This window comes from Bidens hawaiensis, unplaced genomic scaffold, assembly GCF_021521415.1.
Source record: "Bidens hawaiensis isolate Kalapana, Puna unplaced genomic scaffold, B.hawaiensis_p1.1 tig00007028_1, whole genome shotgun sequence".
NCBI classification, from domain to species: Eukaryota; Viridiplantae; Streptophyta; class Magnoliopsida; order Asterales; family Asteraceae; genus Bidens; species Bidens hawaiensis.
The window spans coordinates 479719-540666 of NW_027491480.1; the positions used below are offsets into that span (position 1 = coordinate 479719).

Below are 60948 nucleotides of genomic sequence, written 5' to 3' on the forward strand. Positions count from 1 at the left end.
TTGGTTTGGTATAGACACCGAGGATGAACATGAACAAGATCATGATCATAGTACAGACGTCTCAAACAAAGATGAAAAAAACAATGAACTCAAATCTTTTCATCTTCTGAATGCACTAAGTGATCTTTTGATGCTGCCCAAAGACATGCTTATGGAAAAATCAGTTAGAACCGAGGTATGCCCATAGTTAAATTATTTATAACCAAATCATCCTCATTGTCACATCTCATTTAATTTACTTTATTAATTTATTTTTTCTGTTTTTTTACATGTATAGGTATGCCCGTCAATCAGCCTTCCGTTACTTAAACGAATTCTCTGCAACTTCACACCAGATGAATTCTGCCCCGATTCAGTTCCTGGTGCAGTTTTGGAGGCAGTTAATGCTGAGGTATTAACTTTTATTATATTTTATCCATAATGTTTAAGCTTATAAACTGAAGAGTAAAAGTGAGTAAAGGGTAGCATGTCAAATAGTTCAAACGAGTCTAAAGTGTTTTTCATTTTAAGTTTAGGGGCCAGTTTTAACCAAATTATGTTAAAAAGTGTCGATTCTGTTTTGATTTTCTTGATAATTAACCGTAAAACTGTTTAAACTAGTTATGGCTGAATAGGATCAAACAGGCTGAAAGTCATTTGAACTTTGAAGTGTCGTTAAATGCTCACACTTATAAATTATTTTATATTTCAAAGACGGTTTTTTATTTTATTTTTTAATTTCTATAATTGTGTGTGGTAGTTTATTTCTTTATAGTTCATAAAAATTCAAAAAGTGTCGATGGATCACCTAACTCTACCTCACCTGTTTTGGCATGTACTACCAATCCGTTACCAACTCTCTCTTGATGCTTACTACCTTTATAAATCATTTTTTCAGAAACAATTATATTATGTGATAATGATATCTTCAATCATATATAAGTTTTAAAAAAAAAAATTGGATAAAAGGTATATTTCGTACAAAAAGTTACCTGTTTTGACCGATCGTTTGACTCGGGTCATGCAGGCAATGCTAGAGCGAAGCTTATCGGGAGACAATTCAAACAGCTTTCCTTACACGGCTGCTCCAGTAATATACAAACCTCCTTCCTCCATTGATGTTTCTCTAAAAGCATCAGAAGTTGGCGGAAAACAATTACAGGTAAACAGAAACTCATCGGTTATTCAAAGAAAAGGGTATACGAGTGATGAAGAGCTAGAACAGCTCGATTCACCTCTCGGTTATGTTATCGATAAACAACCGTTGTCATCTTTAAATGCTGGAAATGGGAATGGTCAACATGTTGACCAGACCGCACGTGTTGCAGTCAACGCAAGGTATGAACTTCTTCGTGAGGTTTGGTTATCATGAAAAGGGAAAAAAAAAAGAAAAGAAAAGAACATAAAGAAATCAGGCTTTGTTTTATTGTGTATCTTTAGAACAATGGTGTTGTAATCATTTATTATAATTTATAATTATTTATTATCAAAAGCAAGCAAATAAGTACTTTTGAGGCTGTGGGATTGGTTATATGTTACGGACTGAAATCATTGCAATATATGGGCAACTGATGTGGTGTTTATAAGCCAGATGGGTTCCCTCGTTTATTTACTATTTGACGTGCTTTGGATGCGTTAACGGTCAAAGATTAAAGAACTTGATAGTTAAGCGTATTTAGTTTAAAACAAACAAATGTATCAAGAGTTGGATTTTACTCTATAATTATTTTTGTTCATAGTTAAGTGCATTTGGGTAGAAGCAAGCGCCTAACCGCTCTACAAAGCGGTTTGAAACCGAACTTAACAGACAGTTGTATTGGTTTGAGAAGTATGCGAAAAATGGATAAATCGAACCAATCTTTTTCCACTTTTATATACAAATTCCAAGTAGAATAGAAAACCGGTGTTGCATGTCGTGTGTACAAGACCTGTTGTGAATTAGCGTTAGACTATACTTTGAATTATTTAAATCTTATTTTCCTATTTAAGTCGTACAGTATATTAAAAAAAAATACTTCGATAGTAGGCTAGTAGCATATGCTAGGAACATTAAATATTAGGCCATCCGTTGTGGTTAAGGGTGAAATGTCGAAAAAATAAATGTTTCATATATATACTGTATGGTTTCACATTTCACACCCAAAAACATATGTTGCGACAGTTTGAATGTGGTTGTGGATGAGATGGAATGACATGATTAGTTTATGTAATAACTAGTAATAAACATATTCAAACAAACATAGCCCATGCCCGCAATCTGCACCACATTCAGCTCCCCTCCCCCCAACGCCCAGTCGTGACGGTGTGTTGCACCCAAGATGCCAACGTGACGAGGCTTCACGCCCTTTTCGTGATGTTTATAAAACTGTGAACAAAATCGATGAACAAACTTGTAAAATGAGAGAGGCCTTTGATGGAACATTAGATAAAAGAACAATAAAAATGACGGTGAAGTTGAAAAAATATATATATTTTTTAAAACATATATAATTTACTTATTTAAAAAAAAATCAGAATCAAAACTAAGGCAGTAATGAGCCCCCCCCCCCCCCCCCCCCCCCTTCAAATGCAATAAATTACAATATAGGTTACAAGGTTGTTTACTTGTTTGTGTAGTAATTTACAAGTTACACAATTATTATTAGCACAACTAAATAACCTATAATTTTTTCATAACAATTTCTAGAACAATTATAATTAACATCTAGCAGAATTAAATAACCTATAATCTCTTTTTAACACAATTAAGTTACAAGATCATAATTAAGTTCCACAACACCTTTGTCATCATAGAATTATGGAGCCTATAAACAAACCCAACCCATAACTGAATTTAACTGGACCGTTCTTGTTCATAAACAATTACTTACATAAGTAAAATTTCGAGTTTTGGTTTGGTTTCGGATGTCTTGAAATCAAATTGCCCTTAAGTTTTGTTATCACATATAGCTAGTATTCTTTATAACGAAAAGATACATATAAATGAATAAGCAGAAATGTTAAAAGGTTAAACGATGAGAATAATTATTCACTATATGTCATTTCTACTTTAATGGGATGGTAAGGTGTGAAATAGAATGTCGGCTTGTTAAGGGTTCAAGCAATGTATTGTGCCAACATTTATTCGTTGAAATAAAATGTATTCACGCTATGGACAAATTTTTTTTGACACATGTTTTTTTTTTCCTCGTTGTTTCCAAAAACATATTTCTTTTCATGCATACCGACATGGTTGGAAATTCACATGTTATTTGCACGTGACATGATTGTATTGTGTTTGCTTGAAATAGATGAAACCTAATATATGTTTTAATTATATATAAAATGTGTTGTTTGATTTTGAAGACTTCATTTTAAAAAATGGGAGGTCTTGAAGGGTTGGAACGATGGCAACGATTTTAGAAAATATGAAAATGAATGTAGAAGACGCTTTTAGTATCTTTGACCCATAAATTTGATCGTTTAAATGAGGACTCAAAAATTGATTTTACTAGTTTACTCTGGTAAAAATATAGAAATTAATCAATTATATATGTTCTTGTTTATTAATAATGTTTATTTTTTAATGATATAAATAAACAGTTCTCGTAAAGTCTTACATAAACGAACATAAACAAATGGACATAATTAAACATAGATGAACAAGCTGATATAAATAACCAAAAGGAGATCAATTAATATTGGACTTTTTATGCTTTTAAATTTTAATAAAAATGAACGTAAGAAAAATAATGTACGACAGTCAAAATCATTTATTACATTGAAGCATTGCCAATAAACCCAAAAAAAAAAAAAAAAAAAATCATTTGAGGGTAAAAGTAATTACTTACACCTACCAAGACAAAAGAATCTGCCACCAAACCAAGTGTCGGTCTTTGGTATCCTCGAGAGGACCAGTTCGTGCTAAGAGCTTAAATTAGCCGGGTTGAAAAAAATCAGGTTTCATGGCTTGCTTATTTTTACCCGACCAAACTCTCAAAATTGAATCGTTGTAGCCTGTTTGGCCATTATGGCTGGTTCAGTTTAGTTTTTCCAAAAAACATATTTACTAGTTCGGGCATACAAATTTTGTCAAAACCAACCGAATCAGACCGTAAACAGCCCTACTTTTACCCTCTTAAAATTCTATCCATAATCTATTTGGTGATTTTATCCCCTTCACTATGGTAACCAAGAGTAAAATCATTTCACAGTGATTTTTTTAAAATAAAAATTAAAAATTCATACCTAAGTTAACAGAAAATTATACTATATATTAAAGGAAAACCTTAGGCTACAGTGTTTTTGTTGTTGGTCAATCAGTGGTTGCCATGTGGCAGTCACTAAGGTTTTTTTTTTCTTTTTTAATATTTTAAAATCTTTTTAACTATTTATTCATTTGAAAGTAATTAAAATAACAAAAAAGAAAGCTGTTGTGGTGGTGGTGTTGTATTGTTTTAACCAGGATGTCCTGAGTTCAAACCTAATCTAAGTTAGTTTCTTTTTTTTTTTTTGTATTTTTGCTTTTTATGGTTTTCTTTTCTTTTCTTTTCTTTTTTTTTTGTATTTTTGTTTTTTATGGTTTTCTTTTCTTTTTTTAAATAGATTTCATACTAGATCAACCAACGAAAAAGTAATGTGTGATGTTTCGTTTTATACTTTGTTTTAAATACGTTATTTGAGGAATTATTTTCTGGTTTAGTTTTGGTACCGTAAAGAACATAGCCGATACCAACCGAATTTACGGCAACTTACGGAAACGACGCCCAACCAACAGAATAGCCCGGCGCAACGCGCAGGGTAACAATCTAGTTTGACTTAACCGAAAAGACAATGAACACCTCTGGACCCCAAGACATACATATGTTTAGTTTGGGAGAATGGGCCCACTCAAACAAGCCCACTTGCCTAAAATTTGTTCCTTTTTTTGTTTTTCTTCATCTCAATTTTTAGTAGGCCCATTTGATCTTAATTATACTATAACTGAAGTACATGGTTTAACTTGTGATTATTGTTTACATGTTCACTTGAGCATTGAATAACATATGACAATCTTTATTTAGAGTAGCACGTGATATTTTTTGGGTCATTTTGTTTCTTTAATCACACTATTTAACGTTTTTGACTTTTTTCATGCTTTTTTTTTGGCTAAGGTTTAATGTAATTTGTTTAACATGATTAATTCCGATTCAATCTGCTTTTTACCTTATTAGTTTTCAACTTTTACCTATGTTGTGCATTGTGGGGTGGTGCCCCTGCCACCTCACCTACACTTGAACAAATCTTCATTTACCAAACCACATCACCATTATCTTTGGGTGCCGACCCCTTAACGACCATCCACATTTTGGGCGGGTGGGGTCCATTTTTCATCATCAATCACACACACACGTTTATTTATTTTTCTTTTATTTAAATATTAGCTAAACCACAACATGATAGTTAAAGCCTACCGCCTACGTAACAATGACGTGGTTGGGCATTATGCACTTTTTCGTTAGCTCACAATATACAATCTTACGAAAAGTACTAGACATGTCACAATCTGAATCCACCCACATCTTTCTTTCCTATCAAGTTAGCACTTGGGTCGATCTTTAGCTTTTTCAAACAACAATCTAATCTACTCTTTAATTCTACACGATTGTTCATCACGAGTTGATCCTTTACTACAATTACACCCTTCTACCATCCTATGCACAAACACAACATATTGTTCCCATGTTTTTTAGCACAATGTATACAACAAAGCCCTACATAATCAAATGTTTTGGTGCATGTTTGGTGGCACATTGGTGGCTAATTAAAGAGCACAAGTACAATTATGGATGGCATTATATTGTAAGAAATTATTTATGTCCTTTTGATATACCAAAGAAAGAAAAAGGTTTTAAGTGTTATTTAATGCTTATTTCTTTTTTATCCCGAAATGATGAATTGAACTCGTATAGGTATTTTAAACGCTACTATAAAATTTGAAAGAAGAAACGATTTTGATTTATGGTGTAGGACAAACATAACATACCATACCACACTTTTTATTATCCACACGAGTGAGAGGGAACAAACCTTATCTTTACACCAATGTGCATTTCATCCATGGGTGTAATGTAATGTTTATGACACATTTTCTGAAAAGTAGGTGTGTGTACACAATCAATGAGCTTATTAAATCTTGCCATTATTACTTTTGGTATTTATGTTATGCTACTTTCTTTTGTTTTAATAAATGTGTACTTTTTTTAAACATTCAATTAATCGTTCAAATGGGTTACTGGCTAAATTCAGCATATCGGGATATACTTATTTTTTGATCTATAAAAACCCTCACCTAAGGCCAACGTCTGTAAACACTCGCCCGAAGTCACGACAATGCGGTGAGATAAACCTGTTCAGTTTAAGGATCCAACTTAGTGAAAGCCATCCACTCGCATAGTCTCCATCATCACCCTGGTGCCTTTAAAACTAAATACTGGAAGCATGAATCGAACCTGGGTCGCATAGAACACCAAGTCTCTTCTTTACCAATCCACCGCTAGCTCATTGACTAATAAATGTGTACTTTAAGTTGGTTGTATTTTCACTGAATATAACATATAACATAAATAAGCGGGAGTAAATGAGTAAGTGTGGTCATTAAAAAAACAAAAGGGATTGGTTGGTTTTTAATATATATCAAAAGGCAATTGGTCCAGCAGTAGCCTCATGACCTTCTTTACATGTGGTCGTGGGTTCGAGTCTCACCTGAAGCAATTTGTTCTGTGTTGAGCCAAGTGGTTTTCCAAGTTGTGGGCTTCCTTTTGGGTTGGTGGGCAGAGTCACCGGCTCACCATGTTTTGTTATTCGGACGAAATGATGATTCATTTGTCAGGGTGATCCCAGGTGTCCGGACCTTTGTTATTCGAAAAATAAAATTTAAGGGTGAGTGTTTTCATGGTCGGACTAGGCAGTAGGCACATAGCCAACCTGGTTAAGGGCTCTTAAACATATCCCCATTTGAACTGACCGGTTACCATCAGACAAGTATCCGTTGGGTCGTAAGACTTACTTTTCAAAAATAAATTTTACTTCTTAATACTTTAGTAGTCGAGACTTCATATCTTTTTATTTTTTCCTTATTAAAATCTTACTATCTATTGAAATTGTAAAATCACACAAATATAAGATACAATTCTATTATATAACTCTTATACTATTTATTTATTTATAATATTATCGGTTTCTTAAATATGGTCGGACTAGTAGGCTGAGAACATGAATCCGATTATGAAAACATTGAATCGTCCTTAAAGAAAAAGGAGAAAAGAAAAACTATTATGAAAAGCTATGCTAAATTCATGTGAAATAGTTAAACCAGAACACGTTTGTTTGTTTTAATTAAATAATAAAATGTAATTTCACATGAATATAAGTGATTTTCAAAATTTGTGTAGTGTAAAGAATTAAACGTATTAAGTTTTAGAAACTGGAAAACAACAAGAATAAATTCTGTAACCATTTAAAAGGAAACAAACAAACAACCCATAAAACATACATTGAATGTCCATATTATTGACTCTCAATTTTTTTTGTTTTACCCACAACCGATAGTTAACTTTTGCTGTCGGTGGCATTTTTATTTATCCATTTTCTTTATTTTTGAAAAGCAACATATTTATATTTCACAAGCAGTGAAGTCTGCTAGCATTTGCTTTAAAAAAGTCCAAATATTTGCTTTAATAAACGATGTTTGAATCAAACTTTTTAATAAGGTTGGACGGAGTGGGCTCTAGACGGTGCAGCTACTGGACGGGTTGGTGATGCCGAATCCATGAAAGAACATAATCATTCCCGATCCATCCATCCATCCATCGAGAACACCACTATGTCCACCCCAAAGATACATGGATTTAATAGTAAAAATAATGTTAAATAGTAAACTGTGGTTTTTGTCTTTGTGGTTTGTCCAAATCTGCGGCTTTAGTCCAATAATTTTAAATTTGCAATTATCGTCCTTGTAGTTTCATTTCACTTGCAATTAAACCCAAATTCACTAATCCCATTAAGTCTAGTTGTTAAACCCATCAGCGTGTCATTCACGTGAGAAGCAGTTTTGTCATTTTTTTCCCCAAATAAACCCAAGTCCTAATTCACTAGCCCCCTCGTGTGAGGGGTTGGGGTGTATTTAGGGAAAAAAAGGACAAAACTGCCCCTCACGTGAAGGACCCGCTAATGGGTTTAACGACCAGACTTAACGGGATTAGTGAATTAAGGTTTAATTGCAAGTGAAATGAAACCACAGGGACGTAAATAGTAAATTTAAAACTATTGGATTAAAACCGCAGATTTGGACAAACCACATGGACGAAAATTGCATTTCACTTATAGTAAAAATAACGTTAAATAGAAACCGAACCTATAATATTATATTTATAAAAATTATTAATAACTTGATACACTTGACTTTAAAGATTAAACCAAATCAAAAGTAGGACAAGTGTGTAATTTTAGGTTATTGATGAAACAAAAAGGGGACCATGGGGTTGGGTGTGAGGTCAAAAGTTGGTTTGGTGATGGCAATATGTTGCATACTAATCACATTCATATTTACACTTTTCTCCAACCTTTGTTTAATGCTTCCCTACCCACTTATTCGTAACCTTGTCCCCGACCATAGAAATTCTGCAGAAAGCCGTATTCGATGCTTTGAAGTTTTAACTATTATACAAGGGTCTAAGAAGGTGGAATGTAAACAAACATATAACAATCTATTGATTATACTGATAAGAGTATGAGAGTGTAGGCTGAGGGCAAACATTCCTTTATCCCGGAACATATAGAGATTGCTATTGCTTAGTCTTTGAATTCAAAAAAAAAAACTTATCATGACATGTAAAGTAAAGTAGATTCTTGTTTGTGTTTTCGTTTGGTGTCCTATCAGTTCGAGACTTGATCGTAAATTGGTTCACAAAGGGTGTCGTGGCACAAATACCATCAACGTGTAAACTCGTAGTGAATTAAATAAATGAATAATATCAACTGATATGATATGAAATGTTGTACAATCATAAGTGCTTCTATGTAAGTAAAAAAAAAAACATTCTGCCACGTCGTTAACATGTAAGTAAAAACCGCCATACTAAAAAGATGAGTAATGGTTTCACATGTATTATTTCTATTCTTGTTATCACCCATCCCACATAAATAAAATAATATTTAAAATATACACAAAATTAAATAATAAATAAAATAGGTGAAAGCGATTGGTTGAAAAAGAATGAGATCCACCAATTTTGTTGAAAGACACTGTTCTCGGTTCTCCTAGCGATGGAAACATGAGAACACCTCATTTTTTCTAGGTGTTTAGTGGTGTGCAGGCGCAAGTGAGGGCATCACATAGGTTAAGGTGCGGATGCAGCTAGTAACTAGGGGTATCAGCTACCCCTCAGCTACTCGTCGGTAGTGCAAATTATTTTATTTAATTTTTTTTGATGATTTTCGTAGTTTGCTATCCATGAAAAAAAATATAGCGTTACCCCTCTTTGTTTAAATCCCAACCAAATTAAAAATTAAAATCAATTAAAGCTCAACTAAAGTTTAAAGTCCAACTAAATTAAAGCCCAAGCCAAATAAAGCCATTGTTCGTTGTTCCATTATGCGTGGACGTTAGGTTTAGGCCGGACATCAACATTCTAACAAAATAAAGTTTCATAGAGTAGAGTAAAAGTGTCAATGTTTTAAAAACCGGTATTTTATGCGTACCGGATTTGACTAAAAAATGGTACAACCGGTTGAACCGGGCTGTACCGGAAGGTTCAACCGGGTTGTATAGTTTACCCTATAATTTATATAAATGGAACTTTAACTCAAATATAACCCAAAAATATACGATTCCATTATAATATATAATCCAAGAATTAATCCATATTCTAAAATAATACAAAAATACTTGTTTTTGAAACAAAGTTCATTTAAAATAAAGGTACGCAATAGATTTATGACATCGAAATGTTGTATGCATATATGTTAAATAACTCAAAATACTTGGACTCTAAATGATGTTTTTTCCATCTAGAATGTAGCATCATCACAAGAGCATCATATGTTCATAATAAATCATGAATAAACCATTAATAAATATCTTTATTGAGCATGAGTATCTTAATTATTAATTATAGACTATTAATAAATCAGTTTTTCTTGTTATTGATCAACAATCAAGCATACAAAATTATTATAATGGGAATGATGGAATCACAATTGTAATGCTCTATCATTGATTGATCAAGCATACAAATATAATTATTAAACAATGATTTAGTATTTTACCTTGGATTTTGCTCTATCAGTTGATTGTAATAGGAGATGAAATCGTTGTTTACTCTTCTGACCATAATCCTTATGTTGGCTAGGTTAACAGTTAAAAACAAAATGGGCCGCAAGCCTGCAACATAGCAGCTAAAAAATATTGGGCTAAAACCGGTTTGATGGTCAAACCGGTATTTTGAAAAAAACTGGCGGTTCAAAGATCTAGTAAACCGTCCAATAAAACCGGGCTTAAAATACCGGGCATCCATACAAAATCCGGTAATACCGGTTGAACCGGCCGGTTCATACCGGTTTTTAAAACACTGAAAAGTGTTAGTATAAAAAAAATTTGAAGCACTACCCTTGAAATTTTTGTCTAAATCTGCCACCGCATGGGTTGGAAATGCCCCACTACGCCCTTAAAGTTAAAGAAAGATTAAAGAGGAAACCTTTTCTATTCACATGTATAAACTTAGTATTCTTCCAGTATATATATACACGTGTTTTTTATTTTGTAGGGTATTAGAATAGTATACATTTTTTTCAGATGAAGATGTTGACATGATAACTGTAGGCCAGTCAGAAGAAAAATAATTCTCACATAGGTTGGCAGTTGGCTCTCCACTCTCCCATATATTCAATCTGCAAATACAAGCAAAGTCTTTATTTTTATTTAATGTTTTTATTTATTTATTTTTTTATTTTTCATCTTTAAACATCTGCTTGATTTTGATTTTTGTTAACCAGAAGTTTAAATACCTTAATTGAAGCACCGTTTCATCGTTTGGACTACCGTTTCGAGGTAAGTTCTACATAAATCAACTCGTATTCTCATTCCAATCAAAATCCCTAAAACATTAATTTGAAATTTGGAAAAAACTTAACAACGTTAAGTTTTTGTTAACGGAGGTCCAATGAAAACAATTAGTGTGAAAGTTGGAACCGATAATAGCTATTTTCAAATGTGGAGTTATTATTCGCTAACGGGGAGATTATTAAAATATAATTTGTTTTATTATTATTATTATTATTATTATTATTATTATTATTATTAAATATTCCATCTTTAAACCCCATTCTCTCTCTCTTGTTTGGTGACCAACTACCCCTTCCTTTGATCCAAACATAAAAAAACAAGAAAAAAACACACCCTTTTGTTTAATCACTATTTTAGCTAGTTCCATATCTCTTTATTTGAGTTTGCATAACCTCTTCTCTCTGTTTTTTTATATGTAAAGATTATTTGGCATTGAAGTTGCTTTACATTACACAAGTCTTGTTTTTCCACCAATTTTCCAACTTAAACAACTCAAAAATTCAACTTTAATCAAGTGTTTTTCCCTCTTTCTACCCCACACCCACCTTCTTCTAATTCCTACCCACATTCTTGAAGCTTGATGCCATCATTGTCTCAAAATTTCATACCTTTTTAAGTCAGCTTCTTGAATCTTGGTTTTCTTGAAATCTTGCACAATAAAAATTGAATCTTTAAGCAAATTAGACAATTTTTTGGTGGTTTTTGGACCCATTTCTTGATGTTTATGTAGCTTTTAAGTCAACTTCTTGTTTCTTGGTTTTCTTGAAATCTTGAACCATAAAAATTGAATCTTTAAGCAAATCAGACAAGTTTTTGGTGATTGTTGGTGGTTTTAGGTGATTTGAGGTATGACCCATTTCTTGATTTTTTATGTTTTAGCTAATTTGTTGACTTGTTGGGCAAGTTAGGTCTGAAAGTTTGAGTCTTTTTTTGGTTTATGTTTTTAGGGTTTCAAGAAAATGGCCCAAGTGGAAGGTGAAAATGGTGATGGCAAGTTAAAGATGGAGGATTATGAAGTTATTGAGCAGATTGGTAGAGGGGCTTTTGGGGCTGCTTTTCTTGTTCTTCATAAAACTGAAAAAAGAAAGTATGTAATTTCCAATTTCCCATTTTCACAGTTATTTAATAAATCTCTGTGTGTGTGTGTGTTCTTGTGTTATTTCATAAATTTTGTTGTTTTAAGGTTTAGGGTTAGAAATGTGAGTTCAAAAGGGGTTGTGGCGCAGGTTAGTGTCTGCCTACCTGTTTTTCTGTTGTAATTGGATCATTTTGTGAAATTATTAATGCATATATAAGTCGTCGTTAAAAAATAAATAAATAAATAAATAAAAATTGGACAATAATATTTACATATATGCAATTCTTGAAACTTAGAATCTTGTTTTTGTTTGTTATTGACTGTAAAGTCCATGTTTTTTAATTCTTTAAACTGCATAAACATGAATATACACTAATTAAGATAATGTAAATATTTTTGATAGGTATGTTATGAAGAAGATTAGATTAAACAAGCAAACAGAGAAGTTTAAGAAGACAGCACATCAAGAGGTATTTCTTTTGTCGTATCTGTTGATTAGTTTCATTTGACTTTATTGAAGTCAAACATGTTTTATGAAAATTTGTGTGATCCGGTTTATACCGACCGAAGATCCGTTTAACAGAAATCGACATAATGACCTTGTAACGTAAGAAATGAAAGAAATCTTTGTTAATTTTTGTAATTTAAAATTATAAATATAAGCGTGTTTCGTAACTCATGTGACAATGGGACTAAAACATGGAGGTATTTCTGGATGAAGGGCACAAGGATGCATGAATTATGTAGCAACGTATAAGTTTCACAAGATGACATGACATCATGATGAATTTAAAATCATAATGTATTAGAGTTCACTAAATGCAAAACCGAAAAATAGGAAGTGAATTTAATAGATTATTTATTTATTATTTAGGGGTGGCAATTCCTAACACTACCTGAAAAGCGACACGAAAGCAATTAGGTTTTGAACGGGATGATACAACCCGTTTTATTAAACATGTCAACCCAAACACAACCTACCACGACATGATGAATAAATGTGTTAACACGTTAAAAGGATTTTTTTTTAAAGTATTATTTAAATTTTAGAGGGGGTTATTTAAAAAGTGTTTTTAACTTAGAAATGCAATATTTTGATTTATGTTTCCCTCTATTCTCAATGGAAAATTAATTTTATGTCATGAAATCTTTCTTTTAATTTGCAACTTTATTCATTAGTTCTAATCCTTCGCCTTCGCCTAATCCTCAGCTAAATATCTAATACAAGTTTGTTATTTGGGATTGACTGAAATGGTCTTCTGGTCCAATGGCATGAGGGTGATGGTTAAGACTTGGGATCTAATGGTCTCAGGTCTGAAACCCCGACTCAAGGGGGTTTTCCCATTTGAGGCAGAGTAATTAGTTGTTTAAGTTGTTACCAAGTCACCAGATATTTCTCATATTTCCAAATGAACATTTAACGCGGTGACCATAAACATGACATAATTTTAGTGTCTTACACTACATGGATGATTGTGGATTTTGAATGGTGGTGATAATATATAGCCGAACATGTAACGAGTTAATCCATCCAAAATAAATATATTAAATGTCTCATGTAATATGAGAGATGATTGAGGATCAACTCAATGCTATTATCAAATTTGGATTGGAAAAAAATGAGACATTATAGTTAAAAAAAAGAAAGTTAATTTCAAATACTTTTCTTGTTTTGAATGAAGAAATCTTTATGTGTTTTTATTGCAGATGGATTTAATTTCTCGACTTAATCATCCGTATGTCGTTGAGTATAAAGATGCTTGGGTGGATAAGGTAATGTGGAATTCTTTATGCTAATCTTTATGTAAAAATAATAATTAAAAAAAAAACCTTATGTTTATTTTGTTTTATAGATGAGCATATGCATAGTGACAGCTTATTGTGAAGGGGGAGACATGTAAGCAACTTCTTCTGACTTTGAAATTACAAGCTTTTGACTTTAAGTCATGAGAAGTGTTTTGACTATTTGTCAGATAATCTAAAATATCCTTCAAATAAAAAAAAATAAATTAATTTAGTGGGGGCATATCAATATTCAATACCACTGGTTTGATTTTAAGGATAATAATAGGCAAGTTAGTAATTTTAATTTTAATGATAATAATTTTTTGGTTGATTAGGGCCGAGCTTATACGGAAGGCTAGAGGAACGTATTTTCCAGAGGAGGTAACAAAATAAATAATTAAAAATATTATGTTTTTTTTTATTTTAATAAGATTAAATGTCATATTTATTGTTCTATTTCTCTTTGTAGAAACTCTGCAAATGGTTGGCACAACTATTATTGGCATTGGATTATTTGCATACTAATCGTGTCCTTCATAGGGATTTGAAGGTGAATTCATCTTTTCTCGATTAATATTCGACTTCATCCTGTTAATGTAACATTTCTCTTTTTTGGTGAAGTATCAATGGAAATTACCTTTTCGCCCTTGAGTTATAAATAAAAGCTAAAAGTCAAAAACATTGACTCATTTTAGGTGTTTGACCACAAGTCAAACACTTGCATTATATCATGATCATGTGTCTTTCAAATATTCATTATACCATTGAATCTTTTCACATCCTCAAAGTTGTAAAAATCCTTGTTTAACTGCAGTGTTCCAATATATTCCTCACAAAGGAGAATGACATTCGTCTCGGTAAGAATGCATTATATTCTCATTAAAAAAATTTAATAGAATTTGTTTTATTCATTTTCTTACCTTTTGGTTGCATAGGTGACTTTGGACTCGCGAAACTCCTCAACTCCGAAGACCTTGCTTCCTCGGTAATGCTCTTAATTATATAATCAACGGTTTTTAACCGTATTTTGACTAAATGCCATAGTCAAACCTTTTATTTTGACTACATAAAATCCACTTTAATTCATGGAACTAAAGTCAACATATGTTCTTCAAATCCAGTTATAGTTAACACATTAATTATTTTTAGAATTTTTTGAAACTGGACCCAGAATGCGTGCGGGCCATCCCAATCCAACCGACTGTTTTGACCCTAAACTAAAAGTCAACATATGTTCTTCAAATCCTAATATGTTTTGTGGTTGTTGAATATATAGGTTGTTGGCACTCCAAACTACATGTGTCCCGAACTCCTTGCGGATATTCCTTATGGATACAAATCAGATATTTGGTCCCTTGGTAAGAACAAAATCATCTTATAATTATTAAACAATAATTACTATATTTGACATTATTTACCAATGCTAATATTTTTGCTCTTTCCATTGTCATAGGTTGTTGCATGTTTGAGATTTGTGCGCATCAACAACCATTTCGAGCTCCTGTAAGTTCTATCAAAGCTTTTTATGATATGTTAATTCCTATATGGGTAGCATTTTACTTGCTTATTTGATTCAATTTTTATAGATGTGGTACAATGGGGCCGCTTGAGTAACAGGTCATAATGGCCCGGGTTGGGTGGACCCAAAACGCTTTTTGAGCTAAAAAATTTACATTTTGTAATACCTATTGAGTCAAATATGATTACATAAGTTATGATGATTAAATAAGTTATGATATATCCATATATTCTAACTTATTTTGTATAAAATGATTTAGAAGAATTTATGCATTACAAAAACACTTGGCAAAAATTTGACCCGTTTGATCCACTTAGACTTGTTTCATTTTTAACTAGAAATTTTTTTATTGAGCCTATGTGACGATAAAGCATAACCTTAAACCGTCAACTTGTAACCACAAACTACATAGGTTAGCAGGGTATTGTTGGGGCCCGTGAGTTTTCTTGTGACAGGTTCCCACAGTTATAAAAAAATAGTTTTTTACCTTTTTGTACAAAGTTTTAGTTATTGTACTTTTGAGGTTTTACAAAGTACAATACAACTCCTTCCATATGTAAGTTGCAAAACCTACTATTATAAGAAAGTTTTTTATTTTTTTTTATTTTATTATTATTATTATTATTTTAATAAAGATCATATCTTCATTAATACTTGTTTGCCCTTGTGAATGGTATTTTCGGTATTTAACACCTTTGATCTCACAGGATATGTCAGGACTTATCAACAAGATAAACAGATCCACCATCTCTCCTCTTCCAATTGTCTATTCTTCAACATTGTAAGTAATATCTCATTCAAAACTAGTAATTTCTCTCGATTATTATTAGTAAAAAATGTCTAAATTTTCGGTTAATGGTTCAGAAAACAGATCATAAAAACAATGCTAAGGAAAAACCCGGAACATAGACCAACTGTAAGTCAAACGTCATATATCCGTTTGCGATTATTAATTTTTTTTTAATCTAATTTTAGTATTCTTGAAATTTCTTAGGCTGCAGAACTTTTAAGACATCCACATTTACAACCATACCTTCTTAAATGTCACAACCCATCTTCGGTTTTTCTACCCGTGAAGCCCCCGAGCAGCCCGAGTGAAAAAAACCTTAAAAAACATTCACCCATGAAACCAAATGATGCAAAAGACACACATGAGAGAGATGTACAAGTTTTAAAGCAGAAAGAACAAGTAACAAAGCATGAAGAGAACGGTAACGATGGCATGCCTGTTAGAAGCTTACATAACAACCCCATATTTGCAGAAGAAACCGAGACCAAGAGGGTGGACCCCACGAGTTATTACAACGATAGTGGGAACACGAGCTGTGAGACGAGTACAACGGTAGTTTGTAACGATGACGGGCCTGAAAATTCAGATTCTGTAGTACAAAAAGTCAGCACAAAGTCAAACTCATTGGATCTTTCCAACGGTGAACAAGAAGAAACAAGTCTTCAACTTTTTGAGAAACCCGACAAGGGTATTATTGGAAATGAAAAAAAAGATGATCTTTTGGTGAGTTTTAGTGAAAAGGTTGAATCTTTATATGAAAAGAACTTATCGACTCAAATGGTCATTCGTGAGGTGGATACAAAGCAACCAAGAACCATTGAGCCCAAACCGGTCAAACCCATTGACCAAGAACCGGACTTGAAACAAACCGAGAAGGCTGCACCAGCTAACGAGCCGTTGGGGACCCACGCCCCGTCAAGTGACACAAACTGCAAGACCGAATGGCTAGACGCAACTCAACAAAGAGCCGATGCATTAGAGTCTTTACTTGAGCTATGCGCACGGCTACTAAAACAACAGAAGCTTGAAGAGCTTGCTGCTGTTTTGAAACCGTTCAGTGAAGAGACGGTTTCGTCTCGAGAAACAGCGATTTGGTTAACGAAAAGCCTCATGGGTGCGCAAAAGTTCGTGGGTAGTTCTTGAAATCTCGAATTTATGACTTTTTTGAATAGTTTTATAGAGTTTTAAGTGTGAATCTATGAATGGTTTTGGGTTGGAAACAAAGAGAATTTGTGGAAGAAAATGTGTTTTGTGAGAGGATTTGAGTAAGTAGTGCTTTGACTTTTTTTTAACTGTGGGTTGACTTTCTTTTTGTAAATACATGACTTTCTTTTGAGTAACTACACCTTGTAACAGAAATGGCTTTTATATTTTGGTGTGTTTGATTGGTGATTTTTGTCCTTAAGTGTTTGTTTATGAAATATGGCTCATCTTCTTGTTTGCAACTATTAATCTTTTCGGTTTTTAAATCGCATCATTAACGTGTCTGTCATTTACAACGGAACATGTTTACTCAAACATTGTTGAGGTTAAAAAGCAATGTTAAATAGTACCTTGGTAAAAAAATACTACTTAAAAAACTGGCCATGTAGAAACTTATGATCTACATTTGGGTTAAAAAGTACACAAACTAAAAAAAAAGAAACTATAAAGTGGTTTTTAGCCTTTTGGGACTTTTAAACAAAAGAGTTAAATTTCAATCGAGTCTTGAGGGTTTCATGACCCTCAAACTAAAATATTTGGATCTCAAATGATTTATAAAAATATATAGACTATCAAAATTAAATTAATAAACTCTTTTAAGTGAGAGTATATATTGCTTTTTAATGATATTAACCCTATTTCAATATACTTTTGTACAAACATTATATTTAACACATTTAATACTTCTAAAATAAACTGTTTTTATGCATTGATCTGCCAAACTAAAAAAAATCTCTCTCTCTAATTTTGAATACATTATTATTTCTCACTTGGACGGCAATTAACTATTATTACATGAGTCAAGCCATTTAAACAATCATAAAGAAGTCGTTGTAGTATAGTGGTAAGTATTCCCGCCTGTCACGCGGGTGACCCGGGTTCGATCCCCGGCAACGGCGTTCTATTTTAAACGACCATTTTTATGTGAAAAATAAGACCCGCATCTCGTTATTCAATGATTTGTAGCAATTTAGCTTGCATCTTGATTTTTTAAACTAAATTTTGTTTATTCTCCACTTTTTGGATATTGCTGCTTACTTTTAAAAGATAAAATTATTGTTTGAGTTCTTGTGGTTTTAAGGCGGAAGCACAATGAGTCCTTGAAAAAATTTTTGAACTGGTTGAGTCCACGTGGTTTTTGAAACAAACCATTTGAGTCCCTGCCCTTACTTAACTTTGAGGGTAAAACTTTCATTTTACTGAAACCACAGGGACTCAAATTGTTCGTTTCTAAAACCACGAAGACTCAACCAGTTCAAAAAAAATTTCGGGGACTCATTATGTCTCCGCCCTAAAACCACAGGGACGCAAACAATAATTTTCTCCTTTTAAAATAATGGGTATAGATGAACTATGTGACATGGTTGTAAAAGTAGGTCTATAAGGCCGAATACCTAATACAAGGTATGGTGTCGAGACTACTTTATTTAACTCCGCTTAGTTACTTGGAATCGGTCAAAGGTTGTCAACATTATCCATAATCGGATCTATTCGGTCAATTTGTGCCGATTTTGACTTAAGAAGGTAAAACGTAATTCCCATGTTGGTTAAAAGCCAGTCAAAAGTCAAGCTAGGTGGCTCTAAGTCGACTAGGATACTTTTTTTTACGTGAAATATGCTTATTTTGACATATATATATATATATAATACCTAAAAGTTAACTTTCTTTATATTTAACATGTTCGAGTATTCTTCAAGCACTCCAGGAGTACACCCAACTCCTCATTCGGCGGCCAAGGATCCGTCTAGCGACTTCTTCAGCCTTGCTATGTGTTGATAGACAATGATGATTTGATGGTATTGATAATTTAAATTAGTTTTTTTAGAGTTAACTACACAATTGGTGTATAACGTTTCATGAAAGTAACAACATTGGGTATTAACGATTCAAAGTTACATGTTTAGGCATTCAACTTTTAATTTTGTAACAAAGTTGGGTACTAAGTCTAACATCCGTTAAAAACTTTACAGAATAGGAGTCATGTGATTTTTTTTTATTTAGAGAACATGACCACATTTATTTGTTCAGTTAAAGTTAATCGAAAAAACATAAATAAGCCTTCATTTGTGTTCGTTTATAGACCTTGGAGAGATGGAGAGTTGAGAAGGTAAATTTTGTATGAATTTATAAAAATACCAGGACGTTGTGAGTTTCATTGATGCAATATTTGGAATTAATTACATCTCATTGACATGTTTAGAACACATTCATTAACGCAATATTTGGAATTAATTTCAATTAACTACATGATATTATTTTTTTTAGTCTTATCGCATCAATTTGGAGCAATTAGGCTTGTACAAAGCCGAAGTTTCAGTAAACTGTTCATTTAGCAAACATAAATAATAAAAAAATATTCATTTAATCGCAGTGATTTGTAGCAATTCGTGAGTCTTTGCGTCACAATGTGCGACGGTTTGAAGCAATTAGGCATTTAAGTGAATCCAATCTCTCTAAATATTTTTGAAGCAATTAGCTATTCGTGTGAAACATTTTTGACAAATCATTTTGCCCATAAAATCCTGAGATAATTTGGTTTAACTATAAATTATCTCATATCCTTGTATATTGGTAGCTCGATAATTCATTACTTAAAACATATAGAAGAATTTGATATTGTTAACATGTTATTTGATACTGGTATAAATTCATACAATCATGAAAATAAAAACCAAACAAAAAAATTAAGAAGGTTGCAAGACCATGTTCTCCTGCAAGGGACTTATGGACAGTAGAATCATACCTTTGAGGCTTTGTACACTTGGGCACTTTTATCAATCCTAGTAATTAAATTGAGAAACTTTATGGACTAAAATAATATGTACTGTTTTCTTTTAAATAAGTTAGTATGTAGCATAAGCGTTTTACTTTTTTTTTATAATGATATTAATTATCAGTTTATGAATTTAATATATTTGTGTATAAACATTTATACTTTAAAATACACTGGTTTAAATTTTTATGCATCAACCTACTAAACCAATTAATGTATCCAACTCTTCTTATCTTGAATTCTTTTTTACACCTCCTTTAGATGACAGCACAATCTTATTACTTTATTAAAACTAATTAATTGAAGATTAAGCGCCATCAAGTCGTTGTAGTATAGTGGTAAGTATTTCCACCTGTCACGCGGGTGACCTGGGTTCGATCCCCGGCAACGGTGTTTATCTTTTTTGGTTGCTTTTGAACCACATCTTGACTAATATCTAATGCTTTTGAGCAATTTTGGCCACTAAACAGCTAATGACTCGCATTTATATATGTTACTTGGTTGTTTATATGCCATATGATAAGAAATATATGCTTCCATTCCATCCATCATACATTCATACTTTGTAATGATATGCATCATGTCAACATAAATATCATCTAAAATTCTTAGTTTGAATCTTCTCTATTAAAAATATTCCCCCCTTTGGGGAAAAATGTAGTAGAAGCAAGACCTATTATGTATTTATGTATATGAATATGGCTAGACATGTGCAAATTGGTTTTAAACCCAAACCAGTTTGGATTAGAAACTGGGGTCAAAATCGGTTTTAGATAAACAAAATCAGGTTGGAAACCTGTTTAGAGGAAAGAATGTTTAGCATAATCAGAGTTTGGATCATTTTGAAACTTGTTTTGAACAAAAAAACCCCCTTTTTTTTTACATATTTCAAATCGGGTAAGATCCAAACCAGTTTGTAAAACAAGACTATGAACTGGCATACGAGCTGGGCAGGTTTGGTCGGGTCCTAACCGATTTCATATTTGATTTATAAATTCTAGTATTATCATTTACTTAACGTGCAAGTATTAAAATATCTTCAAGAGTTAATGGGGTCATTTTCATTCATGTAGTTTGTTATTGTTGTCACGTCAATTTAAAGTTTGAAATTTCGTCAATCTAGTCCTCATAGTTTGAAACATTAGTCAATTATGTCGCCCCCGTCTAACGGCATCCAACTATGCCGTTAGTTTAAGGGTATTTTTGTCTTTCTCCTTTTTATTTTGAGTTAATGGTCATTTTCGAACTTGTGATTTGATACTTTTGCCACTTCAGTCTAAAGTTTGAAAATTTGTCAATTTAGTCCTCATAGACCATTATGCCCCCCCTAACGACATCCAACTATGCCGTTACTTCGTTATCATGTTTCCCTTACGCGAGGGTTATAATCGTCTTTTTAGACGTAATTAATACCGTTTAGCCATCTACAACCCTAGAGTTTGACGAATTCAAGAACAACACCACGATTTGAAGAATACACAAGCGATTTAGTGTATTGATTTCTTGAGCATAAATGGAAATGTGGGATATTCGAGATTAACATATCGTAGCGAACATCTAGGTCGAATATCTTTTTCGAGATGTTTAGCAATCGGTACCGGTACCGATCATACCGGTACCAATCTTTTTTCGAGATTAACATATCGTAGTGAACATCTTTTTTTCGAGATGTAGCAATCGATACTGTACCAATCGTAACATAAATAACCAAATAATAAACCAACAACTCAACATAAACAAAACTCCAACCATAATCGTCTTCGGGTATTAATGGGTTAGTAGATGTTAGCATTAGTGTTTTTAACTAGGTTGCATAAGCCGAGGGGTTGTGTTATGCCACTCGTGTCCACATTATCTGAGAACGCTTAAGTTAGATCTCATTCACAGTAGTATTGTAATAAAATACAACTAAAGATGGTTACTAAGTGTGACATTTGTCAATTTCGGGTTATTTTATACTTGTATTCTTAATGTAAACCCGACCCATTTTGTATCCGAACCTTTCGATATTATCAAAATGATGAATTGTATGTTAAATATTTGTTTTATAGTTGTTGGATAAAAAAAACACCCTTTTCGGTTCTTAAAATTCCCCGAAAACACTCAAAACGAACTCCAGGGACTAAAACTACCAAAATGGAGACTTGAAGGACCCATTTGTAGTTTGTGCTTTCTTGGGTCTATAACCAACCCATTTTCATGAAACACCCTTTATGAAAGACCCATTCAACTTACCCTATATATACACACCCATCTTCTTCATTTGTGCTTGCTCATTTCTTCATTTCTCTCTCAAATTCTTGAATTCTAAAGTTGTTCTTCATAAGCTAATCTTTCATTTTAACTAACTTCTCACTACTTAAAGCTTGATGTTACAACATATATATAATATACACTCCTTGTTTACCTTCGGTCTTTCATTTCTCCGGTCTCGGCCGGTTGAAATGTCGGGATTGATGGCAAGGTTACATGGAGGACTTTGTAGTCCTTGTTATATATTTAACAAATCTAACCATATAACTTGTTATACTTGCTTAACTTCTACATATTTTAGTTTATTGTTCATATTTGTCAAGTTCCATGGTATTGGGTATGTGGTGACTAGCCTCGGTTTCATCCCGAGTTGAGAACCGAACCAAAAACCGAACTTTCGTTTAAAAGCATTATTGTTAACTTTTTGAATGTAAAACTTGAGTATTATTATTTTACAAGTTCCATGGTAATTGGGTATGTGGTAACCATCCTCGGTCTTATTCCGAGTCAAGGACCGAACCAAAAACCGAACTTTTGTTTAAAAGCTTTATTGTTAACTTTTTGAATGTAAAACTTGAGTATTATTATTTATAAGTTATTTTACAAGTTCCATGGTAATTGGGTATGTGGTAACCATCCTCGGTCTTATTCCGAGTCAAGGACCGAACCAAAAACCGAACTAAACCGAGTTCACTCGCTTAAGACACACAAGTGTGTTTTTAGCCACCAAAACTCATATTTTTCTTCAAGATTATATTTTAAATCAATTTTAGTTAATTTCTAAACATACTTGGCATGTCGGTAACCAACTTAATCTTATAACAAGTTCGAACCGATAAGGTCGTATACTCGCTAAACGAACGTTAAGGTTCTTCTAAATAGAACTACATACTTGGTTATGTCTATTTTGATTTTATTGAGTTATCTCATAACATTTATTATTTTGGGAAGTTAACTGTGAGCTTGGTCAATTATCAATTCTCGAACCGACAAACCCGAACACTCGTTAAACCTCGTTTTGGTATTCTTATAACCAAGGGTTTTGCAATATCGCATTTTAACCCACATTATTACTTAACATAGGTTGAGTAAAAAAAAGAAAAAGACTAATGAATAGAATACCGAGACCCGGTTTCGAGTAAACTTATTTTACAAAACTCGTTTCTTTAATTTCTCAGATATTTACATTTTAAATCCTAAACTTTATTTATTTACTTTATTTGTCATGTATTTTATTTTAAACCCTTCCAAGACTACCTACTAACACAAGACCCGTTTAATATAGGTCTTGCTCGTTAAACCGATCTCTCCGATTATTCACGACACTATCTTTCAAGTTACTTGTTAATGTGAGTACTTTTTCATCCCCCGTTTTCCATCTTTCGTTTTGGGGGTGGCATTGCATACTTATTCAAATTCAAATGATTTATACTTGAGTCTTAAACCACAACACGTATTGTATATGTTTACTTAAATAAATGCTCGATTTGGTGTTATATGCTTTACATGATTATGTGCAAATTCTTGAATGATAAGGCGGGTAGCCTCATCAAAGTATGATCATACGTTAATTCCGAGTATATATGGTATCCCCATATAGAAAGGTGTCGTCAATGTATTCTTATTGACGATTTCATTATTGTCGTCAATGTATTCTTATTGACGGTTTTATTATCTAAATTGTTGCTATTATTTATTGTTTTCATATACTAGTTGTGGATTTCATACTATATACTTATTGTCCAAAACTATGAAAATTGCTCACCAACCTTCGTGTTGACAAACTCTATTTTATGCAATGTTACAGGTTTGATGTTAGCTTGATTGGATTACTTGAAGAAACTTATTATCTTGGCTTTAGGATATTAGAAAATAAAAGAACAAGTTATTTGTTTATTTATCTATTTGGCATTTTGTATGAACAATTGTTGTGTTATTTATGATGATATGGATTTAAATGAGTTGTTTAAATATTGTAACTTTATAGTGTCATTGTGCAATGAGCAATTATGTCGCGCCTCGACGTTTCTGCCTTCATTGATCGGGGTGTGACACTAAGAATACTCGGTAGTGTTTAATTAAGAATACTCAGTTGTGTTTAATGTTTATAGTATACAAAAAAATGTGCCTAGAATCACCAATCATATCAACACCCACGTACTTCTATTGAGCAATTCAAACATAATCACTCTTTATACGTTGTCACCATCTTTTACATTCCTCTTTAAAACATAACAAATTTTAATACGTATAATTACAAAAGCAACTATAGCAAAATGCTTAACGGTACATAATTTGGGGAAAAAAATTAAAAATTTGCAATTCAGTCAGTTTAAAATATTACATTAATCCAACCTTAAAAAAAATTATGAAGAGGAAATCTGTTTGTTCAACATATCTTCATATTTTTCATAATAATAACACAAATTTTTCATAATAATGCCGACTCGAGTTTGGGTTCCTAACAGTATGAGCCACACTAGCTTGGTTTGTAACCTTCAATCCAAGTTAGATGTTGAGATGTTAAACAACTTGTATTTAGTTCAAGTTAACTCGTTACTCACTGAGTTGATTCGTTTCTGTAAAGTTTTGGTGATTATGCACGCTTTTTATATGGGTCCCATAATAATATTAAAGTAATTAAGCTATGCATGTATCAAAAGTGTCATCAAACTAAAAATATACGACCATACAAGGGAAATCATGAATGCAATTATATTTCAACTTGTGGTACTAAGTAGCAAACTAAGCTGAGCCAAATCATCTTTGGTTGTCAACAGCTAAGAGGTATAGTGTTTCCTATACAATGGATAATTAAATCATATACCTTTTATCAATATCAATAGTTATACACACTTAGAGCATATCTCGTTAACTTTTAATAGTTTAATAATCAGTAAGAAGTCACTTAATTTTAAAAACCATGAATACTTATTTTGGATATACCAAATCAGGTTTAGAAACATTATGTTAACAATCAAAGCCGGCTCAACCTTTTTGGGGGCCTAAAACGATGTATAAAAATGAGGTCTTGTTGTAAAAAGGTTATCTTGCTTTCACTCAATAAATCAAGTTGTTGTAATCATTTTTATGCAAATTCAGAAGTAATGTAATTCTTCACACTTTGTCAGACCTAATTCAGTGTAAACACCACTTAAATCACACACACCATTCCAAATCCCAAATTATAGATGTATAATTATTAATTTTGTTCTGAAAATTGAGGGCCTTAGGAAGTGAAGACTTAAAGCCCTAGCTTCATTTCGTTGTTCCTAGAGATGGCCCTGTTAACAATGTATGATACCAACCCATTTCAAAATATCAGTTTTGTAAATGTAATATCATAACATATTAAACACTTCAAAAATAAACTGTTGTCACACATCAACCAGCCATACCAAAAACCTTAGGTGTTTGATTCAGGGCCTAAAAATGGGATTTAAAAAAAAATAATAATAAAAAATTCAGAACCTAAATTTATATATCAAGAAAAAATCATCAAGTCGTTGTAGTATAGTGGTAAGTATTCCCGCCTGTCACGCGGGTGACCCGGGTTCGATCCCCGGCAACGGCGTTATTTTTAATGTTGCGTTTGTGTAGTGAAATAAAAAACTAAACTTTTGGATGCCCTTTGTATCCGCATTATCATTTTTTATTTTGAACGACGCTTTTTATTACACACTGACTAGCAACACACTAGACGAACAAGAAAACTACACGAATAAAAGAGCATTTTACAAGCTTGCAATCGGCCAACCACTCTATCCAAGAAACTATACACTTAGGCGTCTCATTATAACAAACTCATTTTTTTTGGACTATATAAAAATTCTCATTAAACGACCCGATAAACCGTATAGACATAAGAAAGATGGAAAACTTGTCGCACTTGTAGAAAAATTCTTTGGGTCTGTCACTAGGTGTATTTAATGATATAATCTTTTGTTGAATAAATATAATATTATAACAAGTTTTTAAAAACTAAGCCAAAGGCAAGTGCAATCAGAAATAATTCAACCGGCTCTAATAATTAACGAGATCAAATCGACATTCATACGCGATTCTGTTCTTTACTAAACAAAATAACGAGAATGATGTCAATGCATTCGAGTACAATTCAAGAACAAGTTCTACTCAATGCTGTTTCTCTTGTACACCACCGTTGGCAGACTTAGCGGGGGCCACTTTTGCAGGCGTCGAACGGTCAGCTTGAGAAAACTGAATCAAAATTTGCATTAAAACAGTAACAATCCCCAATCCAACCGCAGTGAATGTTAAACCCTTCCATGAAGATAAAAGATTAGACCATTGCAAGAATTTGAAGGTCCCGAGTACAAGCAGGCATGCCCAAGTTACAACCACCTATTGCACAAATAATATTCATGTTATGTTTTATTTTGTTATATGTAATTAGACCATTACAAGTGCTCTTAGTTCTTACCACAAGAGATTTTATTGGTCGGCCGATATCAACGAGTTCTGAATCAGCAAACGAGTTTGTTATTTTATGTTTGTCTAATAAATCATCCTGAAGATAAGAACAATTAATGTAAATAAGCAAAACAAATAATATATAACAAATAGTTCATATATTAAAAGATGTACCTTGACGACAAAAATATCTTTACACCATTGTGCAATACCTTCTTCGGTTTCAGGTAGATCCTTCATTAAATGGCGCTTAACTCTGACATCAATCTGCACAAAAGAGGGAATAAGCCAAACGCTTATATATACGAATGAACTTAAGCACATGTAAACTAACGGACATAAATGAACGCAAAAGAACAACCATAAACAAACGCTCACGAATACAGATGAGCAAACAATTTTGTTCATGCTAGTTCGTTTGCTAAATAAACGAACTTCCTGCCGAACAGTTCACAAATGGTTCGCTGAATAGTCATATAAAAAACGATTTAAAAAAGTTGCCCGAAGTATACTTTTAGTACACATAAACTCCTATCTTTATATTATGAAGAAATTAAAAATCTACCCTGTACACTCGACCTATCTTCACCTTTTATTTTAAGTCTTAATCAGCTTTTATATTGTTGCATACTTTATTAAACAACTAACACATAATATTATTATATTTTTAACAAACTACATCATTAGAAAGATCTTCTCGGTACCATAAAGATGAACCCAATATAGAAACACTAGTGATGTTTAAATTAAACAAAATTCACAATGTAGTTTTCAATACACATTATTTCTGTTTGAAAAAAAAAAGGTTGAATCAACACTATGTCAATAACACATAATGATGTCACTAATATGTAACTTAAATAACAATATTTGTCTCCATGCTAATATGTGGTACTTCTCAACAATAACTAGTTGTAGTAATATAGCTTTTTTTCATTATATTAATCATATTAAAAAAATAATAAAAATGGTTGAATCTTACCGCATCAGACTGGCCTTGAAAGAGCCTAAGCATTGTTGGCGGGGTTGAATCTCTTGGGATTGCGACCGTCATATCAATAATTGCAGGAGCAAATGATCTCATCTCACTAACTGAAGTAACAAACCCCTAAAAAGAAACATTAACACATAATTAAGTGAATAAAAGAATAAAACCAACATCAATAAGACCACAAACTACTTGGTCATAAGAAATTGAAGTCATCTTGTTTACCATGAAATGAACATGCATGATATTTTTAGTGTTTCGAAATGAGTGGATGCGAGATAATGAAATTAACACTAATCACATCATAATCTTACCTTTGTTTAGGCGTGTAAATGAACCAAACACTCAGTAAACCGTTTGACAAGAAGTTTATTTATTTAATAAACGAATGGACATGAACAAAACTTTTGTTTCATTTAGTTAAATGAATGAACATTAGCACTTGTCTCGTTCGTTCATTGATGTTCGTAAACATTCGTTCATTTATGTTCGTTTGTTTAATAAACAAAGGGACATGAACATAACTTTTGGTTCGTTTAGTTAAATGAAGGAACATGAACGTCTCGTTCATTCATTTATGTTCACTAGTTTACATCTGTTTTGTGTCCTTTCCTTTATATATTTATTTAATTTTTTAGGCCCGTTACAATTTAGTCCAGTTTAATGAAACTAAAATATCTCTCATCACAATTTAGTCTAGTTTTCTTATTTTTATAGGCCCAGTAGATTGATTTTCACACTTTACTTTTAACTGATGTTTATTCGTTTATGTTCAATTTTATGAAATTAAAATATCATGCATTACAATTTAGTCTAGTTTTATTATTTTTATAGGCCCAGTAGATTGATTTATACGTTTTACTTTCAATTGGTGTCTGTTTGCTTATGTTCGTATACGTTAGTGTACCGTTCATTTATACCAACAAACGCACACGAACACAATCAATTTCTTAACGAGCGAACACAAACATGAAACTCCCATTCGTTTGTCGTTTGTGTTTGACTGTTTGTTCAGTTAAAGTCAAACAAACGAATACGAACATGCCCAGTTCGCGTTCGTTCATTGCATATGCAGGCCTACCTTTGTTCTTGGAATTAACACGTTTCTAGGAATTGGTAATCTGTTTGAAGATGCATATTCTTGAGCTGCTAAATGTTTTGCTTTTGTAAACCGAGTGCCTTCAACAAAACAGGCCAACCAAAACGGTTGAGGGTAGTCTTTTAAACGTTGAAGACCCGCCTGTAAAACATGGAGTGAAAGTGTGAAAAGACACACACTAAATAACCTAAGTTAAGTAAGTGTGATACTAATATTAGCACCTTTATGGTATTTTCATCTTTAGCCCACTTTCTCTCAAGAAATAGATACTCAGAAAACCACATTGACCAACCTATGACCTGCATGTATCCAATAATAATTATCTCTGTATATATAACACCATTCTTAAATTAGTATTTAGTTTATTGAAATACTCACAGGAAGAAACTTTGATGATTTCTTCATGACAGCCAATGTGCTACCAAGACAACCTGATCTCTGTTTCATAACAGTTAAAAGAATATCAGCAAAGAGTATAGTCTTTTCTGACATGACAATGAGAAAATGATCAAATAAATAAGGATTAAATTAAATATAAATTGTTCCAAAAGTTCAATATTTCAGGTATGTTTACCTGGTCTGTACTAATAAAATAAAGTCAGTTATTTAACTGTCAAGTTTCACTGAATAAATGAACCAAAAAGCAGTGTTCAAACTACGCCTGTAAACGAACCGAATGGACGCGCACAGGGGATATTCATGTTCGTTCGCTTAACTTTAACCAAACATACGATCGAACACAAAAAATTAAACAAACAGGGTTTTCTTGTCTGTGTTTGATTGTTTAAGAAATTAGAAACTGAATGTGTTTGTTTCTGTTTATGTTTGTGCATTAAAATTATAAATGAACGTAAAAGACCTACCATAATTGAACATACATGAAAGAGCATAACTGACGAATGAGCATTACCGAAAGAACATAAACAAATGTAACCAAACTAACTTGTAAGAACAAACATAAATGGACGTTCACACTCATAAATGAATGAATGAGGCATGTGTTCATGTTCATCTGTTTAACTAAATGATCAAACAATGTTGTTCATGTTCGTTCATTTATTAAATAAATGAATATAACTCCATGCATGATATTATCTTTGTTAGCATGTTCATCAAGTCAAATAGCCCTATTATATATGATATCTAAGTGTCTTATAAAGATAAGTATGATATATAAAAAAACTCCTGAATAAGTAACTACATATCCATAAGGAGTAATTTGGGTAATTACCTGAGCAAACACCCATCCAATGAGCCAATCAATGTCACTTTTATGATTAGCTATCACAAGCGCGTGTTCCTTACCTGAAAAGTAGGGTTAGTTATCACAAAATCTATTAATTAAAAGACCAAAGTAATATGTTAAAAAATCAGTATCTAACTAACCCATCATCTTTAGTGTTTCAGGATCTGTGTATAAGTTAACCTGCAGCAATATGACATCAAAATCTTAACAAGACTTCAAATAAATTTTATATATATTTTATAGAATAGCAGGTCTAAACAGTTCTTTTAACATGCACTGGTTTTAAATATTGAGATTACATAGTTAATCACTGATTCAAATTTCAAAGATGTGGAAAATGATTCTTTACTTCCTGAGGACAACACTTATATGAACAAAAAAACATTGGCATCACTAAAACGCATATTTAAGGTGATAACTTATAAAATGAATCCATATAGAAAACCACGGTTAAACATATATTTTTGGTAAAATATTAATAATGTAACTGCTACAAAAAAGTAAGCATGCAATCATGCATCTTATGAGAATATGGTAAAAAACAAGATATTAAACCTATATAACATTCTCAGATTGCTAACGTAAGGTGAAGTAAAATGTTTTTGATAATCATTCTGAGATTGCTAATTTCAAACCGATCATTCTCGTGGAACCAAATTACAATTTCACCATTAAAATCAGCTAATGAGTTGTTTAAATAAGTAAAACCCCAAACAACACACTTCCCCAATATTAATTTCATCTGCAGCAGATAGGGGTGCAAACGAGACAAGCATTATCGAGCTCGAGCTCGAGCCTTGTATATTTATAAATATTTACCATTTTGGACTTCTATGTATTAAATTTCACATTGCACTGCCGCCGAGCTTTGGCACGTTCAAGACTTTTCTCAACATATAAAAATAATAAATGTATATAAAAAATTTAATAAATAATAAAGGATCAGCGCTCAAGCTCGGCTCGTTTACACCCCTAGCTGCAGATAAAAACACTCATCAAACATATAAACCCCCAATCACCGAATCAATTTTTGAATCAAGTAGTTGATTTAGCTCCATATTTCTTAATAGCAGCATTCCTTTAAACAAAAATAGTAAAAACTCATTATAATTGAAATCAGTAAACATAACTGATCGGTAATTACTTCATATCCATCAACACATGCATAAACAAACTCATCAACAATCAAATAAAAAAAACTCAACAAAACCTCACAATAATGAAAATCAGCAACCATAACTGAACCCTAATGCACTTTATATTCATCAACATACGTACAAACAAACTCATCAACAATCAAATCAAAAAACCTCAACGAATTAGCAACAACTCACAATAATCAAAAACAGCAACCATAACTGAGCCCTAATTCACTTCACATCAATCCACAAGCACAAACTTCAATCAAATCAACCTCACCTGCTGTTCTTATAATAATAATAATAATAATAATAATAATAATAATAATAATAATAATAATAATAATAATAATAATAATAATAATTATTATTATTATTATTATTATTATTATAAAAATTAAAAATAAAAACTCGCCTTAATTTACTTCATATCCATCAACACATGTATAAATAATAAAAACTCATAATAATTAAAACCAGCAACAATAACTGAGCCCTAATCCACTTCAAATCACTCAACACACACATAATTACATAAACTTCAATCAAATCAACCTGACTTGCTGTTCTTAGAAATAATAATAATAATAATAACAACAACAACAACAACAACAACAACAATAATAATAATAATAACTCACCTTAACTTACTTCATATCCATCTAACACATGTATAAATCAATAAAAACTCACAACCACCACAACCAAGCCCTAATTCACTTCAAATCACTCAACGCACACACATAATCACACAAACTTATTAAAATCAACCTCACCTTAACTCCTGCCCACCAATCAACAATCCAGACGAGCTCCAGCCACAACAGCTCAGCCACAATCCGATTCATCCGTCTAAACAAGCTCTTCGAAATTGGCCGTACGATCACAAATATAATCGCCTGTAGGATACATAATTAGTTCAATAATTAATTAATTAATTGCATAGAGTGAGTTTAATTGTAGTGAATGAATTGATAATTAATCGGCTGTAGATAAATCGATTAGAAATGAGATAGATAATTAGTTAGTTAATTACATTAAGTGTAGTGAATGAATAGATATAGATATAGATATAGATATAGATATAGATATAGATATGAATATGACCTGAATGAGATTGACGATGAGACCGGAGATGAAGAAGAGAAGGCCGATGGGGAGGATGACTACTGCAGCTGCGATGGCCATGGCGGAGACTGCAGAGTAAAACGGTTAGACTCAAACGAAGATATTATTATTATGAGTTTGGATATATATTTATATCATGTTGTTGTGATAAAAGTTGGTGGGCCAAATGGAAAAAAAAATGAAAATGACTATAAGGATCAATAGTCATAAAAAAACACCTTAAAACTTTATAACTCAAATTTAATAAAAAAATAAAAAAAAATGAAAAAACATAAAAATATTTTCACTGTTTTTCTCGTTCTAAAAAAAACGGTAATATTGAAGGGGAAAATTCATTGTGTTTTTTTATTTATCATTATGTTTTGTGTTTATGTTCGTCATTGATTGTGTATTTTTATCTTGGCATTATGCCTTTTTTTCTTGATATTGTGTTATATTACTTAACATTGTGTTATATTTATTTTATGATATATTGTGTCTTTTTAACTGTGTCTTTTGTTTATTTTCGTCATTGCGTCTTTTTTCGGCATTGTGTCTTTGCGGTGTTTTTTTTCTACTTTTTCTTTTTTTAACGGGAATGACGTGGGAAACATTTTAGTCTTTTAAATTTTTTCGTTTTCAATTTATATTTTGATTTATGATTTTTTTTTATTATTTTTTGAGATTTTTTAGTTGTTTTTTGTGTGGTCACAAATTCTTCTCACACATCTCATTTTTGTATTATTTGTATTTTAATTTTTCCCAAAAAGTTGTTATAGTATTGTTTTTTGTTCACTTTTAAATGTGTGTATTTTCATATTTTTGTTACTAAATATAAGAAAAAGTTTTCTTTTCTTCTTCTTTCTTTTGTTTATCGAAAGGGCTGGACACATGGAATTACTTTGACATATATATCACTATTTCGTTCGAAGAACAGAACATGGTCCATACATTGGCTGAGTGAAGAATGAAACCTTCTTTATAAGGTGATGGATACTTTTCCTATCATAACGCGTTTTAAATCCGTGAGACGATAATATTCGTTCTAACAAAGTAGGCAATATCATGGTGCGGCTATAGTGGGTTGTTACAAGGATACCATTGGATCAATTGACCTTACATACTTAGTTGATTATTTGTTTATGCGGATTTCTATACAATCAAAGGCGTGAAATCACTTTAATTGTCGTTTGCTAACTTAATTATAATCAAATAGACACAAAACATATGAAATGAATAGCAAAAACATAATATTTTTGTAATTTTCATTTTTGTTGTAAAGGGCGGTCCACAAAAGTTACTTTGCATGTCCGACTGTCCTTCTAAACATTTGTCCGATTCTTATCTCAATCAAGGTGTTATAACTTGTTTAAAAATCACATAAATAGAAGTTAAGATCACTTATAGTTATCTTATAGCGAAATTGCTTTTGGCAGTTAAAATAAAAGTTGAAAATATTTTTAATTGAATTGAGTTTTCAAAATAAATTGTGTTTGGATTAGGTGATATTGACTCGACACTAATTATTGTATGTTAGTTTATGTAAACCTAGCAATGAATGTTTATAGTGGTAATTACCAAACTAGCGCAAATTTAATACAAGACAAAATATTTAAATTCTAAATCCATTACATGTCGCGTAACACGTTTCATACGATCAAATACATGCACATCAAATAAAATAAATATTTTTTTGAAAGGACAATAAAATCACATAAATAGCTCAAACCCGAGTCCTTTGATTTATATAAAAGAAACTACATTTGTTTTGGCGTTATTGTTCCTTCCTGATAGGCTGGTAGTTGGGATTTTTGTTGTATGCCGAGCATATATTTATAAATATTTATATTTGAATACAAAAAACTAAAACATATTGGGTAAATTTGTATAATAAAATAAAAATTAATATTACAGTATAGGTGTTATAAAAGTTTTGGGAGTAAATAAAAGAAGATATGTAAAAAGAATCATAATAAGTTATTACTATCCTTTTATTAATGACAACACTTTTTTAACATAAAACATGTCTTTAAAATAACAAACAATTAAATAATATACGTTTTTTTTTTGAAAAATGACAGACTTATGAGTAAAATTTACCTTCTAAAAATGCAATTCTTAACATTAATATTTTTGGCAACATTAAGTTCATAATAAAATATTTCCTTAAACATATAAACTTTAATTAATTTTTTTTAATTAATGGCAAAAAACTAAATTCCTGTTTAATATATAGTCAAATAACGAGTGCCGGTCATCTACTTTAAACTAACGTACTTTTGTTTTATTAACTGTTGCCATTTTTGAATTTTCTCATTTTCAATCCTAATAAGATATTGCTTTTTTAGGCATAAATATAAATTATCTATTCTTAAAATAAAATAACTTTATTTGTAATATTTCTAATCGCTATGTACCACTTGATGTAGACACTGAAATGATCATATATCTTTTTTTTTCTGTAAACTTCGTTTTTTTTTCCTTTAAATTACGTCGGGGAGAAGAAATTGGGTTCTTAGTCCGTACTTCAACTTGCCACACAACTCACCATATTGAAAAAAACAAAAATTAAGAAAATAAAAATTATAGCATATGTGTTTTGGTATATAATTTTGGATAAACGAGCATGCGTTTTCTGGTAATTTGGTCGGATATCATCTAACCAAATAATATAATTTCTTAAAAAGAGTATTCTATGGCAATTTGTTCGGATATGCTAAAAACAAACTCAACATATTGGGAAAAAAGATTAAGAATAAAAAATAATAGAGTATATGTTTTTGTATATAGTTTGGATAATCGGGTATGCCTATTTTTTTATTTTATTTATTTATTATTTTTTTGTAATTTGGTCGGATATCATGCAACCGAATATATAATCTCTTAAAAAGAGTATTTTTATGTTGAATTCTTGTCTTGTGAAATGACTGAAATCCATCTTAGTGTATCAAAAACTCTCTATATGTAAATAGAAAAACCTCATCTCTCATATACATGTCTTCTACCTAGAAAGTTTTAAAGATCTTTCCCTAAATCACTATTATCTTTCGACACAAATGAGTTCGGTCAACAATCTATTTCGTACTTTACAATTTGCAAAAGTACGATGAAGAAACCAACACGGTCTTTTTTATTATAAACCCTTACGGTTCCACTTGACCGTTGGTTCCCGTATGTGTCAAACCATCCCGTGAAATCGTTATTCATGAAGGAGGCTTTAGCGCTTGGGTGTGGAAGAACTAAAGTGAAGGAACATGATGAAAAAGAAAATGGGGGTAAATAGATGAAATCAATGCAACTGAAATACCTAATTTTAGTTGAGTGAAGACAAAAAGACTAAATTACCCTCACATAAGGTGACTTAACGTCCAAAGTAGACATTCGTCTATCACAGTGATCAGAAGGGTGACAAATGAGTAAAAAGTTGAATTTAAGAAGTTTGGATAAAATGTGGATATGTTATCGTTGGTATCTTTAAATGGATCTTAATGTCGGTTTACTTGAGTAAGAACCATGTGTCGTGTTTGAAAAATCGACCAATTCACGTGTGTTGTTGGTGTATTAAGTAGAGGTGAATCGAAATTGGTTAGGATCAATTTGATGAAGATATTTGTTGTGCATCTTGCCATCTTGGTAGAGCAACAATTGTGAATCTTTATGATGTCATGTTTTTGAAGATGGCTGGTCCCAAGCGTACATATATAGGAGATTCTTTGAATGTTTGGCTCGTTTAATTACACAGGGCTCGAGCTTGAGGCTCGTTTCAAACTCTATTTTCAAAGCTCAAGCTTGGCTCGTTTAACTTACACAGAGCTCGAGCTCGGCTAGTTTCGAGCTCTATTTTCAAAGCTCAAGCTCGGCTCGAGCTCGGCTCATTTACTATTTATCAATTATTTTTATACAATTATAACTATTTTATATTTTTTTTCTATTATAATTTTATGCATAAAATAATATATATTATTAGTTACTTTTATTTATTTTTTCATAACATTATATATATTAATTATTAATTAATAATTATTAAATATATATTTTAAAAAATTATATATATGTCAGGCTCGTTTAGGCTCGCGAGCTGGCTCGATCTCGATAAGTGAAGCTTAGGCTCGAGCTCGTTTATTAAGCGAGCTCACTTTCAGGCTCGAGCTCGGTCTCGTGCTCGATTAAACTCAGATCGATCGAGCTTTTTAACAAGTCGATCTCGAATAGCTCACGAGCAGCTCGACTCGTTTGCACCCCTAATCATATACAAGTCTTTTATAAAGGCCCACCTTTTACACACTTAACATCAGTTAGGCTTCAGCCTTCTCTTATTCAAAGTTCAAACTTCAAATATTGTGGTAACTTCATTACGGATCATATGCACCACTTAATTGAAATATTTTGAGTACATGGATCAATCCTACAGCCACTAATTTGTACATGGTTGTCTTTGAAGTCTCTCAGTTAGTTAATGATAGGATTGTTATATTCGATCTTAGAATGTGCTCTTTGAATCTTTGAATGTTGCAAGTATTCTGATATTGGACCCAACATATCTCACCAACAAAATGGACGTATTTACGTCTTCCACTAATAAGAATAAGTGAAAGTGAATACCCGCAACTTATACCCAATCACATGCTTAACATTAAATGAGCTATTGAATAAAAGGCAGCGGTGGCCTTCATCAAGTTCTGTTCACATGCTTGTTTCAAACAAGAAACAAATAGCATAAAACATAATGTCATTATTCTTCCCAAAATGATAGAATAGTTTCACACATTTATTCACTTCAACGGCCCCGATGCCAATATATTCCTAGAACGATACAATACTTTCTCTAAAATGGTTCGTTTTGACCAAAACCGACTTGATACTCAATAAATATGACTCACTTCGGCCTGAGCCTTTTATGACTCATTTTGGCTTGAACCTATCATGACCCAACCCACAAGTTCTACCACACATAATGATAATCATGCATTAATGTTTAAACTTTTCAATAATCCATGGTGAGCAAGTTAACTTGAACTTGAAAGTGTTCATAGGTTCTTCGAATAGAAAAAAACGGCTAATGTAATCATAAGTGATACTGTGATAATGAAAGGTTGGGCGTCTCCATTATCTAATTCCTGTGATCTATTAACGAGTTTGTAGATTAACCTTGAGGAGTTTAGTGTTTCATATTCACAATAAGATGTTTACAATACATTTAGTAGACGCATAGCGCACTGATGAAGTATTAGTAATACATAGTTGGCCATATATTGGTCAGCTTACGTTTATCTACACAGTCGGTTTAAACTTAGTAGCACACCAACTTTGGTGAAGCCTGACTACTTGGTTGTATACTTGTATTTGAAATTTGCAGTCCTCGTCAATTAACTTTATTCTCATTATAAACAGCTAAGCAGTTAATACGGAAAAATATCAGATATCGGTCAAGGACCAATATCTGAGATATCGGTTATCGCAGTGAGATATCGGTAATTTTAATATCATGTAAAATTCATATATATAGCAATTTAACACTAATAATTCAGTATATAGTCTCCTACTATTAACAAATTAACCTTTTGCAATTTACAAAACACTAACAATCGTAGCAAGTAGGAATTGATTAAGACTTAAAACTATAAAATTGAACACTAAAAGTTGATAATTAAAACCTAAAACACTGATATCGGAATATTGGTGATATATCGGCCAAATATTAGTCTAATATCGGTCAAATATCAGTGAATATCGTTGATATTATCGGTACCGATAATCTGACTTATATATCGCCAAAGGACCGATAACCGATAAATCACTGATATATCGGCGACATGTGCAGTCGAACCATGACATCAACTGGGAACTCTCTAAATGTAATATTGTTGAGTTATGTTGGTTGGTTTGGGCATGTGGATAGTATTTAACTAACATCTTATCATTATTTAGAATCATCAAGGAATATTAAATTATATGCAAACATAATAAGAGGTGGAATTATAATGGTTAACTAGCTTTCATAAATCGTTACAAGATTTCACAAACATAATTCAGTTGGCATACATATACATATACATATACATATACATATACATATACATATACATATACATATACATATACATATACATATACATATACATATAAATTACGCTGAATTAACAAAGCCTAATCTTCTCTTTGCCTATCAGTTCCGTAATATACATCTTCACACAACAATTCACGAACTCGTATACAAATCAACAGCAATAACAGAAACATCGAATTCAATCGATTAATACAAAATCACGAAACGTGTGCGTTCGTATCGTATCGTTACCTGACGCGAGACTGAGATCTAATTCGATCGATTGACATAGAATCACGAAATTACGCTGAATTGACAATAATATCAGAAACTAATTAGATCTAATTGGATCGATTGATACAGAATAACCGAATGTGTGTGTGTACGTATAGGTGTTACCTGACGTGAGATTGAGATCGGATGACCGGTGAGAAGATCCGTGTGAAGGCGAGGCGTAAGCGGACGGTGTAGAGAGTGAGGTGGTTGAGGAGGTGCTGGAAGGATCCGACGAAGAGGCTCAGGCTTCTGATTGGTGGTACGTAGAGAGTTAACGGCACCGCCGAGAAGGCGACGATGAAGAATAATTGGAGCATTTGTTATTATTGTTGGTTGAGAGTGAGTTGTTCCAGGTGGGGAGATTCAAAGCAAGAGATAGTGAGATTAATATTTGTCTGGTGATGGGGTTCTTCAACACTGGATATTATTTTTTAGATTCATTGTTCATCGCCGCGTGGACGGCCACGATCACTTCTATGTGAATAAAAAAAATATACTTTTTTTAAAAAATTCCTAAAATGGTTCGATAGATTTTATTTTTCTCTCAAATTTAATAATTTCAAAAATGTCCCTCTCTAACTCATATTTGACCATGTGTTAGGAAATTTAACACGTCTTTGACGACACGACGTGTGTCGTCAAAGACGTGTTAAATTTCCTAACACATGATTAAAGAAGAGTTAGACCTCAAAACACGTAGTTAAAGATATGTAGGCAACAAGCGCATGGTCAAAGATATGTTAGCTTTTTGTTAGTTTTTTTTATATTATATTTTTTATAACTATTTTACTTATATTTGTTTTTCTTTTATAGCTTCTAATATATAAAGTTTTATATTATTTCGAATATACCGACAAAACATGCTTACTTTTATCTACAGACTAACATAAACTTACTCAAACTCGAGTCGTGTCAAATCAATATCGAAATGTTCAATAAAATTTGATCCTACTCGGTTTTAAATAAAATTTATGTCAACATGTAGATAAAAGTGAACATTTCTCGTCGGTATATTCGAAATAATATAAAATTTTATATATTAAAAGTTATAAAAGAAAAACAAATATAAGTAAAACTAGTAATATAATATTAAAAATAACAAACAAAATGCTAACATATCTATGACTATGTGTTTGATGCTAACACGTCGTTAACTACGTGCTTGGATGCCTAACTCATCTTTAACCATGTGTTAGGAAATCTAATGCATCTTTGACGACGTGTTATGATAACATGTAGTCAAAGATGAGTTAGAGGGATCATTTTTGGAATTATTAAGTTTGAGGGATAAAAATAGAATCTATTTCGAAAATAGGGCCATTTAGGGAATTTTCCCTATTCTTTTTGTTAACTACGGAGCTCTTAAGCGTCAAGTAATCTGCAGTTCGACGGAAAATTGACACGCCTGAAGACTCACTGAGGGTAAAATCGAACGCCCAAAAGATCGAATTGGAGATCACAAAGATCCTGGTCTTTTTTCATTGAGTCATCCATGTCCACCTAAAGTGCTATTTGTGTGGATTGAACATGGGTTTTATTGAGAAACCCAGACTTCCTACCGGCTACTCGCTACACCACATCGAACTGGAGATCACAAAAATACCAGTTTTCCTTCATTGAGCCGTCATCATGTGCTTGTTTGTGTCGATTTTAAAAATGTATGATTATTTTGACTTTTATTATTTTTATTTGTTTAGTTTGACTACTCGGTAAGTCATGTGGGTTGTATAAGGTTACATGGTCCGGAAAGTCATGTGGGTTATTATTTTTAAAAATGTATGTTATTTGTAAAAGATGTTATACAACTTCGTATAAACTAGAATAGGATTTTATACGGTTGTTATATGTAAGGTGGTCTGCAAAAGTTATGCAACCCGTAAAACTTTACTGAAATCAAGTGTGATAATGGTGAGTTGTTTTACGAGTTATGCGGTCCATATAGCCAAATGCACACCTGTAATAAATTGATGGTGTATATAAAGTAGCACCATTTCAAAATTAAATTGTGTATTTGCTATTGCATGTTTAGTGCCAATATCGTCCTTTCCATCATTAAAGCTTGTTTATCAGGTTTTTTTTCATCTAATATATACGATTTATGAATGCAACATTTTTAATATAAAACAATTTGAAGACTTGACTTTGATGTGTTTGAAGTTTTGAAATGATAAACAGAAACTATAACCCAAATTTACATGCAAACGGATAAAAAAATGTTACCTTAACCGCATAAATATGCTGTCAGCATGTCTATATTTACATCTAAAAACCCAACAAATAATGCAAACTTTGAAAAAGAAATCTAGGTAGAAGTCATACATGCAAGTAATTGCAAGCACAATTGTCTAACACTTGGTGAAGAATCCGACTGAGATATACTTAAAAGTAGAGTTTTCGCTTCCAATAATCCTTCTGAAACGCTTTGCACAATCGCTTCCTCGCTTGCCATTAACGATGCTAGTAACTTGGCACCGCCCATCCTTTCCTGATAAACAATCATGTTGTTCTTTTAGCTGTTGTTTGGGCATGGGTTCAGATTAATTAAGGAGGTGTTTGTGATCGTTTATTCCGAACAGTGTATTTCAAATATCATTTGATGACTACGATCATTTTGGAGTGTCTGGATACACTGTTATTCTAAATTTCTGAATATTTCGAGTCAAAATAAACAGATTTTTGATAATCAGGTAGGTAGCTTTTCTAAGATGACAGATTATTTGGATAAATGTGAAATTACGAAACAATCCCTAGATCAGGTAAACAGTTTTGTCTAAGATGGCTGATAAAATATAAAAATGTGAAATTACCTAACTATCCCTGGATCAGGTAACCAGTTTTTTCTATGCTGGCTGATCATTAAGATAAGCGTGAATTATCCCTAGATCAGGTAATCAGTGTTCTGAGATAACTGATTATTTAGACAAATGTGAAATTACCCAACTATCCCTAGATTAGGCAAGCAGTTTTCCTCATTTGGCTGATGATTTAGATGAACGTGTAATTACGCAACTACGCCTAGATCAGGTTAGCAGTTTTCCTAAGATGGCTGATAATTTAGTTAAACTTAAATTATTAACAATCCCAAGATCAGGTAAGCAGTTTTCCAAGACGACTGATTATTTAAATAAATGTGAATTATCTTACTATCCCTAGATCAAGCACGCGCTTTTTTCTAAGATGGCTGATAACTTAGATAAATCTGAAATTATCTAACTACCGCTAGGTTTAAACGGGATATCACAATGTACCTAATCTCCAAAATATTCCTGTTTTGACAACCTTAAAGCTGAGTCAACTTTTTTTCTTTCGTCTTTTAGCTTTTATCTTGTGAAATTTGACGCTTAAAAGTCAAACACGGACTATTTCCTAAACAAAAGTAGTAAATAAAAATGTTAAGGAAACTTACTATTTCGGCCCACGCTTTAGAGCCTCCAATGAGACCTTGAGAAGGTCAGAAGAGTATGGAAGAATGACAGACTTCAAATGGTACACAATAGAGAAAAGAACTTGAATACACGCAGCCCTAATATCGGGTTCCTTCACATTCTGTTAAATAATTTTGTTCAAAAATTTACATCATTTAAAATAATACAAAGAGTTACATACTTTCTAAAGTTAGTTAAATTGAAAAGGAAAAGAGAGACTTACATTAATGGAATGAATTATATGTTGCATAATAAATGATTTTTTGCCAGAATCTAAAATCTTCTGGCAAGCGCTGATGAGTACATTGGCCATGCATAGACGAAATGAAAGTAACTGTTTTTCTGACATTTGATTAATAGGGTCCCAGCTTGAGGAAGTTAAATTGTTTTCATTGAAAGTCAACCGGTCAAGCACGTAAGCTTGAAATGTAAAAGTGCCATTGTTTCCTGATATCATAAGCAAAGCAGTAAATTAATAAACCTGAAAGATTAACAGAATACAGTAAAAATTAAGATACAAACCAGTTTGAATGATGTTTTTCCCTTAATTTTTGACAGTTTTGGAGCTTGAAACTCGGTACACACAGCTATTGCAAGACAATCAATACATCCATGTTGAGCTTTTGAAACTGAGATAAATAAATGTTAATTAAATTAGGCATAAAGGTAAACATTTTCGCATTTAACAAACTTTAGAATATACTTACTTTCATCTCCATCTATGGAGGGCCATAACAGAACAGTTTCAATTGATTCTCTGACTCGGTTCATGCCTGGATGACCAACAGACTCCACGCCTCTAACCTGAACAACTCATAAAAAATAACTGTACATTAACTGCAGAATCATAAATCTTTAACCTGAAATATAAACTGAAATAAATATTATTTTACCACTAAAGATGTGCAAATTGCAAAAAGACAAGCTTTTATCTTCAATATATCGCGATCATTTGTAGCACGTTCCAATTCAGATGAAACAGCGGGAAAGAAAACCTGCAAAACATATTACTCTTTTACTAAAACTGGATTTGATTTAATAATAAATTAGTGGCTAGATGGGTGTGTTGATAATGGGTCAAAATGGGTGCAGGTCAAATGGTGTCAGTTTTGAAGTATAGTTGAAAAGGGCTGGGGCGCAAACACTTTTTTGTCCTTTTTTTAGTTTTATATATTTTTGTACAAATTATTAATATGCTAATTATGATCAAAAATTAACATTCATAAAGAAAAGAGTAAATTACACGGATAAGGGCCAATCTACAAATTTCATCACTGAACTTTAAAATTTGCAAATTTAGTCCCTACCTGCCTTTTTCCTTTCACAAACGTTCCTGGGTCTACTAAGATTACTATTTCGCTTTGAGCCTTTGACTCTTTCAAAACTTATAGTTTAACACCTAGGTCAGGTAAAGGGGTGAAAGTGATACTTTTGAAAAGGAGGAAATAGTAATCTTACCTGACCCACAGAAATAGTTATACTCAAAATAAAAGTAATATTTATTAAAACAATTTACTCTGGGAGACTTTCTATGCATTCGACCCGTTTGTCGGTTTCTTCTGATTTGACCATTTAATACAACACACAAACTGACCCGACACGTTCATAAGTAAACGGGTCAATATTGCCATCTCTAAATAAACTATAAGATGATAAATTTGAAATATACGTTGGGATGAAGGCGTCCACAGAGCTCAGCTGAAAGTTTTCTAACATCTTCAAATTCAAGCTTGTTAAACGTCCTAAGAAAATTAATGGAAACAATCAGATCAAAGATTCTCATTTAACGTTTCAAAGAAAGATAAAAGTTTTGCTTGAAGAAGAAAACCTTTTGAGAAGAAGTGATGCAATACACCTCGTGTCTCTGGCATCGAGTATATTATCTGAAAATGAACTCATTAAGGTAGAGCATTTGAGGGGCACAATAGTAGACAATAGAGAAAACTGCTTGAAAAAGCTCCATATTCTAGCAACAAACTTTAAATTAGACATAAAATAAGAACCAACTAAAATTTATCATCAATTTTAACCAAACTCATGTTATTTATTTTATTTCTAAATTGTTAGACACATGCCAGCCACCACATTAAATGACATGCAAAAAATGCTTATGTAAGGATTTATTACAACATTGATAATTGATCTTTTCTAAAACTATTTTTAAATTAGTATTGAATTTCATAAGAGACAATAAAATGTAAGTCGACAATAAAATGGAACAAGGCTGCTAAAATAGTTAATAAAATGTAAGTCGATTTATTTGTTGTGACTAATTTAAAGGTTGCTGCTATTTTTTTTTAAATTTCATGCAGCTTTTCCTAGTTATAAGAATAGCATGCTTACCATTTTGACTGGAAAGATCACCATAAACAAGATAAGACTTTTGGTCATTAAAAACTTTTAACAGAAGAAGCCTTATAAGAAGTAGTGGACAAAGTCGATTAAAGAGAGAAAGCTGCAACTTTATATCATTTTCGGTACGCGATATATCCAGTTCACCCATGACGGTTTCATCAAATCTGTAATTAAAGTATAATTGACCAAATAACATCGTATGAACACTTACATAACTGAGAATGATTTAACAATCAGCTGAATAATAAACAAATACAATTTATGATGAACAAACATGAATACTTACTCTGTTTGTGATTCTGTATGTACCAGAATTTGTTGGAAGACTATATCCGCTTCTGCTCCTAGATGATCACTTATGTAGCTTAGAAACTTGACCATTATCGGGTTAGATGACTCGGCAAACATCTTGTCTATCAGTGGACAAATCAATGGTTTCCAATTTTTAACCTGAAAGAAATCATAAATAGAAGAGCAACTGAGTGATTAGCATAGGAAAAAAGTTTATTAAACTTTTTAACACTCAAAAATACTAAAACAAATAATAAAAGCAGATAATAGAACCGTTTAAAGGATTTGAGTATTCAAACTTACAGATCTAGACCACTCTGGTATCAACTTGAAAACTTTATCCACATCCGCCTTTAACCCTGATCCACGGAGTAGATAATTAATCATACAAGAAATTAGGGCAGAAGTCGCCCAAGTTGTATGTTTAATGCAAGCATAAAACCTCCTAAATCATTTATTCATATTGATTGTTATTGAAATATCAAAAAATTGTAAGCATATTTGCCAAACTAATTACATATTAAAATTTTGAACAAAAAGTATTCCAACCCTCCAATTTTTCCACCTCTAAAAACAGTAACTAAATACCTTCCGGTCTATAGTTTTCTGCAGTCTTCTGAAGATCCAAATTTGCATCTCGATTACTGACAAAAAAAGAAATTATGATTTAAGAAAGAAAAACAATAAATTTTATTCAGAAATGTAATAATATTAACTGAAGTAGTAAAAAGATAAATGGAATTTTATACTAGTAATGTGCATATGTGTGTAATCATATATAGATGACTAGCTACATGTTATATATGATATATCATTGTGTGTCTAAGCATGAGTGTTGTAATAAATAAATAAAACTACACTGATGTTTTTTGGCATTTAAATTTCAAAAACATGTTACTCTTCTACAAGCAAGGTGAAAAAGAATACTAGTAAAAATGTTAATTGCTCCAAATAGATTACCTTAAACAATCTAGCAACATGGAAATGACGTCAGGTTTCTGGTTGTGATATGTGAGGACGCCAAGTAATGGACGCCAAGTAATGTAGTTGTAGCGGACGAAGATAATGTTGCGTCTGATGAATAAATTAGATTAACTAATGCAGGCAATACCAATGAAGGATCTACAAAAAAGGAACCATCAGTCAGATTTTGAATAACCATAAGCATCAAATTAACTGCAATACCTATAAACTGTAGGGCACACAATGTGAATGGAAAAAAATATCAACTTTTACACTTTTTTTCAGAATTAGCAACCAATTCTAAATAGGTGCAAAATAGAAACTAATATACAAATATATTATTGTTTTTTTGTAAACAAACTCAAATTAACTGCTTTCACCTGTATATTGCTTTGCTAATGTGAAACTAGCTGATGTCATGCCATCCACCACATCAGAAGCCACATAAGCAAAAGTGCTTGTGTGAAAAGAAATAACCAGGCATTTTTTACAAGTTTAAACGTTTGAAACAAAATATAGAGGTTTTTTTACAAGTATAATATGGCATCTTCTTAATAAATATATTTACAAGTCTCACATCAGCTGCCATGTCAGGAATCTTTTGAAAAATCTGCAAAAATGACCTGCTACCTCATGAGTCGTGACTATAATCGGAATAAAATGCGACTTGGTTGCTAATATCAGTAGAAAACTGATGATTTATTTCTATTTTATTGCGAAGACAAGGAAAAAAGTGTAAAGTTTGTTTCTATCTTATGCAATTTGCTCGAAGTAATAATGATAACAATTTATGGTTTTAGAATACTAACCAACAAGTGTTAGTAGTTTGTTTGCACGTGCATGAATCGTATCTTCTTCATCTTTGAGACTATCAAGTAAATGGCTTGCTATATCCTGCCTGCCAGGATTATTTCGTTTCAGAACATAAATCATTTAAAAGTGACAGCTGCCAATTACTAAAAGATAATAACGATGAATGAAATTATGCTTACCACACTGAAGGTGAAAGGATTGAGGGTAAATCTGATGAAATATTGATGACTTCTGATATAACATCTAAAGCATTCCTTCTTTGATTGATATTTTCACTAGCAAGACGCTTTAGAATTTGTTGAAGGCAATATTCATCCTCACTCCTGATATATACAAATATTTGCTGTTAACAAAAAGGGCAAATTTGACCCATTGACTTTTTAATGGGTCAATTTGGGTTGTGTTTATCTCGAACAGATAAAATATAAAACTTAGGCTAAGAGTGAAATTGGTCAAACGGGCTGAAAAGTAGCCCAAAGTCAATCAGTAATGCTTTACAACCTCCTAAATATCTTTCAACAAAAATTTAAAATATAGCCGTATTGGTAAACATAATTTTATAAAATGGACAAGAAAGTGTTTTGTGGATCAACCCAAACTGACTCAGCCCGCTAACAAAGGCCCCTTTCGATTAGAACCCATTCAAATGCTATCGTAATAATACATTATTTGTGATCACAGCTAATTATTTATAAAAAGCGGACAAGAAATTGTTTGTGGATCGACTCGACCCGGCCCGTTTAGACCAACGCTAAAAAATGCTCGTTACAATTCGAGCCCATTTAGGTCCAGTACCCAAACCCCAAATTTTCCATCTTTAACTAAGCGATTGGAAGTTGAAATACATACATTGAGCAGTATTCAGCAATTAATGTTACAACAGCTCTGGCTGTACCATCACGTTCATCCAAAAGATTTAATAATAAAGGTAACACGGATTTCATCTGTTTATTGTCTGTGAGATTGCACCCAGATTGAAGATGGTTTATGCCAAAAATGGTTGCTTTTAGAACTGAAACAGCACCATCGATGACATCATCATCAGCTGAACAAAGCTTCAGAACAATAAAAATATTAGTAACAGTACTGCGAATAGCAATACAAGAAGCAATTAAAACATATTATTTCAATATTAACTTTGAAATTTCAAATGGAATTCTGTTACCAATTAGCAAAATTGTGCGCTACATTGTTACTTGTTAGTTGTATAGATGTGTTTGGCAAACTACTGGAGGCTTGTTTTTCAGAAAGCAAAGCTTAAGCTCTCAAAAGCTTCTAAAAACTGTGTGCCATACATACCCTAATTGTCACATCTTATGCCAGAAGATGATGAGACAGTATTAAAGGAATTTGAGTAGCAAATTTCCAATGAACAAATATATATACCTTTTGCATAAATGGATCAAAAAGATGCACAATTAGCGTATCCATACAACAACCATACCCAGTAAACCCACTCATAGCAAAGCTATTGGTATGTATCCATTAAAAACTGTAAATAACTTTTGAATGTATTAAGTATAAAGGTAAATCTGCAAAGTAGAGAAAAATCATACATAACAAGTTTAATTACCTGTGATGCAACAACACGAGTCAAATTTGCTCTGTGTTCCATCATTGCAGTGTCAAATTGCTTTGAAGTAAAACGGCCCAATAAAAGTAATAAGCAATTCAAGAAGAAATTTATGGTTGATATACCACTGTCATTATCATCAATGTGATCTTTCGTGTAGTTCCCTGCATAATACTGCCAGTCCCATTTGTCAAAAAGAAAAATTAATTAGAACTTATATACATAAATTATTATCAAATGCCACATCAAATGCCAAGTGGCATACACATTTATACTCAAATGACAAATAAGATGTCCCGTCTGGAATTTCTTAAAAAAAAGTAACAACAAAGATTGACCTTACTCATTGCTACAATCAGTAAGTAAATGTAGCTTGGTACCTATAGTCAATAAACGTGATTTGATTTCTATTTTGTTCAGATTTAAAGTCGGCAACAAATCAGGAAAAAGTATTAATTTCGTTTCTCTTCTGTGCTGTTTACATAAAAGACTGTTTGGTCAATTTATCTATTAGTTCCTTCAATAATCAAAATTTCCAAACCACACAAACAACTGATTGTGCAATTATTCTAAATACATAATTTCAAACAACAAAAAGCATATCCTAACACTATCATATGTCTTGATACCACATTATCAGTTTCAAAGCATGAATACGAACACCCTTCGAAACTTATATCTAGAAGCATACTCAGTTATATCTAACCTCAATACCAGCCAAATACTGGTCCAGTAATTCTTTGTAACGACTAGAAATTTGGTGATCCTCCAGATGCAGAAGGATGCCATAGTGTTTCCAACAAGATGATAGAAGCAGCATGCCAGTTTTTACCATATGTTGCCCTGTCTTCCAACAGATGATCAAGATAGCAGATGCAAAAAAGTTCATAAAGTTAACAAAAACAGACAAAGGCAGTACCTGCCTGATCTTGAGAATCAGGATACTGCTTTTTTATCTCCCGCAACCATTTCAAAACTCTTTCCAATCCTTTTGCATGCAAAGAACGACTTTTCTTGCTCCACTAAAATACACAAAAAGAACAACCGTTACTTCAGATATTGAACAGTTCTCAAATCTTACAACTGAAGACCATAATGACTACTTCAAGAGTTAAAGGGTGTTTGGATACCCAACCTTGATCACAATAATCAGAACCAGATGATTAGTTGTAAAAAGACAAGCTGTATGAGATGGTGTTTACATGTGTTAGCTGTATGAGATGGTGTTTGAATGTGTTTTTGTTGCTTAGAATTGTAATAGTCAAATGATCAGTTGGTTTTAAATGTTTGAATGTCTTGAAAACTCACTATTCAACTAATAAGTAAAATATCAAAAAGACGTCCCTGAAAAAAGGGATAATTGGCTATTCCATTTCAACTTTAAATATTCAGTTTCGCTGGACCGGCATGAAATTGATTATGCAACCTAAATAATAAAACAGCAGAAGCAAAGCTTGTTTATCCAAACTTCAAAAAACTGGTTATTGCAACTAACATAATCAGTTCCAAATGTGAATGCAAGCACACCCCTACACAGTTCATAGTTCCCATGTTCTTAGCCATCCATAATCATTTAAGTAACCAACAGGTCTACAAAATGGAAGCACATGCTTCTTAACCCTCCATACCCATTTATTTCCTCATGTCCTAAATGTAATTCGAGCATAAAGTTGCAATGTTTTTTAAAGCATGAGAAAACTAAAACATCCAGCAAATCACTAACTGAGAAACAAAAACAAATAACTGATAACAAGTGAGAACATACAGCAAGGAGTCTTTGCACAAGCATAGTGAGATGATCTACAAGATTCCAAAGCAATAATCTCATTTCCATATCTTTTGTAATCTCAGAAGTTTGACTGATTGGCTTCCCTTTTTTTTGGCTACCAAGTTTTTGTTGACTAGATTTAGATAGTTTTTTTGTGTCTTTTGAAGCACTAGAAACCATTTCCTTTTTTGTCAACGCCACACTAAGAGCTATAATACAATCTGCTGCAGCCACTGACAGGCGTGTTGGTAACTCAAACCCACCCTGCAAAGTACTACAGAAAACATATATCAATAAATTAAAAAATAAATAAATTTTAGTTAAAAAGTAGGTAATATGAACGCCTGGCAAGATATGAATATGAATCACTGTGTATACCTCCCATTGTATGTTAGAGACAAAAGATGACCGCTACATTTACAAAGACTCTCCAAGAGTCCAGTGTACCTTTCCTTCAAACCTGCAATGAGAAACAAAACTATCATCTATCACTTGAATTCTTGAGTGGCATTTGGTTAATTGGCATGAACAACTATTAGAAGTAATGTTTTGTGACATTACCAGTTACTGAAAATCGACTCATGGTAACATCATACTCTATGAGACGGCGTGCAAGGACACACCAGCCCAAAGCAATATGATGGTCCTCTTTCCTTGGCAAAATGTCAGAAAACTTTCTCGCTAAAGCTTGAAAAAGAACTTCATCTTGAAAGAGCCAATTGAGAAGAATCATCTCCTGGTTCTTGTGTTTTGAATCCTTACTTCTTAATGACTGAACACCAAAGAACAATCTTAATATCCATTCAGTCAGATAAATGTTAGAAACTAGTAATTCAAATTTGATACAGAATTATACAACTCCAATCAACGTAGCCATAACAGTATAACTAACAAGAACAGACTAAATTTTATCAATTGTAACAATTATGGTTCGATTGAATTAGGTTTTATGATACGAAACCAGTTATTCAGCAAAAATAGGAGTAGTGAAGCAGTTTAATTACTGTTAATTAGGATTAGTATTTATAATATGTTCTGCATTTATTTTTAGGGATCGATGTTTCTGTTATTAAATTAGGGTTTGTTAACCTTGTAAACTGGAGATCACCCATCTCGAATCGGGTCACTATCCATTTCAATTTCAGTAATCAAGTTCTTAATTTCGGTTCCTATCATTTGGTTCCATTACCGGGAAATCGAATGAATCATACAACCCAGAATCTAGCAGATCAATTAGCAACCATTGCAGCACAATTAGACGCCATTCTTTCATCTCTGAGGGACGATGTTGAAGAAATCAAAGTTCGGGGAGAGGAGATGATTGTAACAGTGAAGAATCAAACCGTAATCTGAAGAATACGGTGGCGGAGAAACCGCATGGGTCCGAGCATGGCCATCTTCACGTACCACCTCTAGGTATGGCCAATGAAGAAACCCTTGATGACAGCCCTATTGTTGACGAAGATCGATCTGGACATGTTTTGGATGTTCTATTGAAGATCGAAGATCAGTCTAAGCATGCGTTGGGTGGTCAATTGAAGAACATAGATGGTATTAGTGGAGATGTTCAATTGAAGGCGGGAGAGTTAGATCGACGTAACCGCTCATGGGAATTTTCAAATCAGAACCTTTTGGGTAATCAATGCTGCAGGGTACAGGAAGCGGTTCAACCTGCAATGGAATGGCTAATAGCTTGGTACAATAATTATCAGATTTGTTGACTTGAGGACAAGTCGATTTTCAGGGTCGGAAGTATTGATACGAAACCAGTTATTCAGCAAAAATAGGAGTAGTGGAGCAGTTTAATTACTGTTAATTAGGATTAGTATTTATAATATGTTCTGCATTTATTTTTAGGGATCGATGTTTATGTTATTAAATTAGGGTTTGTTAACCTTGTAAACTGGAGATCACCCATCTCGAATCGGGTAACTATCCATTTCAATTTCAGTAATCAAATTCTTAATTTCGGTTCCTATCATTTTACTTCAAAACTTCAAGAATTGGAACAATTATACATACGTGTTCAATCATAGGAATCAGGATTTCATCAAGAGACTCTTCCTTCTCAGTTCCATCCCTAACATACTTGTGAAGAATCCGTAGCGAGTTCTCTAATGATACTAAAACATACAGTAAATATATACAAAACAGTCAGAACTTCATCACTGCATGCAGTTAACAGTAATCTCAAATAACTAACAAATTTAGGTTAAATTCATGAAACCTGACAGATTCAATAGATGAAAAAAGAGGATTATCATCCAATAAGCATGGAAATGGTAATGATTAACAAACTTAGGTTAAATTCATGAAACAGCACAGATTTAATTGAAGAACAAGGAGATTATCATCCATTAAGCAAGAACACGACAATAACTAACAAACTTAGGTTAAAATCATAAAACCACACAATTATCATCCAATAAGCATGAAAAAGACGCACAAATTTAATTGAAGAAACAAGGAAATTATTAGGGTTGTAAACTAAGCGAACTTTTCTTGAATGGTTTGGCCGAAAGTTTGTCTATCTTCGTTCGTTTAAGTCCGTTTATGTTCATTTATGAACGTTAATGTTTGTTTATGTATATGCATCAAAGGTTTTCAATACTATAATGACTTTTCTAATCTTATCATATAGACTTAAGCAAAATTATTAACTATAAAACAAAAATATTGTTGGGTTCGTAGGCCTTGTTGGCCCGGTTTATTATATGAAGTCAAAAGAGGAGACGGGTGTGGGCGGTCGGGCCCAAGCCCGGCCCGGTTTAGATTTCTTGCATAATAATTTACTAACCCTAGTTCAGTCTCTATATAAACAACATTATGTACTTGTAATATTGGTCACTCAATAAAGATATACCTAGTTGCCACCCGTGGACGTAGGTCAGTTTAGACCGAACCACGTTAAATCCTCGTGTTCGTTTACTGCTTTCGTGTGTGTGTTCAGTTTCGTGTGTGCGTTTAATCCGAACAAGTGGCATCAGAGCCTGGTTCTCGATTATACACACAGTTCCGCCGCCGCCGCTGCTACAGTACCGCCGCCGCCGCTACAGTACCCGCGCGCTGCTACAGTACCGCCGCCGCTCCGCCGCCGCCGCTACAGTGCCGCCGCCGCTACAGTGCCGCGCCGCTGCTACAGTACCGCCGCCGCTGATTAGGGTTCCGCAGCTGTTGGTTCGTTTTTTCTGATCAGTTTCGGTTTAGCAAAGTACGAGCTAAGAACAGTTGAATCGATTCCTATTTTCATTGAAGAACAGTTTTAAGTCAGAAGAAGCGTTAAAGAAACGGAGAACCAGTGCCAACCGCGTTTGTCAGGTTTATCGTTTCAGTTTAAAGTTTCGGTTTCTGATTTACAGTTCGTTATTCCGCTGCACGTATAAATAGGTTGATTTTTTAACAAAGTTTAGTAGAACAATCGTTAAGTTCAGGCTCGTGTTGCTGTGTCTGTCTCTGTTTTAACCAGTTTTTCGTTTTAGTCATTGCCATGGCAGAAGACGGAAAGGTTTCGATACAGAAGTTTGACGGACAGAAGTTCGGTTGGTGGAAGATGCAGATTGAGGCACTACTTTGTCAGAAAGACTTGGATGTAGTGCTTGAGGATGAAAAACCAGAAAAGTTGTCAGAAGCAGATTGGAAGAAGTTAGACAAGAAAGCTAGGGCTTGTATTACATTGTCGTTGTCGGAAGATGTGGCGTTTAACGTCATGAAAGAAACCACAGCCCGTGGTATGATGGACGCACTATCCAACATGTATGAGAAGCCTTCGGCAGCGAATAAGGTCTATCTTATCCGAGAGCTAGTGACAACAAGAATGAAAGAGGGTGGGTCAGTTACAACTCATATCAATAATCTTAATTCGATCTTGTCCCGCTTAGTGTCAGTTGACATTAAGTTTGATGATGAAGTTCAAGGCCTCTTGTTATTATCCTCTTTGCCCGACAGTTGGTCGCAAACAGTGACTGCAGTTTGTAGTTCGTCTACAAATATTACTTTCGATGGGATTCGAGATCTGATTCTGGGAGAAGATTCAAGACGCAGAAGTTCAGGTGAATCATCAGGCAATATGCTAGTCACAGAAGGTAGAGGCAGGAGAAAACAGCGAGGCAGTGGGAGCAGGAAGAGGAGTCAGTCTAAGACTCGTAAGGATATTGAATGTTGAGGTTGTAAAGAGAAAGGACACTTCAGGAATCAGTGTCCGAATGGTAAGAAAGAGGTGAACGTTACAGAAGACGACACAGATGACGGGGTCAGTAGTGATGAGGCTTTGGTTTGTAGTGTTGAGAGTAGCGTTGATGCTTGGGTGATGGATTCTGGTGCATCGTTTCATGCCACTCACTGTAGTGAAACGATGAAGAATCTTAAATTTGGGGATTTTGGAAAGGTTCGACTAGCGAATGATGATATTTTAGAGGTTACGGGTATGGGAGACGTTGATTTGATAACTTCAGCCGGTACTTCTTGGACTTTGAAAGACGTGAGGGTTATTCCAAGTTTGAAGAAACGTTTGATTTCAGTTGGGCAGTTGGATGACCAGGGGCACGATGTTAAGTTCGGGAATGGGCAGTGGAAAGTAGTCAAAGGGAATCTCGTGGTTGCTCGTGGCAAGAAAATGGGTTCGTTGTATATGGTCGATATGTCATCGAAAGGAGTGGATCCAGTTTTGGTGAAAGACAAAATCCGGTTCACAGAATCTCGTGGGCAGAAGAAGGTTCGTTTTGCAAGTAACAAACCCAGAGCCAAAGTGAAGATTCAGGATGAACGAGCTAGGAAGGTTAAATCAGTTGGGGGACATCGTGACAGTGGGAGCACAGGTCGTGTTTCAGTTACAGTTCCAGGTCGACAGTGGATTAAGAAAACCAGTATTCCAGCTGTAAAAGTCTCTCCAATGAATTACTTGCTGAATATGGAGAGTGTTTGTTCTCAGGTTATCTCAGGATCCGGTAGTTCGTTACAGTGGGAGCCGGTAGGGACAGAGAATGGGTCAGGGGCAGTTTCAGCCGTGACTGACGTGTTGGAGCTCCGGGGAGCTTCAACGGGCCTTCAGGTTAATTGATGAGAAGGCGGTGGCAACTAGAAGAAGTTTAATGTTCAGATTACAGAAGTACAATCAGGAGTGCAGACGAGAGTACTCAAGGCCTCCGAGTGGGAGATTGTTGGGTTCGTAGGCCTTGTTGGCCCGGTTTATTATATGAAGTCAAAAGAGGAGACGGGTGTGGGCGGTCGGGCCCAAGCCCGGCCCGGTTTAGATTTCTTGCATAATAATTTACTAACCCTAGTTCAGTCTCTATATAAACAACATTATTTACTTGTAATATTGGTCACTCAATAAAGATATACCTAGTTGCCACCCGTGGACGTAGGTCAGTTTAGACCGAACCACGTTAAATCCTCGTGTTCGTTTACTGCTTTCGTGTGTGTGTTCAGTTTCGTGTGTGCGTTTAATCCTAACAAATATATACGAGTAATGTGATATATGTAAAATTAACATATGAATATGAATGTTAAAAAACACACCAACACAAACTTGGTAGCCGGACCAAATCGTTGACACTGACCATTTCTCAGTTAGCCAAATCAAATAAAACATCGTTTGTGTTCATTTGTATTCGCTTATTTGTGTTCGTGAACCGTTCACGAACAATTTCATATCCTTAATGAGTTAGTTGTTCGGGACCCGTTAGCTTGCCCATAAAACCTTAACTGGCGAACTTGAACAAGGCCTTGTTCTGTTCGCTTCCGTTACAGCCCTGATTTATCATCCAATAAGCATGAAAATGAATAACTAACAAATTCAAGTTGAATTCAACAATTCGCACAAATTTTAACAAATTAACATAACGATCATTATCCGATAAGCATGAAAGCGATAATAACTAACAAAATTAGGTTAAACTCATTAAACCGCACATACTTATGAAGAAAAACTCATTAAACTGCACATACTTATTAAGAAACAATAGGATTATTATCCAATAAGCATAAAACGATAATAGCTAACAAATTCAAGTTGTATTCATCAGCACACACAGCGTGTAATGACAACGAAACAAGTGCATTTTCACCTGGTTAAGCGTGTGAAAACGATAACAACTAACAAATTAAAGTTGAATTCATCAGCACGCACAACGTGTAATGACAAAACAGGTGGATTGCCATCCGGTTAAGCGTGAAACCGATAATAACTAACAAAATTAGCTTAAATTCATGAAGCCACACAAAAATTATCATCTCATATGTATAAAAACGATAATAGCTAACAAATTCAAGTCGAATTCAACAATTCACACATATTTTAACAAATAAACATATTGATTATTAATTTATCATCCAACAAGCATGAAAATGATAATAACTAAACAAATTCAAGTTCAAAACTCATTAACTCACACAAACATCTACAAATAAACATAACGATTATTATCCAACAAGCATGAAAACGATAATAACTAACAAATTCAAGTTAAACTCAACAATTCGCACAAGTTTTAGCATATAAACATAGCGATTATTATCCGATAAGCATGAAACTGATAATTACTAGCAAAACTAGCTTAAATTCATGAGGCTGCACGAGGATTATCATCAAATAAGCATGAAAACGATAATAACTAAACAAATTCAAGTTGAAACTCATTAACTCGCACAAACATTTACAAATAAACATAACGATTATTATCCAATAAGCATGAAAACGATAATAACTAACAAATTCAAGTCGAGTTCATAAATTCACACAAATTTTAACAAATAAACATATTGATTGTTATCCAATAAGCATGAAACCGATAATGACTAACAAAATTAGCTTAAATTCATGAAGCTGCACGAGGATTATCATCAAATAAGCATGAAAACGATAATAACTAAACAAATTCAAGTTGAAAACTCATTAACTCGCACAAACATTTACAAATAAGCATAACGATATTATCCAATAAGCATGAAAAGAAAATAACTAACAAATCCAAGTCGAATTCATAAATTCGCACAAAATTTAACATATAACATAACGATTATTATTCGATAAGCATGAAACCGATAATAACTAACAAATTCAAGTTGAAAACTCATTAACTCGCACAAACATTTACAAATAAGCATAACGATATTATCCAATAAGCATGAAAACGAAAATAACTAACAAATCCAAGTCGAATTCATAAATTCGCACAAATTTTAACATATAACATAACGATTATTATTCGATAAGCATGAAACCGATAATAACTAACAAAATTAGCTTAAATTCATGAAGCCGCACAGAGGATTATCACTAAATAAGCACGAAAACGATCATAACTAACAAATTCAAATTGAACGCATTAACTCGCACAAACATTTACAAATAAACATAATGACTATTATCCGATAAGCACATAAAACCGATAAACTAACAAATGCAAGTCGAATTCACAAATTTGCAAAAATTTTAGCAGATAAACATAACGATTATCACCAAATAAGCATGAAAACGATAATAACTAACAAATTCAAGCTAAATTCAACAATTCGCACAAATATTAACAAATAAACATATCGATTATCATCCGATAAGCATGTAAAACCGATAGTAACTTACGAGCGAGTGAATTGTTAGGGTTTGGTGAAGATTGAAGACGAGAAATCGAGTCGATGAGCTTATTAGGTCTAGCGGTGAGTACGGTACTCATTACTCGGCCTACAGTTGCTGAAACCAGTGAGTCTTCATCCTCTGATTTCCATATGTGTTCTTCGATTTCCATTTTGTTTCTGTGAATTCGAACTCACCAGAAGGAAGATTTGAGCACTCGTTCAGAGCTTATGAAAACGTTTTGGGGAGTTATGAGTGTGGCCCCTTGATTATTGCGTAATTACAGTTACGGTACCTAATCGGTAGGTCCGTAAACGAACCGAACGGACACGAGCAAGGCTTTGTTCATGTTCGTTTGTTAAGGAACTAATGTGTTCACGAGTGGTTTGCGAATACTTACCGAACGAGATTTTGTGTTCGTCTTCGTTTGTTAAGGAAATGAATGTGTTCACGAACACAAATAAAACCAGTGGAACCTAGAAATTGAGATCGGTGTATTCATTAATGTGATTAGAATGGAAATGTGAACAATGCAAAAACGATGTGATAATATGATTTCTTATTTTATGGCAGAGGTAATAAATTAAATAATATAAAATGTTAAGATAAACTAAATAAATGTACAACAAACTTTAGTGAACAATGTATACAAATGAACATGAACAAACAAACGTGAACACGTTACCGAACGTTCACGAATATAATTGAACAAACGGGGGCTCTGTGTAATGTTCGTTTGTTTAACTAATCGAACAAAATTACTTATTCATGTTCGTTCATTTATTAAACGAACGAACATAAATGAACTTCCCGCCGAACATTTCATGAGTTGTTCGATAAACGTTTGATTCGTTCACAACTCTATAAACGAGGTGTTTCCATCCATGGGTGTAAGCGAGTCGAGTCGAGTTCATCCGGGGATTGACTAGGCTTGAGTTCGGATCATTTTAACTTACAATAGCTCGAGCTCGAACTTGGCTAGTCTGAGTTCTTTTTTAAAGCTCAAGTTCAGCTTGTGAGTCATTTTTTCAGGCTTAAATATAGCTCAAGCACCACTTGTTTTTATTTATTATTTTATCTGTATGTATGTTAGAAATTATGAGTGAAGCCCCTTAATTATTGCGTTAATACAGTTGCCGGGTTATTTTTTATAAGATCCCTTTTGTAACATTTAAGAGTAAATGCATAATCGTTGTATAAATGGTGAAAATCGTGAGAAGCATATCAAGATCGAAGAAACCACACTTGCCAATATGACTAACCAATGGAATATATGGACATGGTGTCTAACTTGTGATATTGGTTATTCCTAAAATGTGAAAACAATTAAAAAAGGATATTTACGTTGATATTAAACATTGCATGAAAACCGCGACCCTAGAGTCAAGCTGTCATAAATCTCTTCAACAAAACTTTCAAAAACTCAAAAACCCTAATCGAATCGTGAATTGATTGAAGACATAAAATGTATCCTTTAAAGAAGACAAACAAAAGGTATGAGTACAGCATTACTAGGAAATCGATATTTATCGTCATTGTTACGTCGATTTTAGGGTAGAGATGAATGAGTAGAAATCAAGTTAAGTCCTAATTATACTTTCACGAGTTATAGGAAAAATAGTGGCAACTTCGTATTATCATATGAGAAAAAAGAACAAAGACATGGGAGAAAAAAAAATGAAGATTTGTAATCTAGTTTCTTTTGATATTAATTTTCTAAGACGGTATTTTCATCAAAAACATGATACATGGTTTGTATCGCAATGAAATTATTGACGTGATAATGACAATTGAGAAATATATATATGTATACACTTTTCTAATATGATACGTAATTTACATGACATAAAACAAGTATGAAACTATAAATTGACACACGATGGTTTAGTACGTGGTGTGTGATCTTATACCGTACTTTATGCGAATAATTCATGTCCATGTGAATTGGGTAATAATAGTTCTATATGACATTCAACGATTAGTACTAAATTTTAGAAAATTCAAACAAGGTACGTGATTTTAGAAAATGCAAACATGGTACTGTTATCTTAAGTTGACTATTGTGATAATGATTTGCAACTAGGGGAATATCAAAAAGAGGCATTTATTCATGATGTCGTAGATTTTCGGAACCACCAAAACCTTTAACCAATGTTTTGAAACCCGGACCAGACAGGCCGGTTCGACAGGTCCCACCGGGACCCGATAGGCAAGCCGGTCTGATTCGCATATATAACATGTTTTCTAACAACCAAGTCGGGTTTGGCGGTTTGCGGTTAGACCGGAACCGGTGAACCGGTTAAACATTGTTTTTATTAAATAAAAAAGTTTTGCTCACACCTGGAATCAAACTCAAGACCTTCCGAGATTAAATGCTTTGCAACCATAAACCAACCAATCAACCAACCAAAATTCATGCATATTTACTTGAAATATAAATCCTATATAGTGAAAATAAACATTATAAACGAACATGAAAGCTACTTAATATTATTATTTATATATATAAATTGTATATGTATATATAAGCAGGGGGTATATATTTAAATTATTTATGACGTCATCCGTGTTAAACACCAGTTCGCCCTCCCCGGTCTGTCCGACTTTTGACGGCAAGACGTCCGGACCATGTCTGAAAACATTGCCTTTAAGCTCAAAATTCATGATGGCGTAGATTTTCGAAACAATCAAAGCATTTAAGCTAAAATTGGAGAACAAATTGCCTCCAAAGAAACAATTTGTACCCTATAAAAACAAAAACAAAGATTGGCTCGATCACCCTCACAAACCTCGTACAAGACTTAGCAAAGGTTTGTTTAAAAATATAAAAGATAAAAAAAATTGGTGGAATTTGAGAACAAAGAACAAAAACCACTTGGCATATATTCTCTATGAATCATATCCTTTAAATAATGTTTTACGTGGTTGGTTGTTCAAAAGTCATTAGCCTTGTCGTACGTCTCAATAAAATTCAATTTATTCTTGAAAAAGAAGGCGTGAAAGAATCAAAGAATCAACGTATCACATCCTTCACAAAAGAAAGGAAGAATGAAAGCGTATATAAGGGGCTGTTTGGGATTTCTTATTTTCACCTCCTTATAACTTATAAGGATAAGTCATAAGTTACAAAAGTGTAACTTATCAACATTTCCTCTCATATAATAAGGAAACCCAAACACTTTTTTTTAACTTATCATAAGTTATAAGGAGGTAAAAATAAGGAATCCCAAACAGCCCCTAATGTATGAAAGCATTTAATTGACAGGGTCAATATTTTAAAAATCAGACCGGTTATCAAAAATTGACTACTACTAGCTCGTTGGTTACTTTTGTCAAACTGAAAGTTAACTATGTTAGTTTTTTTATGATGTCAATAGCTGATATGGCAAAT

At 33.0% G+C, this 60948-nt stretch overlaps 3 protein-coding genes, 2 non-coding genes and 1 pseudogene across 7 annotated transcripts in view; 4 read left to right on the forward strand and 2 right to left on the reverse strand.

Moving 5' to 3' along the window:
* Nucleotides 1-1443, forward strand: part of LOC143634166 (uncharacterized) — a 3517-nt gene extending 2074 nt beyond the window's left edge. Inside the window, exons 5-7 of the mRNA XM_077102321.1 lie at nt 1-175; nt 278-391; nt 1007-1443. The exon at nt 1-175 is cut by the window's left edge and continues 29 nt beyond it. Coding sequence (XP_076958436.1) covers nt 1-175; nt 278-391; nt 1007-1351 — 634 coding nt within the window. The 3' untranslated portion in view covers nt 1352-1443. The remainder of the gene's footprint in view (nt 176-277; nt 392-1006) is intronic.
* A 9901-nt stretch (nt 1444-11344) lies between these two features.
* Nucleotides 11345-17514, forward strand: LOC143634167 (serine/threonine-protein kinase Nek6-like). 2 transcript variants are annotated; one of them, XM_077102322.1, is made up of 14 exons: nt 11345-11908; nt 12010-12149; nt 12544-12610; nt 13848-13913; nt 13994-14037; nt 14261-14306; nt 14395-14475; nt 14740-14782; nt 14861-14910; nt 15202-15283; nt 15379-15428; nt 16152-16225; nt 16309-16360; nt 16439-17514. In XM_077102322.1, the coding sequence occupies exons 2-14, from the start codon at nt 12022-12024 to the stop codon at nt 17375-17377; spliced, it is 1722 nt and encodes a 573-aa protein (XP_076958437.1). In that variant the 5' UTR covers nt 11345-11908; nt 12010-12021; the 3' UTR covers nt 17378-17514. The 2 variants fall into 2 exon arrangements, with proteins under 2 accessions (XP_076958437.1, XP_076958438.1); XM_077102323.1 differs by having other exon boundaries at nt 11345-11898.
* Nucleotides 17515-18264: 750 nt separating this feature from the next.
* TRNAD-GUC (transfer RNA aspartic acid (anticodon GUC)) lies at nt 18265-18336 on the forward strand. The gene has a single exon. It is a non-coding gene; the product is annotated as a tRNA-Asp (tRNA).
* A 7630-nt stretch (nt 18337-25966) lies between these two features.
* On the forward strand, nt 25967-26038 carry TRNAD-GUC (transfer RNA aspartic acid (anticodon GUC)). Its single transcript has one exon. It is a non-coding gene; the product is annotated as a tRNA-Asp (tRNA).
* A 560-nt stretch (nt 26039-26598) lies between these two features.
* LOC143634134 (1-acyl-sn-glycerol-3-phosphate acyltransferase 2-like) lies at nt 26599-32577 on the reverse strand. The gene is made up of 11 exons (XM_077102293.1): nt 32475-32577; nt 32144-32266; nt 30369-30408; nt 30214-30287; nt 29361-29420; nt 29204-29281; nt 28965-29123; nt 27878-28003; nt 27070-27162; nt 26906-26992; nt 26599-26826 (listed from the first exon to the last, which is right to left on the reverse strand). The coding sequence occupies exons 1-11, from the start codon at nt 32553-32555 to the stop codon at nt 26599-26601; spliced, it is 1149 nt and encodes a 382-aa protein (XP_076958408.1). The 5' UTR covers nt 32556-32577.
* A 9634-nt stretch (nt 32578-42211) lies between these two features.
* LOC143634168 (uncharacterized) lies at nt 42212-57793 on the reverse strand (annotated as a pseudogene). Its single transcript, XR_013153807.1, has 23 exons — nt 57567-57793; nt 52007-52107; nt 50546-50756; nt 50363-50444; nt 49982-50258; nt 49136-49238; nt 48923-49059; nt 48217-48390; nt 47493-47698; nt 46823-46966; nt 46640-46728; nt 45828-45989; nt 45456-45511; nt 45171-45226; nt 44863-45026; nt 44565-44740; nt 44050-44104; nt 43891-43963; nt 43115-43216; nt 42929-43025; nt 42744-42850; nt 42445-42668; nt 42212-42342 (listed from the first exon to the last, which is right to left on the reverse strand). The product of XR_013153807.1 is annotated as an uncharacterized LOC143634168 (transcript).
* Nucleotides 57794-60948: the final 3155 nt, after the last annotated feature.

What these genes read in the sequence shown, in the direction of transcription:
- LOC143634134 (XM_077102293.1), bottom strand. Translation starts at nt 32,555, where the DNA reads ATGGCCATCGCAGCTGCAGTAGTCATCCTCCCCATCGGCCTTCTCTTC. An exon ending in TTCAAGGCCAGTCTGATGCG is followed by an intron (nt 27,163 to 27,877) that starts GTAAGATTCAAC and finishes TCTTTTGTGCAG; the next exon opens with ATTGATGTCAGAGTTAAGCG. An exon ending in GACCAATAAAATCTCTTGTG is followed by an intron (nt 26,827 to 26,905) that starts GTAAGAACTAAG and finishes TTTGTGCAATAG; the next exon opens with GTGGTTGTAACTTGGGCATG.
- LOC143634167 (XM_077102322.1), top strand. Translation starts at nt 12,022, where the DNA reads ATGGCCCAAGTGGAAGGTGAAAATGGTGATGGCAAGTTAAAGATGGAG. An exon ending in AAGATGCTTGGGTGGATAAG is followed by an intron (nt 13,914 to 13,993) that starts GTAATGTGGAAT and finishes TTTGTTTTATAG; the next exon opens with ATGAGCATATGCATAGTGAC. An exon ending in ATTGTCTATTCTTCAACATT is followed by an intron (nt 16,226 to 16,308) that starts GTAAGTAATATC and finishes TTAATGGTTCAG; the next exon opens with AAAACAGATCATAAAAACAA.